The sequence below is a fragment of the Abrus precatorius genome, unplaced genomic scaffold, assembly GCF_003935025.1.
Source record: "Abrus precatorius isolate BTA unplaced genomic scaffold, Abrus_2018 Scaffold2, whole genome shotgun sequence".
Lineage (NCBI taxonomy): Eukaryota > Viridiplantae > Streptophyta > Magnoliopsida > Fabales > Fabaceae > Abrus > Abrus precatorius.
This window is the reverse complement of record NW_020874362.1, coordinates 33,795,414-33,867,502: the sequence shown is the minus strand read 5'-3', so window position 1 is coordinate 33,867,502 and position 72,089 is coordinate 33,795,414. Positions and strand designations below refer to the sequence as shown.

The 72,089-nt window shown below is 29.2% G+C and overlaps 6 protein-coding genes and 1 non-coding gene across 9 annotated transcripts; 3 read left to right on the top strand and 4 right to left on the bottom strand.

The window, feature by feature from the left end:
- Positions 1 to 6,640: 6,640 nt before the first annotated feature.
- LOC113857692 (serine/threonine-protein kinase HT1-like) lies at positions 6,641 to 11,686 on the bottom strand. The gene is made up of 4 exons (XM_027489823.1): positions 11,510 to 11,686; positions 9,942 to 11,125; positions 8,967 to 9,422; positions 6,641 to 7,906 (listed from the first exon to the last, which is right to left on the bottom strand). The coding sequence occupies exons 2-4, from the start codon at positions 10,668 to 10,670 to the stop codon at positions 7,634 to 7,636; spliced, it is 1,458 nt and encodes a 485-aa protein (XP_027345624.1). The 5' UTR covers positions 10,671 to 11,125; positions 11,510 to 11,686; the 3' UTR covers positions 6,641 to 7,633.
- A 4,937-nt stretch (positions 11,687 to 16,623) lies between these two features.
- Positions 16,624 to 19,436, bottom strand: LOC113858546. Its single transcript, XM_027491238.1, has 3 exons — positions 18,957 to 19,436; positions 18,139 to 18,367; positions 16,624 to 17,534 (listed from the first exon to the last, which is right to left on the bottom strand). Exons 1-3 carry the CDS (start codon positions 19,251 to 19,253, stop codon positions 17,107 to 17,109), a joined length of 954 nt encoding a protein of 317 aa, XP_027347039.1. The 5' UTR covers positions 19,254 to 19,436; the 3' UTR covers positions 16,624 to 17,106.
- Positions 19,437 to 32,429: 12,993 nt separating this feature from the next.
- On the bottom strand, positions 32,430 to 32,500 carry TRNAG-GCC. The gene has a single exon. It is a non-coding gene; the product is annotated as a tRNA-Gly (tRNA).
- A 4,581-nt stretch (positions 32,501 to 37,081) lies between these two features.
- LOC113857677 lies at positions 37,082 to 43,633 on the top strand. The gene is made up of 9 exons (XM_027489797.1): positions 37,082 to 37,872; positions 38,172 to 38,405; positions 38,577 to 38,790; positions 38,956 to 39,065; positions 39,142 to 39,341; positions 39,687 to 39,790; positions 42,192 to 42,379; positions 42,488 to 42,687; positions 42,999 to 43,633. The coding sequence occupies exons 1-9, from the start codon at positions 37,647 to 37,649 to the stop codon at positions 43,227 to 43,229; spliced, it is 1,707 nt and encodes a 568-aa protein (XP_027345598.1). The 5' UTR covers positions 37,082 to 37,646; the 3' UTR covers positions 43,230 to 43,633.
- A 594-nt stretch (positions 43,634 to 44,227) lies between these two features.
- Positions 44,228 to 47,750, top strand: LOC113857678 (GTP-binding protein At2g22870). Of its 2 annotated transcripts, XR_003503288.1 has the most exons (5): positions 44,228 to 44,711; positions 44,782 to 44,851; positions 45,884 to 46,046; positions 46,144 to 47,076; positions 47,639 to 47,750. XR_003503288.1 is itself a non-coding variant. In XM_027489798.1 (4 exons), the coding sequence occupies exons 1-4, from the start codon at positions 44,264 to 44,266 to the stop codon at positions 46,351 to 46,353; spliced, it is 891 nt and encodes a 296-aa protein (XP_027345599.1). In that variant the 5' UTR covers positions 44,228 to 44,263; the 3' UTR covers positions 46,354 to 47,641. The 2 variants fall into 2 exon arrangements, 1 of the variants encoding a protein (XP_027345599.1); XM_027489798.1 differs by having other exon boundaries at positions 46,144 to 47,641.
- LOC113857676 (linoleate 13S-lipoxygenase 3-1, chloroplastic-like) lies at positions 47,401 to 54,459 on the bottom strand. 2 transcript variants are annotated; one of them, XM_027489795.1, is made up of 10 exons: positions 54,036 to 54,459; positions 53,689 to 53,724; positions 53,275 to 53,543; positions 51,828 to 52,065; positions 50,770 to 51,096; positions 50,563 to 50,645; positions 50,378 to 50,485; positions 49,999 to 50,300; positions 48,746 to 49,012; positions 47,401 to 48,403 (listed from the first exon to the last, which is right to left on the bottom strand). In XM_027489795.1, exons 1-10 carry the CDS (start codon positions 54,412 to 54,414, stop codon positions 47,647 to 47,649), a joined length of 2,766 nt encoding a protein of 921 aa, XP_027345596.1. In that variant the 5' UTR covers positions 54,415 to 54,459; the 3' UTR covers positions 47,401 to 47,646. The 2 variants fall into 2 exon arrangements, with proteins under 2 accessions (XP_027345596.1, XP_027345597.1); XM_027489796.1 differs by lacking the exon at positions 53,689 to 53,724 and having other exon boundaries at positions 47,424 to 48,403; positions 54,036 to 54,434.
- Positions 54,460 to 60,722: 6,263 nt separating this feature from the next.
- LOC113858912 (50S ribosomal protein L21, mitochondrial) lies at positions 60,723 to 65,165 on the top strand. The gene is made up of 5 exons (XM_027491707.1): positions 60,723 to 61,264; positions 61,352 to 61,432; positions 62,610 to 62,711; positions 64,523 to 64,597; positions 64,686 to 65,165. The coding sequence occupies exons 1-5, from the start codon at positions 60,839 to 60,841 to the stop codon at positions 64,806 to 64,808; spliced, it is 807 nt and encodes a 268-aa protein (XP_027347508.1). The 5' UTR covers positions 60,723 to 60,838; the 3' UTR covers positions 64,809 to 65,165.
- Positions 65,166 to 72,089: the final 6,924 nt, after the last annotated feature.

Genomic DNA, 72,089 nt, shown 5'->3' with positions numbered 1-72,089 from the left:
TAATTTAAAATAAGAATTTATAAGAGGGAATTAAAACGTGAAATGATCTTTAAAAATTAAGGAAATAATTTAGTAAAAATATTATAAAATCTTGACAGTTTTATAAGATGTGAGATTATAATTTAGAGAAAAAAATTAATTTTTTCTTTAAATTTTAAGATTTTAGTTGATTAATTTTGAGGAAAATTTACTTTAAATAACTCAATTTATAAAAATTAATGAGACTAGATTTGTTAAATTTAAAATGACACAAAATACAAATTAAAAGAACTAAAATGCAATCGGATAATTAAGTGCTTTAGATTAAAATGGTTGTTGATTTTATATTTTCAAACTTCAATATTATTGTTAGACTTAGTGAAGTTTCTATGAATTGTATATGCATTATTAAATTAAAATATTTTTTAATAACAAATCAAAGACATATTACATTGTAAAAAAAGTATATGAATAAAAGAAAATTTTGAAATTGAAATTAAATAATATATATTAAAATTAAGATTGAATAAAAGAATTAAATGTTGATTACAAAATAAGTTAACCGGTATAATAAAAAAAATTACATTCTTTTTTAACTCCAAAAAAAATATTTCTCTTTTTTTACTTTTTTTTTCCTCCTCTTATCTTTTAAATTTACCTTTTCCTCCCTTCAAATTTTAACAACAAAATATATTTTTTTATTTTTTTCTGTTTTTATATTTCATTCACACTTGTATAACTTATTTTTTTACCTTCTGAACTTCAACAAAAATCTTCTTTTTATTTAAATTTTTAGTTGAATTGTAGGTAACAACATCTAATTAGTCCTTTATTTGCATTGCGTTTGATGTCACTATGCTTACCTCACTACCATCTTTCCATTGACTTTAATAAGAGTTAATCAAAATATTATTATAAAAATATCATTATAAAAAAATAATTTTTTTCTTTTGTTAAAGATCAATGGAGGATGAAGAATAGATTATGAAGATATGAATATGAGAGAATAAGTGAAAGATGAGGAAAGAGAACAAATAGAAATGATTAAAAAATTTATCGAAATGTATTATGTTTCACCATAAATTATAAGGAAGAAGAATATGAACAATAACTTTTTAATGAATTTAATATATTTTTAATAAAAAATTTATTTAAAATACTTATAAATTAATATATCAAAATAGAAAAAAATTATAAAAATCAAATCAAACTAAAACAAAACGTTAAATAATTAATTTTCTAATTTAGTCTGTTTTAAGATAAAATTGATTTAATAAAATCAATCCAACTTACATCCTAGTCAAGATGCAATTTTTCCTCTCACTTATGTTCAGAACTAGTAATAGCCAATTTTATAATTATTTATTGTAGTTGGCCAAAGCTTATAGAAGCCAATAAATTTTTTTTTCTTTTTTTTTTTTCAAAACTTGATAATCAAATTGTATTACATCAAAGATTAAAATATATAAATCATGTTTATTTTGTAAAAACTAACTTTATTTGTTTGTTATTATTATCTTTTTAAAATTTTAATTAAATCCGTATAATTTAAATTTTTTTAATCAAGTCTTTATAACTTTAAAATTTTGTAATTAAATCATTATTAATTAATATTATTGAATATAATTAAGTATGAATAATTTGATAATTTTTTTACATTTAAATTTTTTTTAATAGTCATGTTTTATAAATACTTTTCTTTAAATTTCTAAATTCTATTATTATTTAGTGATATATGACGTTATATTATTGTTAGTATATTTTAATTCTGTATTCTGATAGAAATAAATTTAAAGTAAATTTTCTATTGATTTTTTTTACTATTTTATGATAATAAAATCTTTCTTTAAATTGATCTAAAAATTTGAATTCATAGCGAAATAAGTAAGACTTTAAATCTCAACATTGTGTTGGAGTAATTTTAAAAAGTCTTCAAGATTTTAAGGGTGACTTAAAACCTCTTTTTTTGTTCATGATTTTTTAATTTAAATTATTTTAGTTATTTCATATTAAATATGTTAACATAAATATAGTTTGAAATACAGGGTTCCAATTTAGTGTTGAATTTATCACCTAGCAATAAAAAGATTTAAGAATTTAGAGAAATTTACTTAAATAATTATAAAAAAGAGAATTGAAAATGAAAAAATAGGTTAATAAATAAAAAAAAGCATATCATTGATATTTAATAGAGGTATAATGACATTGATTTTTAATGATTTAATTAATTTTTAAAAATGATAAGGATTTAATATATTTTAAACTAGAAGGATTAAATGAAAAATGGAAAGAAACTATTATAAAGAAAACAAATAAGCTACTGTTTGAATTATATTTTAAAAACCATTTTTTCTTTTTAAAAATAAAAAAATAAAATTTAGTTGTTAACAGAATTTTTTTATTTTTTCTTAAAAACAATTTTTAAAATTGACTTAAACTATAACAAATTAATTAAATATTTTAAAATCTCATGACTTTTTCAAGTATTTTTGTAATTTCCCAAATCTTTAACCTTAATAATTCATGTATAAAAAGACTCATCTCACATCATACATTACATATATATAAATAATAAATACATATACCAATACAACAGTTGATTAAATGTTTTTATCAAATAAAATAATAATTTATATACAAATAAATCTAATAAATACTTCATTACTTTAGTTGAACGTGTAATATTTTTTTTAAATATAAATAAAAATTATACTCATAAATAATATAATAAATTATAATTTTATAAATGAATGGTCATTGATCATGTAGGTTTCAAACCAGAGACTTCGGCTATTGGATAATTGATTCTTTTAATGAAGTAACTAAAGCAAGCATGGTAGGGACTCGCCATCACCACCAATTCAAGTTGTGAGTCAGTGTTAAGATTCATTTTTTCATATTTCAAAACCACATTTATTTTATCACTGCTCATTATAGTTTCTGCAACATAGTTTTAAATCATGTTTAAGGATATGTTTGAGTAAATCTCAGTAGAAGACTTTATAGAAGAAAATATTAGTATAAAAATTAAATAAAATTTCTCTCATAAGTTAAAAATAATTTATTCTTGTATATTTTTTAAAAAGTTTTAAGAAATTCTCTCATAAAATCATTTTTAATTTATAAAAAATGTTTTATTTATTATTTATACTATTTTTTTCTACTATAAAAATTTATATAGAAGTTTATCCAAACATGATCTAAATATAATTTCAATCATGTTAAGTGATTCTGTTTATCCACTAACAATTGCGATGAAAACATCCCTAGTAATTTGTACAAATTTTATTTCAAGTATCAATTGTTTATTAGCATTCTTTTTTTGTTAAAATTAATTTTTTAAACACCACGACATAAGAATATTTTAGATTCAAGAAAAAGATTGAAGAGAAAATAATAAAAAAATTAACTATATAAATGGTTGTTTTCTTCCATTAAAATTCAACTTACAACTTAATTAATAGAATGAGCTATTTGCAAAAGATGTAAAGTTTAAGAATTGATAAAATTAATAATGTTCAAAGATCAATTAAAATAAAATTAATGTTTAAAAAGACTAATTACAACGTGATGAAATTTAAAAATCAACAAGGATAAACTTAATTTAAAAAGTATTTACTTAGGGGTAAACACTTAAAGTCTTTGATTGTCCTCTTGAATGGGTGTATGAATTAAAGTTTAAGGATTTTTTTGGTGAACATATATGATATGATAAGGAAATAATAAGATAAAGAGATGGATAGATAGGATACAATAAAAGAAGGACAAGCTTTTCTCATATCCTATGTTTGATTGATGTATATTAAGATAGTAAAATAGATAATATTATGTCATTATTTTTAATGTTTATATAAATAAAAAATAATAGTTTATAAATTATATTTAAATAAATTTATTCTTTTATCAAATTAATATAATTTAAATTTTTTTAATATATATATATATATACAATTTTTTTAAAAGTTACATATATAATATTAAAATTTGATATTAAATTATAATAATTTTATTCAGTTTTTCACAACTAAAATTTATTTTTAGGAAATAAATTATAATTAGAACAAAAAATTATGAGAATTTTTAACTACATTTTATAAAATGATTAAAAAAATTTATTAAAAATGTTCATATAATTTTTTATAAAAATATTAAAATTATATTTTATAAAATATTACAAAAAGTTATAAAGTATGAGTGAGAATGTTATAGAAAAAAAATTATCATATTCTAATAATACTTAACACTTTAATGGTTGAATAAGATAACTCACCTGGAGAAAAGTATTATATACTATTAATTAACGAATATAAAAAATAAAATAAAATATAATAAGTTATCCTCTTTTCCTCTTGTTAAAATTCCTTCAAATAGAGGGTGTAACATTTGTTTGAATTTTTCAATTTACTCTTTTACATGAATCTCCTTTTTGTTTTTGAAGCTTCTCTTCAGGTTCATCCCCACCCAATGCAAACTAAAGAGTTAAAAGGAAAATTGACTGACCCAAAATGTTTATATGGGCTCTGTTGACAAGAGAAAAAGCCATGAAGATAAGAGAAGAAGAGCCACAAAGGAGTTACGTTAAACAAGTGCAATTTTATAAATTATTTTTTTCTCATTATATTTTAAGATTTTTTTATTTCAATTTAAATTTTAATTATATAAATTGACTTTTTAATTATATAATTTTTTTTTCTAAATACATATATAACTTATAAAATAATATTAATGATTATACTATCGATTATTTTAGCTAAAATTTGTCAAAAGCTAAAATTAATAAAATTTATTTAAGATCAATAATATTTCAACAAAGATTAAATAAATTAACTTTATTATATATTAAAAATTAATTACGATAATTTTATAAATAATTTTGTATCATAAAAAAATTTAAAAAATAAATTTTAAATAAAAATAAAATAACTTTAATAAATTATTTTATTAATAAAAAAAACATCATTTTAAGGTTTGCTTTAGGCAAAAAATCCTAAAGCCGCCCTACAGCTATCTCAGTAACTAGCTCAACTTCGATAACTGAAACTTTCAAGAACGGGTGAAACCGACACCAAAGAAGGCTTTTCTTCAAATGAGTATAGTATATGTTAGAAAGATCTTGGGTCAAATTGAAATTTGCCATAGCAAAAATGAAAAATAGTTAAAGAAGATGAGAAGAAAACAGAAAGAAGATAGTCAAAGTATTTGCTAATTTGATATCATATTAGAGTAAAGAAACAAGCATGAGAGAGAGAGACATAAGTAAGGAGGAGCTCACATAAAAGAATATAATAGAAAAAACAATTTCAACATAATTAACTAATTAATTTTAGTTTGACAATTAACATTATTTTGGTCAAATTAACTAACTTATAAGATGAGCTTATTTACCAAATATCTATATTTTGATACAGAATTTGTAACTTGTTATCATTTTGTTTAGCAAGCAAAAATTTACCTCTATAAAAAAGATAATTCATTCATAACGACATGAGATTACTACGTTGCATTTGCAATAACTCATGTATATTTGAATAAAGTTGACCTCTTTACAATTCTCTTGCCACTAAACTCTCTGTTTCTTTAGTTTACAAAAACAAAATATAAAACTAATGCTAACAGTTCATGACAAAAGAAAATGTTCTCTCGAGATCACTAACTAATACTAACCTAATACAAGAGAGTAAAATAAACCATGTTAACTAAAAAAACCTTAATATATATAGTCGATCCTCATATTTCATTTGCTAATAATATATCAATTTTGTATATCAACGTATTAATGTGTTTGTCAGTAAAATATATTAAATTTAAATATATTTTTAATCATTATATTTTTACGAGATTTTATTTAAATCTTATAAAAAAAATACTTTTAACTCCCATGTTTTTTATTTATTTAACTCCTTGAAGTTTGAATAATAATAATAAGTTATAGCATCTCAATTTTACAGGGAGTCACTCATCGTTTGGGAGCCCTTTTTCTTGTTTTGGTCAAACGTACTACCTTTTCTAGCTCTACCCAACAAACAAACATCATGAGAACTCCATCAGCAGTGCTTGTTGTTGCAGAAAAGAGCCCAAAAACTAAGTAGTACTATTCCGTTTGAGCAGAGAAAGCCCAATATAACAAAAAGTATATCATGACCCAAAATATAAAACGTTTTATTTATGATAATGCTTGCAAATGCAAGGCCACTAACCGACGGCATAGGTCAGCAAAAACATTGCATTTCGACAAAACAAAAGAATAGTCAAATGTGACGCCATGACATTGACATACCATATTGTTAAATTAAATCAGCAACATTTAATTTAAATTTACAGCTAGCATGCTTAGTCAGGTTGTTACATAGCCCCTATACAAACAAGCGTAGGCTTTCTTTACCTTAAAGAAATAACACTCATTTTCTATAAGAAAGTTATAAATCAAAGGGCATAACATGAACAACTGATCCAATAGAATTTAGCAAGTCACATGCAGTATTTCAGATTCATTGAACATAGTTAACTCGTGTATGTAAAAGTGCTAAAACGCAATAACTTGACAACACAATAAAACTGCTCCTACAACCTCATTTATGGGAAAAGTGTCATGAATGTGACTCATTTACAGTGCTCAACAAACAGCAACCAAATAATATTTATTTTTATTTTTAATCTTTAAATGAAAGAATAACATATTGCACAAGTAGTTGGTTAAAGTCACAAATAGTAGAAAGCAGAGTATGTTGCATAACCCCCAAAAGCAAAACCCCATAACACCAACTTTAATGTCACATGCATGCCGAAACCTACCTGTGCAGTAAGTTACTGAATACTGAGAGATTCAGATATGGAGGAAAAATCAACAGTTAGTGTTAATCCATATCAGCTGCATAAATCCTCTAAATTACTTTAATACCCTTGAGTCTCAACAAATATCTTGTATGATTATTTAACCCACCATCATGTCTTCCCTTCAATTGAATCTAGCTAGCCATGTCATTCGTATCATTAAATGCAAATTTAGTTTCACATTTGAATGATTATAAATTCACATTTACTTTAACGCTACTATTTATAATTTATACGTTCAAAGTGTTTTTAAACATATAATAAATTGAATAATTGATTCAACTGTCAAGTGTTAGTCATCAAATTTTATATCCAAAGTTGATTCCACCATTCTGATTGTGTCTAAGGCAGTCTTCTGAAGATAGTACTTCAATTTCGTAATGGAAGAATAAAACAGGACTACAAAGAAAGCAAAATATGCAATTATGAACTAACTCTCACCGGTCAGGTATGCAGGGTTCATTGCATCAGTTAAAAAAAACGACACAAAATAAAATCAAAACTATGACAATAAAGAAACTAAAAATACAATACCTTACAAATAAACAGGAAATTGCGATCCCTCAAAAAATAAACTACTCTTAACCTAGTGAAATTACTTAATTATAATTGTTGGTATACACAACAGTAAAAATAAAAGATGCTTTCACCTCAATGTACAGGCCTACCAATCAATTCACTCTCACAATTAACATTATAAAGATGACTACACCCAGAGAACCTCAAAAAACAAACCTTTGGTTTTTCTTTTGGGTTTTCCAAACCATTCAATATTAATTACAATGAACCTGGTGTACTACAAAAGCCAGGCCACTTTGAAGATTCATGTAAATTTGGGTTTAGGCACAGGACCATTATTATGATGCATAGGACCAAGCTTTTGAATCCAATGGAGAAGCCCTTTCTTATGATCTTGGCAACAAGGGTTTTGCACCAGAACCAGCGTTCCATCACGAGCAAGCGAAGATTCAAATTGCTCTAATACCTTAACAACCTGCCAGAACTCAGGCCTCTTGTCCGGATGCAAGGACCAGCATTGTTCAATTAAAGCTCGCATAGCAGGTTGACAGTTTGAAGGAATAACTGGCCTTAAATTCTGAATACCACATGACAAAAGCATTAGAATTGCATGTCATTTGAGTTTCGAATAGCAAAATATTTCCCACCATTACCCAATATTTTATGATCCCAAGAATTCAATAAGTTCCATTCTTGGTAATCTTATCAACTACCATGCTACATCACTCAACGAATCAGAGGCATATTTAATAATTTCATATAAACTAATGCAAATTAGTTTTAAAAAAACAACCATTTGTAGAAATGTATACACCATTTTTTTTAATCAGTTAGTCATAAATGTAAAGAATGGATGACTATAATCTCTAATACTCCACCTTTGTTTTCAGAGCAAAGGAGGTACCTCACCAAGGATATAAGTTCTATCTCAAAATATAGAGTACTTCAATGGGTATCAGAGGGCTATAAACTTATTAGCGTTTTATTCAGTGACAATATGATTGATTTCCTCTAAAAGTGTACAGCCAGGAAAATTATGGCACCTCTTGCAATCATCAGTCAACATATTGAAATAAAAAAGAATCAATAAAGAAAGCAAAAATGGATGAAATTTGGAAAGAGTAGTTATAATTTGTGAAATTAGTAAAGTGGAGCAAGCTTTGCAGAAAGGAAAAGATGTCCTTTCATTTACAACATAAAACTTTGAAGGTATTAGATTTTTCCAATAGGAGAACAAGGCATGGTAGCCTGCTACATCTGAGAGTAATGGTCACCTACTCACCTTCATAAAATACATTCAAAAATTGCAAAACCTTTTAGTTAAGGGAGCATGCATTGCCTAGCTGCAAGCAAAGTGTATCATTAATTGAACACTAGTCCAGTTTTCATTACTCTTATATGCTTGTCATTCAGAGAGGTCCAAAAAAATCACCAACTAAAAAAAATAAGAAATCACAGAAGAAGTGAGATTTGGGTGGATAAATGGGTTGGGGACATTTCCCTATTATTTGAGAGGATTTCAATGCAGAGTGACGAAAGCAGCACATAACTTCACAAATGAAGAATGATATCATAAATATTTATAGATTGTGATATCTACAAAACTGATCCAAATGATTTATTGCAAAGGAACATACCTTATTTACCACTGCAAAAGCAGCCTGGATGGGGGTCATATCCTCGTATGGTATCGTTCCAGTCACCATTTCCCATAAGATAAGCCCAAAACTATATACATCAACCTTTCTCCCATAGGATTTTCGTTTGATCATCTCGGGTGCCATCCAACGATAGGTACCAGGATCATCAGCAAACAAGTCGCAGTATGCTTCCTCACAAGCAATGCCAAAATCAGCAATTTTAAGGTGAAAGTCCCCATTAATGAGGATATTCTCTGGTTTAAGGTCTCGGTGAATAACACCTTGAGAGTGAATATATTCCATTCCACGGGCAATGTCAAGAGAAAAAGCAATCAGCTTCTGTAAAGGAATGGTTTTTCTCTCCAACTTATGTAAATATGCCCTCAAGGAACCTTCTGACAGATATTCTGTGACAACACAGTAAACAGGCGGCTCTCTGCAAGCTGCTACGAACTGTGTAATCAGATTAAGATATATGAGAAAACGTGTATAAAGGATCAGCCTCGTAATTACATTAAATTCTATCAACATGATATGAACTGCTCAATCAGACCATAATATAAGAGAAAGAATGTACAACGCATTATCCTTAACTTTTACAGGTGATATTTCAACATAACTAGAGTCAAGTCCAGTAATTAGCACAAAACCATGGATACACCTTACACCCACTTTGTATTTGACAAGAATAACAGATAATATCCCACACAAAATCAAGGGACAAAACTTAGACAAAGTTCTGTAGGTGCTTGCAGTGTTGTTCTTCACTAAAAATATGATATGTTTTACTATGTATTTGCCACCTTACCTTTTTAAAATTGTAGTTAAGATGTGAAAAATAATACACATACCTTGTTTTATCAGAAATCAACAGCACCACAAGCATGTAAAATCAACAAGTTCTCTCAACGAGCAAATAAAGGTCTGGAAAACAGCACACACAATAGAAGGTAAAAGATTGGATTTGATTACCTTTATAACATTTTGATGGTGGAGACGAGATAAAAGTGTGACTTCTCTAATGAATTGTTTCTCTAACCGAGCAGCCAATGATCCGGTTTCATCATCATCTGGTACCCTGATAATTTTCACAGCAACAGGGTCATCCTTATACATGCCATGGTAAAGCCTACTGTGAGCCCCATGAGCAAACCTAACACCAACAAAGAGCTTAGAGAGGTCAACATTCCATTCCTCAGCAGTTTCCACAGCAGTAACCTTTCCTCCACCATGGTCAAAATACTTTGTCCATCCAGATTCCTTACGCTGCTTCGACTTGTCGCTTAATTTCATTGATACCAAGTGGCTAATTGGACTGTTATAAGGGGATTTAGAATTGGACACTTGAGAATCCTTGTTCAGTAACTTTCCCATGATTCTCTTATCTTGCTCTTTCCTCCGTGGACCTGGTGTTGAGAACCTCTTCTGTTCATGCCTGGCTTCCTTAAAGGTATCAGAGATAAAGCTTTCAGGCAAAGGGGACAAAGCTCTCTGCTTGTTTGTTATGGGATTTTTCTGAACCTGTGAAGCCTGAGATACAGGAGCTGTTTTTCCTGGCCTTGATTTCAGACCAGATTTGTGCTCAACCCTTGGCTGAATGCTGAAAGAGCCTAACCTGGAACTTGAGTAGTCCAATCTGTGACACACTGTGTGGGAGAATTTAGCCCTCCTTATCCAAGAATTGCTGCTATCCTCATCCATGTTATTCCCCAAAACCTTCAGAAGAAAACTAGAAACACCTTGCACTTACAAAATCACTTTATCCACTACCTATCTGAGAACAAGCCTCAAATCCAAAAGGGTGGTCCCCAAACAACCTTCTCAGACTAATCACAGAACCACAGGAACTAGATTTCCTCAGACCCATCAACAACAATTGAAGGGTTGAATCAAGAAAAATCAAACTTTTCCCACATAGAATTAGAAAACCACTCAAACCAATCAAAACCCAGCAAGAGTGAGTTGATCTGAGATGAAAGATCCAATTCCATTCGGTGATGGAAACCCCAAGAGAAAGTCTCAATTAAAAGCCTACAACAAACATGCAGTGTTGTAGAGGTAACAGAAACTCTAATCATTCAAAAACTTGACCTTCCGTAACCTCCACAGCTGACAACTTTTTTCCAAAAAAGTCAAACTCCACCTTCCGTAAATGCCTGGAAATCCCACACAGAAACCAGAATAAACCAATCTAGCTAACAAAATATTCACTTTAATTCAAATAACCAGAAATCGTTAATTAAAAAATTATTATTATTGTTTATTATTAGTAGTAATTATTTAAGTTGATAATGCAGAAACAGCCATCATTACATCCTCCATTGACTACACAAATCAACAACAATAATCACCATTATTTTAAAGAATGACAAGCCCGTTAAATTATTATATGTATAGAAGACCCAGATGAAGAAACAAAACAACTTACATCACAAAAAGAAAAATGGTTTATTAGAAATAAATAATAAGAAAGGAAAAGAATCTGCAAATACAAAGAAGAAAAGAGTGTGAGTAAAATACTTTAAAAAAAAAAGAATTACCTCTAGAATTACAAGACCTTCAGCAAAGTAGATATATATCAAATCTGCGTGTTATAAAGGGTTATTTATGTTTTCCCTGTATGAGCTTCTAATATGCTGGCAAGGACAAAAAATTCCTGCACCTAATTCCATTTTCCACGGAGGGAGAGAAATGGAGAGGGAACTCTTCTATTAATTTTTTTAAAATGCTAACAGTATCAGCTATTTAAAAAAATTAAAATATAATTATTTATGTAAAACATGTTATAATTTAGATAAAAAAAATTATTTATTAATTCTTTAATTAATATTTGAAGATATTAATTAATAAATTTTTAATAGGATTACTTTGAAAAAAAAATTGTACAAATTTGGAATGGTCAAGATGAATGTGAAACACTTCGTATCTCATACGCAGGAAACAGTGACCGTGGATTCTCCAATATGGACACGTCGTTTTGGAATTGAAACGATGATGAAGTTTGTGCTTTGGTGGGGCGAGGGGTAGCCAGGTAGGGTACAGTGGGGGATGGATGTGCTCATTGTTACGTGCAAGAGAGTTAATACCTCACTTTATTGCTTTCTTAGTTAGTCGATATTAAATATTTATTATTATCATTATCATTATTAATTCTATTTGGTAGATTTTAAATATAAGAGATTCTTACATGTACTTTATATATACGTAAAAGTAATATGATAATGATATTACACCACACTCCTTAATGTGTAATATATTAGTTATTTCAATATTAATTTATTGAACAGAGTAATGATTTAGCTAACCTGCGTATGCGCATTAATTTATATAATACCGTAAAAATATTATTTACATATTTGTTATTATAATTTAAAAGCTAATGAATAAAACGACAACTGAGAATTAAGAAAAATCTACGGTGGAAAAGAAGACAATAATGTCGGGAGAGAGACAGAATTCGTAGTTTGGGTTTCGTTTTTGGTTCTGTGTTTTTGTTGTTTGTTGAATGTGTGAGAGAGAGATAGAGAGGAATCCAAGTGTCACTATCAGAGAGAATGAGGTACGGATGCGATTTTTATTTATGTTTGGTTAATTGAACGAAGCTACGCCAATTGGGTTAGGTACGGTTCGAAGCATAGGTACGATACGGTTCTTGAAGTTACGCCAATTGGCCTTTGGGACTCGGTTCCGCACCGGAGAGGTACGAATCTATACAATTGTACCCTTTTCTTTTTTCTAAATTTAAATTAACTTGTTTTCTTTCCACGTGTTATTAAATATTTGTTACTTCGTTAATGCCCTCTTATGTTATTTTAAATAATAGGAACATAATACAATTCCGTACTTGTTATGTCCTGTAAAATTTATATGAATCTCTTATATCCTTCTTATTGAATTATTATTAAAAAATTATTCTTATTGAACGGATTTTTATTATTATCATTTGACCATAAATTATTATATTAATAAAAATTATAAATTTTCATAATAATTAATTTGAATGTCATATATATATATATATATATATATATTTATCATGTATTTAATTAGTTGACAATTGACGTAGATTTTTTTTTTCAGTGAATCCAAATAAGGTGAGCCCAACGTGCTTTAAAGAATAGTCGCTATTACATTTGTATTTGTTAGTTTGATAATAGTAGAAGGGTAAAAGTATTCTAATATTCAAATTGCGTATTTCATTAAATAACATGTTATTAATTATATAATTGTAGGAAAAATATGAGAACAAAGCTGCAAGATATATCAATGTAACATAATTGTGGAAGATTTTAAGTTCATAAGCGAAAGTATTAATTATGATCTTTTGTGACAGATGTATATAGAGCGTTGAGTTACGTCCTAGAGACATTCACGTACAACATTGGACCTTCTTAAATTGTCCATTACAAATTTTATCATTATATTTTTGTAATTTTATTAATTTGTATAAGAGAACATTAATAGAGTGAGACAAAAGTACAATTATTCAACTTATAATATTTTTATATATTTTAATACTAATAGAACATTTTATTTATTAGTTCTTACTGAAATGTATTCTTATAAACATGTCACAGAAAGTGAATTAACCATTTGGAGAATAAACTAATAAACATGTAAATATCAAGACTAGGCAACAACTCTTTTTCTTATGGTCGTTGGAGTCGAAATCACTGTTTTTTATTGAGTTTTTGCCATCCTAAACAAAGTATAAGAATCAGTCAAACGAAATAATAATGTTGGCTATATTTCTTTTTCAAACCACCCAAGCAATTTTGGATGTTATTGCCAATCACGTGTATGGTTTTCTTCTATCAATAAATCACTACTTGAAATTCATCATCAAGGACTACTAATAATATTTTTTACGGATACTAATATATTTACATACTTTTTATGACACATTAGTTATTATTAGTTGGAAATTATTATAAATCATGAAGATTATAAACGAGACTCAGTAAATAAAAAGAAGGACTCGCATAATTTTGTGAATTATAATAGATGTTATTTAATAATCAAGTGTAAAATATATGTTGAAAATAAATGATGAAAAATGTTTAAAATTAACCTGATTAATTTCACATTCCCCGATTTAGTTTGTTGTATGATTTTAGTCATTTGAAAATTTGGCTCACAGTGTATTTTTCTTTTTCTTTTTCTTTTTTCTTTTGTCATATATTGCAGTTACAAAGAATTTCATAGGAATTATTTTTTGAGGTCGTGCATCTTTAATCTGACGAGAGCGATTTTTGGTTCATAAGCAAAGCATAACATTTGTTTTTTAAAGCCCACAACTTGGACGAGTCCAAAATGAGGTGAAGAAGTGGTGTAATTGGGCCTCATAAGCAGAAAAGAATAAGCCCAATTGCTGAAATATCCGTACAGAGCAGCTTTTTTTAAGGGTCAACGTTTTCTACTATCAGCTGAGAAGGTTTGGCAATTGGCAGAAGATATCCACAGTATGAATAATATCATTTTGGGGGGTTTCTTTTAACATAAAATTACCCTTCTTCCTTTCTGCATATGCTCCATAATTTCTTTACAGTAACGTCCTTTTCTTTCTTTAATCCCACGAACAAATTATAGTAATTTCCTCACCATCCATGTTGATTTCACATCACTCTTTATAATATTAGACTTTTTAATTATTATAGACAAAAATATATTAATAAATTACCGATACAGACTATTTTGAAACTATTTACTGCATAATATAAAATAAATAATGTATATATTATATTGATGACCATACAAATTTTATTATTTTTAACTTAAGTTATTTTTTTTATTTAAGCTAAAAATACAAGGATTCTTTTTTTAATATAATTTGCTTAAGTTGAATTAATTTCATTTAAGCTAATATTTATTCACTTAAACACAAAATGTATTTTTAAATTACTTTTAATACTACTTAAACAATATTCTTCTAGCAAGCAATTTTTTCTTACAACTACTATTTAAGTCAAAATTTTGTAAACGTTATGCTTGGTTAACGTTAAGAGAAAAATCTAAAATGACATTAAATATTTCATCAATACAAAAGCTAATTTATATGATAAATCAAAATTGTGAAATTTCACATAAAAGTTTCAAAGTTTTAATATTAAAAATCATTAACTAAATGCATAGGAGTTTTGCATTAAACTCTAAAAATTTAAAATGACATTTTGATTATTACATACATAAAAGTTTTAATTCTCAAAATCACCACTCACACATAAAATGTATACATAATTTGCATGAGAAAGATAAAAAATGACTATCAATTCAATCTTATAAAGATTTAAAATAACAACTTTTAAATGTTCAAAATGCAAGTTTACAAATTTTTATAAAGAATTAAATTATAAATTTATGAAAACTAGTATTATTAAAATAAGATAAATAATCTAAATCGTTAATTTTTTAAAAAATATGTCTAATGATTTAAGCACACTAATTCCCTTGTGTATTACTTAATTGATAACTCATTTTACCTTGAGACAATAACTAAATTTATTTATCTAATAAGTCTATTTTCTAGTTGTCAACACAGACATTATCCACCTTTACATGTGTGAAATATATATGGACAATCCAATCTTGCTTCAGCACACTTGGAATCTTCGATATTATAAAGCTCCTTTCACTAAAACTGCCCAGTGATTTACCTTCAATCCTTCAATACAAAAGCAATTCCACTCTTCTAAAGCCTTTCTGTCGAGCTAGCTAGCTTTAAACCTTAAGGCAAAGCTCTTGCATTTGCAATTGTGTACCCTAGCTTTCTGCACGCACATTGCATTCCTCATTTTTTGTGTTTAATATTATACCACAAGTGTATATTGAGGTCATACGAAGTAATCATCACGTACAGAATTGTCTTAATTTTTAATCAATAAATTTTAGTTAATAATTAACATTGTGCTGCTAACATTTTTTATATTTTATGAATAAATAAGCATGAATTATTTTTAGTTGTTTATTTTTAAAATTATTATACTTATTTATTCATTTAAAAGTTTAAAACAACATGAACTATTATCTTTTAACTTATTCTTTTATTTTTAATCATTTTAAAAATACTTTAGATGGCAAATCTTTTAGGAAAAGGGAATTAACGATGTCGTATTCCAAGTGAAGGAGAGCCGTCGAAGTCAAAAAGTACTTACAAAATATTTATATTTATCTTATTGCAAGAAGACAATTGATGTTCGAACCTGCAAATTATATCAGATATGAGACCGTGTCCTTTTGCACTCAACCAAATCCTTGAAGTTTTAAATATTTTATATCCATATCATAAATAAGGGATAAATAATATTAGATGTCATGTTGAAAAGTTTAAAATAAATTTAATACAAAGAAAGGTATTGATTATATTTTTAAACTTATATGTTATTTTTCAAATTAGACAAATAAAATAAAATTATTTTGAATAAAGCAGCCATGAGTCCCCTCGTTTCCCCCAAAAAACAAAAAGAAATTATAAATTAATTTTTTTATATCTTTCCTGCAAGTCTTAATCGTAACAGGATCCTTTATAAAATATCTTATATCAAACTTCCTATACATAATAAACAATATTTAATGTTGGGATCAGGGATATTTCTTATCATATTCTATTTTAAATAACTTAATCATTATTTAATATATTTTTTTTTTATATTTATGGCACACTGAGGGAAAATAACCAAAAGAAATTAAAAATATTAAATTCAATATTTTAAATACTTTTAGTATTTCTAAATAAAACCAAAGTTTCATTTTAAAGATTAATATAAACTTTTAATATCGACTTTAATAAATATTCATTATTAAAGTGGTTTTATTTTTAATTAAAAAAACTATCATACTTCTGTATTCAAATTTTGTCCATAGCAAAGTACGATTGCATGTAAACTTCATTTGTTTCACCCAAGGCGAGTGTATAAGTGAAGATACATATCAATAAACAAAAATAGGTGTATATATGTTAAATGGGTCTTGGAACCGAGAGGGTTTGAATATTGCCACCTATTGCTACAAATTATTTTTACATAATTTTGTAAGAATATATATAAATATATCTGATCCACACTACTCCTTTATAAGAAGGAAAGAGCGAAGGGGAAAAATATAGAAAAAAAAGTAATTTTTTTTTCTGTCTTAATTAGAATTACAAAACTTCAACAGCTGTACGGTGCATATTGGGAAGCTTTTCTAGCATATCCACAGTTAACAGTGATGCCCTAGGCTTCGGTTTTGGCATCACCTCGGAATATCCCATTGAAAGGGAAGCTGTTGAGGTGTTCCTTTTACATGGACCTAACCACTTAGCTTGCATGTACTTGTGCTTCCTCCATGGCCCCATGTGCATTTTGTTTTCCTTCATGCACCTTTTGGCTCCCATGCACAACACCTTGATGATGTTGTTTAGTCTCTCAACTTTTCCCACATACACCTCAGGGAGCCTTCGGACAAGCCGGTTATAGTCCTCACTTGCCCTTCCCATCTCAAACTCTGCTTTGAAGTTCACTTCTATGATCACCCTAACGTCTTGCTTCTTGCTTGTACTATCTATCACATCCAAAAATGTATGCTCCCCTGCACAGTTATCATAATACTTGGTTAGCTTTTTGTTAACCTTTTCAATTAATTTTTTCTTTGGTTGATTAGCTAGTTATTTTATTGTAACTTGTACGATACTAAATTTGAAATTTTTTGTACCTAACAGGTTAAATTTTTATTAAGAGACAAGTTGCTCTTGAAAGAAACACCGAAAGCCTAATAAATTATAGTTGCTTTGGCAAATGATCTTAATTATTTGTTATAATAATACGCTACAGAGAAAGCGAAAACAGTCTAGTGTTTGAAAGGGACTTCTAGATTAAAAAAAAGTAAAAAAAAAAAAGATGAGATAACTTACTTAAAATGTACAGTTTCTTTCTTGTCATAATTACACCAACTAAGAAGTCCTCTTTTTTATTTTTAAAAGAAAATAAATAGGAAAAGTTTTACAAATGTCAAAAAGGAAAAAGATACATTTGTTGGAGAGAAAGGATAACATAGTTTAAATAAGAAGAGGGGAAAAAATGATAAAATGAGTGATGTAAATAATATAACTCTTGGTTGGAATGCCTTGTCATGATTTGTGGAATTGAATAGTTTGATTTCTATTTTTATTTTTATATTGCAACATGGTATTTACCTGATGGAATACTTGGTGAGCTTTTCCATTTAGTTTTGCAAATGGCGCTATTATAACCAGCCTTCTGAAGCTGCCTAGAGACTTCTCTCATCAAGCAGTTTCGACAGGAGCTGGCAGCCACCTGTGTACTACAACTGCACACTGTTTCTGCGTTTTGTATATCCTGAATCGATTCTTTGGTGGCATTCCTTATCCTTGACTCCAACGAACTAGTTCTAAATAGGTTGGTCTGCACCAAGTAAAAACCAATTTGGTCAAAACCAACATGTCTAGAGAAACTCAGAAGACAACTAAGCTTTCTGGTTAAAAAAATAGAAATGACAAAATTGACCTAAGCTTATCACACTTGTCAAACTTATCTAAATTAATCAACTGATTTTGTTTATTTTGAATTACTTGCTTTAGTTTCTTAAGAGAAATTTTAGATATAAGATTTGACCCAATTTGATAATTTTTGAATAAGTATTTATAGAGAAAAAAAGTAAAATAAATTATTTTTTATATGTTAAAATTAACTTATATAATTTTAATTTATAAAAAAGAGTTTTTTTTTTTATTCTTCCAGTGCTTTTGAGAAAAAATATATATCTAAACTGAACCTGTTTCTAATGATACGGTTCCTAAACACCAGTTCATCGTTTGAATATTTTGATTTTGCAAATCTCAAGTTAAAATTTCATTGATCCATGTAGAACAAAGACAAAGGTAGCAACTTAATTGATTTCCTTTCCATATATTAAAATTCTATTCAGCAATGAAAAAAAAAGAGGAAAGAATTAATCAAACAAAATGGATGAATCAAAGTGGTGCCATGTTACCTGCAAAACTTGGTGTTGGTTCTCCCAAAAGCTTCTATTCTCCTCAACGCTACCACTGTCAACCCTCTCACCATCATCTTCATCTAACTCCATTTCATCCCATTGAAACTCATCGCTACTCCCACTTTTAGCTAATGACATCTCACCAACGTCGAGAAAATCAAACTCTACATCACCAAAACCCGTTTCAGGTTGTTCCACGTACGATGTAAAGTCGAGTCTTTGACGCCCCGATTCCCTACGAAAACCTGGTAGAAATCTGGTGACTCCTCCTCGAACCATAGAAGTTGCACCCATAGTTTTAATGATAACAACAACAACAACGGGGTCTTTGTTTTTATACTCACGCTGAGAAGTAACTAAGTACTAATATTGGTGTGGATTGGAACATAAATGTGGATTATGGTATGTGTGGGAATGAAGGGGTTTTATATATATACGAAAAGTGGAGGTGGGACAATATCTAATCGCCGCGCACATGTGAGGGTAAATTCTGGTAGCATTATATGAGTGGCGTGACCCTGTTGGTTGATTAAGATGGGAGCATTGGGTGAAACTTGGGATGATACAGCATGGATCCACGTCAGTGGTTTGCAATAATTTGATCCAACCCACTACCCCAAAACATCCTAATCTGTTGAGAACAGCGGTGATGAGTCGAATGTGATAGAGAAGCTACGTTGCAAGCTCATATTTTGGGCTTATCCTGTGGGGGCACTGGTGGGGTTTACTTGTCGCTTTGTCCTAATGGACATTTTTAATCATTGTCAAACACTTTGTTTTCAGTAGAACTCTACATACCTTTCTTAATTTTCATATTTCGGGATTATTCCAATGCTGGACGTGTTAAGTCATTGTAAATAAATAAAAAAAGGATAAAAATTAAGTGCAGTTCTCTAGTTCTGTTGGTTTTGTGTGTCAATCAAATTTATTTTTTATTTTAATAATATATTATAACATTAAATGTATTTTTAGTTAAAAAATAATATTATTTTTAATTGACAAACAACGTATAAAATATAATACATGATCTTGTTCCAATTATAAATTAGTCTTTTTAAGTTTTTTGTAATTGAGTTTGATGATATCTAAATAAATTACTTTTTATGTTAAAAATAAAGAAAAATAAGTTTAGTTATCGCAATGGAGATATAAATTATTAGTAATAAAGAGAAAAAAAGACTAAAATTATGAGCAGTTTGGTTTACAAAATTATTTTTATTCCTATTTTTTATTTTATTTTAATTTGAATTGCAAAATCATTGCCTTACTTTAAGTTCTATTCTTAAATTTTATTTTCTATATAATCTTCAAAAAACCAAAATTAAAATGAAAACAAGATGATATTTTTATAATAAAAAACACTATTTAAATCAAACATCACTTTAGTTTTAAAATATAACTTAAATGAGGTACAATAATAAAAGAAATTAAAAATGTCATGAAAACTTAATTATGATAAGAATTAAGAAAGTGGATTTGGTAAAAAATTGTTTTTGGATATAGATAAGGGCCAGCTTGGATACAACGTGAAGCAGAATTTAAATTTCCGTTTCCAATTTCTAAGGCATGTTAACAAAAAACAATTAAAGGCGAAAAAAAAAATACTACGAATCAAACTCTGTTCTAAGTTGAGGCCAAAACTGTGTTATAACTGAAATACAACCAAGCTCTAAATGTTTAGGATTTGTTTGGTTCCTTTTTAGAATAATTAGATTCCTGAGGCATTTTGGAGGGCTTATTCGTAATTTGCAACGGATACAATAATTGGATTAACAAGTGTGATGATGCTGCGCCGCGTCGTTGCAAAAAGGACAAACTTGAACGAACGTGCCATTGCAGGAATCTGAGGTTGAGAATTATAGCAAACCCTTTTTCTACTGCAATGTTTTCCTTGTTTTCGGCATGTTTCCTTTCTTATATAATTATGGATGTTTGTCCAATCATTATTTTTATCTTAACCTCAAACGTTGAATTGTGTTCAGAGAACTAACATCATCAATTAGAATACGATATCAAATAAAGCATTTAAGAGAGACACAGCGAGAAAGATGTTGAACGTTCTACGTTGTGCAGCGAGAGAGGTGTTGAATGTTCTACACGGTGTTTACTTTACTTTTTGATTCGATTAAGATCTGGTATATTCATTGGACACGTTGGTCAGTGCTTGTCATCTCTCTTTTTCTTATCCAAATTTCACAACCTTGGATGTAACTCAAACTTCAGATGTACGATTTTCCAGTATTTTATTTTCTCGTCACTCTGGTGATGATTGCAATAAAGAAAGGCAAAAATATGGATCACGTATTTCGCGTTGCGTAGACTAGAAAATTGTTAATCATTTGCATCTGCATCTGCATCTGCATCGTTTGTTGATGCGGAAGAATCGAGTGCAGTTTGTTTTTTATTCAATGTCAAATTAATTACATTGGAAATTAGCCTCTCATGTGCATAGGTGTGTGAATATGACATCCATGTTATTATGCGTCCAACTACATAAAATTGACAAGTAATAGCTCATAGTTGCTCTGTCGTTGTTAAGATTAAGTTAGTGGGACAACTTTTATCCACTTGAGTTTGCATATATACAGTACAATTATATTATCGCCTATATTAGGTACATGTTATGGTTCACAAAATTCCCCATAATAGAAAACTATAATTAATTTTTTAAATTTAAGTTTAATTATATTTTTATGTCTATTATTTATATTATGTATAATTCTGATTTTAAAAAAACAGTCAATTAAATCTCTCTGATTTTAAAATTAAGTAAATTTGGTCTCTTGTTAATTTGTTTACCAATTTTTATCTCTGTTAAAAAAAATTGTAGTTTAATCTGATTAAATTGTCTTTTACAAAAAGAAATGATTAACCAAATAATAAATTATGCTAAAAGTATAAAAAATTAAAAAATTTCTTCCTCAGGTCCTAATCCTATATCTTTTTAAAATTTAATATATTTTTTACTTTTACACTTTTAAATTGTTTCATATCTTAAATGAATCATAAACTCTCAAATGTTTAAATAGAATATAATAATCTTATGATTTAAGGTTAAAAAAATTGATAGAATAAATTTAATTATTTTTTAAACCAGGGAAACTTAGTTAAAAAAAGTTGAAAGACTAAAATTACGTATAATTCAGTCTAAAAGGTCTAGAAAATAATTAAACTTAAAATTTATAATTCTTTAAAAAATAGTTAATGAATTTATTTATAGCTGCTTTAAGTAGTGAAGAATTAGAAGAGTTGTTTCTAAATGTCACTTTTTTTCTAATTATCGAGCAGCACATCGTTTTATTTAATTGTTTAATTACATATATATGTCTTTCAAAATTGAACATTTCTTGTATTCTCTTCAATTTGGTAACAAAGTACAATTTGATGATTTGATAAACTATCAAATATAATTATACTGAACAGAAAATAAAAATAAATAAATTTTATATTAGCGATGTCATAAGTCATAATTGAAAACAAGAACAGTAAACGTAAATATACATTTCATCGATAACGTACGTAGTTCGTTCCATGTATTATTGTTTTAATTTTTTTTTCTTCTAAATATGACACTTCGTTAATGAGATAAGTATATAATTTTCTCAATGATATTATTGTTAAAGTTTTTTTTTTTTAATATTATCACTAATACATGTATATAATAATTTAAAATCTGAAAATTCAAGAAACTTACAAATTAATAAATTCATGGTTTCAAATATAGGACATAACTTACTACATATCTACCGAGAATAACATCAAGTATAATAACACTGATTAATTACTGTTGTTATGTTCTCATTAGGCTTCCGTTTGTCTTGGCTCGCAGAAGGTAAAGAGTTTGCTGAAGCAGACATCTAAATGATCGTATTGAGTATTACAAATAAGTGTTTTGCAAGTATCTATTAAGCTATATGCTATTGATTTGTGACAATATTGGTCTAATTATAAATAGACAAAAAGGACACCATTGATTGCGAAGTGCTAACGATTGGTTTTTGGCAATGGATTTCTATCATTAATTTAGATTTTTTGTGTGTGGCAAAACTACATAAATAGAGATAAGTACAGGTTATAATTTTATATTACAAAATAGTTATATTAATTATCTCTAAATCTACAAAATTGTGAAACTTTTAATTTTAAATGATTTAGATATGGATCGAGATAAGGTGGTCACAAAGTATTAATTTTATGAAATAGAGATTATTCAGAGACAATTATCTTTTTAAAATTTTAAATATAGTATTTGTCATTTTGATATCGAAAATATTCTACTCTAATATTTTCAAATTAACAAAATTATAATTCAGAGATAAATTTCAAAATTTTGTCTCTAAATATTTTTTACAACAAATCAAAGCAAAGGTAAAATTAGTGACGGATTACAACAATGAAAGATGAATTTCGTTCTTATTTCCGTATCTAAAATGTAAAATGAAACATTTCGTGGCTAGCTTAATTTAATTCGTCACAGTTAGAAACTGAATCAATAATCTCCAAAACACATTTCTCTAACCTCATGTGATTAAACATATACCAGAAAGCATTGCCTAGTTAGGTTTTTGAGGTGTGCCATAAGGTTCAATAATGTACTGTGTTTAGGTATGGAGTTTATGCATCCAATTATTGAGGTTACCATAAAATTAAACATAATTGAATTACCAATAGATGATTAGCTCAGACAGGATATGTTTGATTTATTTCAAATAAGATCTCATGTTTGAATTTTATGTATGAAACAAATTTCTGTCGAGATGACAACAACATGTTATGAATATTTTTTATTTGAATAAGATTGCATCTCATAAAAGTACATGTGTTCCAAAACTAAAACACAAATGAATTATATAATTAAGATCGAATTGTTTTTCTTTCATCTAATATTTTTAAAATATGATGGATTGAATATCGAGACAACTATGTGATGATTGACATATGGGTCAACATGTGGCAACTGCAAAAATCCTTACACGCAGTAGATTGCTATAACTTATTTAATGTATAATATCATACTCTATAATCTTCACTTGGGGTCTCAATGTGAACATGCTGGAAGACAGAATCTCCGGTGAGCAGAGAACAAATGGCACGAAGAAGATAAGATAAGCATCATGTGCAATCAGGTCTTTCAATTTCAGACCATGATGTATAGTGGGGTGTTTTTGTTCGTGCTACGTGAGTTGGTTCATGTTAGGGTTTATGTGGTGCATAAGAGAAAGTCCACAGCAGTGATCAATTGACTGTATGGCTATATATTGAAGATTTAGGCAGATTACCACGTCTTTTGTTCATATGCCTCACGTTCAATTACGAACAAGAATTCATAATAATTATAACCAATAAATTTAAGGAGTAAATTTCTCATTTACTCTAATACAAACTTATGTATTAGGCACTTCATGTCTCAATGCAAGTAAAAGGCTGTTTGGCTGATATATACATTTGTTTGAAAAAGAAACGAAAAGAATGGGATGTTCTTGGAATATCAAAACTATAGCAATGTTTTTCCTTTTTATTCTTAAAGCCAAGTTTTTGGGAGTTAATACTTTGTACAGATTAATATTCGTAAAATCCCACAGATAATAGTAACATCTGATTTGGATCTCGCATTGAACGTATTACGTAGCATTGAGTCTTTTTGATCTACAATGCTGTTCTCTCTTCATCTTTCTTCTTGTGATTTGTGGGTTGGCCAAAACCTCACCCTCACACAGTGGGTAAATGAAAGGTAACATTAGGATTTGACCCAAAACTATGATGCAAGCTGGTCACATTTAAAACAAAAACAGGATTAGAATAGAATGAGATTAGCAGTTCGAAGAGGGAACAGAAGGCGGCAAGAACAAATTCGACTGGTTTATGTGAAATACTGCACTTCCGTATTATGAATTGATTAAAATTACCATTTTTAAGAAAATATTTATTTTGTCAATTTTATGTAAAGAAAATCCACTTCATTTCGTAAGTTTTTTTACAATTACACCTCTATATTATATCAAAACCTTTCATAAAATTTATAAATTGACGTGGTTATCTTTTTCATAAAGTTGGCAAAATAAATATTAAAACAAGTGATAATGAAAAGCAAACCATAATACTGCTTATCATTTATATTTTTAAAATTCACGTATTGTCTATTCCATGCATTTTACTTATTAAATTAAAATTATTTTTTAATAAAAAAATACAAATATATTTTTTATATTTTAAATTTTTATAAATTTTAAATATATTTTAATTAATAATAATAATTATTCATTATATTAAATAAGACTAAAAGACATAAATTTAATTTAAGATTAAATTAAAAATTTAAACATTTAATACATAAAAAATCACAAAATGTAGTAAAAAAGAGAGTTAGCACTTAAAAAAACATTCTTGTCTAAGCTAACTTCTAAAAATACTTTTATTTAAGAATTAGGACACACAAAATATATATAGAGTAGATTAAAAAATAATTTTGACTTTAATAAGTATATCAACCTAACGGTGTGATTCTTATAATTATATGGATTATTAGGTTGAATAAAAATACATGATAAATAAAATAAAAGTTAAAAAGTTATGTTATTTAAAAATTGTGAAACTATTTAATTAAATATGTACAATATTAGTTGTTAAAATCATTTATAAATATAAAATAACATAAAGCGCATGGATATGATTTTTTATTTTGTAAGAAAATATGCTATTATATTATTTCGTTTTTTAAGTTAATTTTGAACTCTTAACATAAATAGTTGTAATATTTATAAACTAGTCAAATAAGTTATAAAAGTATATTCGTTTAATTCATTTCAACTACCATGCAAAATATTTTACTGTCTTTATAAGTCTATTGTATTGTAAAACGAAGGTAAAATTGTAAGAAATAATAGAGAGAAGAATATAAAGAGAAAGAAAGAATCTCAATTTCATTTCACATATCCTCAATACAAATGAGATACCTACTTATAGGCATAAAACTATAATTGAAGAATCGTATCTCTTTGAATGATAATTAAACAAAATAGTTACAAAATCGTAAGTTACAAAGAATAAAGAAAAGTTATGAATATAGACATTCACTCATAAAATAATTTATAACACTTCTCCTTGAATGTCCATTATTTGAGAATATGTTTCATAACATCTAACTAGGAAAAACTCAATGGGATAAAAGCCTAAGAAAAATACATTATTATTTACGCTATTACATGCTGCCTCATTAAAAACCTTGCCAGGAAAACCCAATGGAAAAAAACCATAGCTAAGGAAAAAAGAGTGCAGAGCGTATTAATTCTCCCCCTCACATGAACGAACTTGTTGAATATTTATATCACCATTCTTTTGAAGATCATGGGTAAAAAAGAATTTTGGAGAAATATGCTTTATTTTATCTCCTTTAATGTACCCTGCTTTCAATTGAGTAATACATGCAACATTATCTTCGCATATAATTGTTGGGGTCATTTTTCCTAAAGATAAACCACAAGTTTCTTGCACATGTTGAATCATAGATCTTAACCAGATACATTCTCGACTTGCTTCATGTAATGCTAAAATTTCTGCATGATTGGATGATGTAGCCGTTATGGTTTGTTTCATAGATCGCCATGAAATGGCTATACCACTACATGTAAACAAATAACTTGTTTGTGATCTACCATTATGTGGGTCAGACAAAAAACCCGCGTCTGCATAACCAATCAACTCGAATTTAGATTTGTTTAGGTAAAAAAAATCCATATCCATTGTACCTTTAAGGTAACGAAATATATGTTTAATTCCATTCCAATGTCTTCTTGTAGGTGAAGAATTATACCTTGCTGATAAGTTAACAACAAATGATATATCAGGTCGTGTATGACAAGCAAGATACATTAGTGCTCCAATTGCACTAAGATAAGGTACTTCAAAACCTAGTAGTTCTTCATCCTGCTCCCAAGGTTTGAAAGGATCTTTGTTTACGTCTAGTGACCTTACAACCATTGGAGTACACAAGGGATGTGATTTATCCATATAAAATCGTTTTAACACTTTTGAAGTATAAGTTTCTTGATGCATAAAAATTTCATTCTTTACATATTCAAGTTGTAATCCAAGACAAAACTTTGTCCTTCCAAGATCCTTCATTTCAAATTCTTTTTTTAAACAATTTACTATTTTTGAAATATCTTCGAGAGTTCCAATGATATTTAAATCATCAACATAAACAGCAATTATTACAAATTTATTATAAGATCTTTTTATAAAAATGCATGGACAAATAAGGTTATTTTTATATCCTTCCTTCAACAATATTCGCTAAGGCGATTATACCACATGCGTCCAGATTGTTTCAATCCATAAAGTGATTTATTCAACTTGATTGAATAACCTTCTTTAGAATTTGAATTGTATGCATATGATAAATTAAAACATTCAGGGAGTTTCATATAAATGTCATTATCAAGTGAGTTATACAAATAGGCTGTAACAACATCCATTAATCGCAAATCGAGTCCTTCATTTGCTGCTAAACTAACCAAGTATCGAAAAGTATTTACATCCACTACAGGTGAATATGTTTGTTCAAAATTAATACCAGGTCTTTGCGAAAAACCTTGGGCAACAAGTCGTGCTTTATATCTCACAATTTCACTATTTTTATTTCGTTTTCGCACAAAAATCCATTTATATCCGATTGGCTTTACATCTTTAGGTGTACGAACTATAGGTCCAAAAACTTGACGCTTTGTAAGCGACTTTAATTCTTCCTCAATTGCAACCTTCCATTTTTCCTTGTCACTTCTTTGTCTACACTCGTTGACTAATTTTGGTTCATAATCCTCTATATCAGTTATCACATCCAATGCTACATTAAATGAAAAAATATCATCAATATTAACTTCATTTCGGTTCCATTGTATTCTATTCATGACATAATTTATTGAGATCTCTTTATTTTCATCATTTTCAAGTACCTGTGTTTCTTCAGGAACTAAAATATTAATTATGTCTAATGACTCTTCTAGAGTCTTTACATCCTCATTTTGGTCACTTTTATTCTTAATTCCTTTTCTTTTTCGAGGATTTTTATCTTTGGAACTAAAAGGTCTACCACACTTCATACGTGATTCAAATTGATTTGCAATATTAGTTTGTCCAATCGGAACATTGATTTTGATTGGACCATTAGCAATCGGGGCTATGATTTAGTCACTGTTTTTGGATTCGTAAATACATTTGGTAGTTGGTTAGCTAAACCTTGCAAATGAATTATCTTTTGAACTTCCAGTTCACACTGTTTTGTTCGAGGATCAAGATGAGATAAAGATAATTCATTCCAACTTATCTCTTTTTCCAAATGTTTATTTTCTCCTCTTAAAGTAGGAAAAAATGATTCATCAAAATGACAATCAGTAAATCGAGCAATGAATAAATCTCTTGTCATTGGCTCAAGATACTTTATTATAGATAAAGATTCATAGCCAACATATATTCCTAACCTTCTTTGAGGACCTATCTTAGTGCGTTATGGTGGAGCAATAGGAACATACACTGCACATCCATGAATTTTAAGATGAGAAATATTTGGTTGTTGACCAGAAACTAATTACAAAGGGGATAACATATGATAGCTTGTTGGTCTGATGCAAATAAGTGTTGTAGCATGCAAGATTGCATGTCCCCAAGTAGAAATTGGAAGTTTTGATCTCATTAGTAATGGTCTTGCAATTAATTTTAGACGCTTGATCAATGATTCAACAAGTCCATTTTGAGTGTGTACGTGTGCTACAGGATACTCAATATCAATCCCGATAAACATACAATAATCATTAAAAGCTCAAGATGTAAATTCACCCGCATTGTCAAGGCATATTTTCTTAATTAGATAATCAGGAAAATGAGCTCTTAAACGAATTATTTGTTCAAGTAATCTCGCAAACACCTGGTTGCGAGTTGACAACAAACAAACATGTGACCATCTCGTTGATGCATCAATCAAAACCATAAAATATCTAAATGGTCAACATGATGGGTGTATTGGTTCACAAATATCACCTTGTATACGTTCTAAAAATATGATAGATTCATCTCTAATTTTAGCTGGTGATGGTCGATTAATTTGTTTTCCTTGATAACAAGCAACACATGAGAAATTATTTTATTGAAGAATCTGTTGGCTCTTTAATGAATGTCTACATGAATTTTCAATTATTTTTTGCATCATGATTGATCTAGGATGGCCTAATCGTTCATGCTAAATAAAAAAAAATTATCATGATTTGTAAACTTCTGGTTTACAATAATGTGTGTTTCAATTATATTTATGTGTGTAATATAAGCCTGAAGAAAAAGAAGGTAATTTTTCTAACACACATTTTTTATTTGAGATAATTTTTGTGATATATATGTATTATTCTCTTCCTTCATTTGTTGTTTCAACATGGTATCCATTTTTGCGGATATCTTTGAAATTTAATAAGTTTCTATGAGACTTAGTGGAGTATAATGCACTAACAATGTGTAATTTTGTTCCACCAAGGAATAATATATTAGCTCTATCGGAGCCTTCAATAATTTTTGTACTACCAGATATAGTACTCACATTAGCTTGTTGCATCACTAAATGAGAAAAATATTTTTTATTTTTGAGAATTGTGTGAGTTGTTGCACTATCAACAAGATATATGTCTTCATTGTTGGTGTCGTCCGTATTTCTTCCTAGCAAAATAGATAAATAAATGAATAAATAAATAAATAAATTAGATACAAAAAAATGGTAAAGATTTATTATTATTCATTATAATTTATTTACAATGACTATATTAAAATTTAATTTAAATAACAATTATATCAATGAAAGAACAACTATAACTTATTTTAAACATAATTTTTTTTTTTACATATATAAAGAGAAGAAGAAAAAAATACATTAAACATAAATTAACATAAAAAAAACATAATAACTCAATAATAATAATAATAACAACAACTTATTTTTGGACACTTCCATCACCAATGAGATTGTCAATTTTTCCATGTAGATCAGCAAAAAAATAGTAACATCTAAGTGAGTAACGTCCATGTGATCATAAATAGAATTATTGTCATCTTCACAAATAAAATTTGTCTCTATCTTTTTTCCCTTGTTTTTAAGTGATTCTCGATAAAGATCAATAAGATGTTTTTGTGTATGAAAAATATGTGACCAATGACCTTTGCTTCCACAATGATAGCATATGTCTCTCATATTTTCGCTACTTTGAGCAACTTTACCCTTTTCAATTTTTTCACCATTTTTCTACTTCTGGTGTGAAAATGTATATTTCTGATTATTACCACGACCATGTCCATAACCATCACCACGACCACAACCACGACTATTATTACATCCACGACCACAAATACAACCACGACCACGACTATAAGTTTGTGCATAATTATAGTAGTCACGAGTTGTTACATTCACTTCTGGGAATGGAGCAATGCCAGTTGGACGGGATTCATGATTTTTCATCAAAAGCTCATTATTTTGTTTAGCCACAAGGAGACAAGAAATTAATTCAGAATATTTTTTGAATCCTTTTTCATGATATTGCTACTGCAGGAGCACATAAGATATGTGAAAAGAGAGAATGTTTTATCAAAAACTCATTATTTTGTTCAGCCACAAGGAGACAAGAAATTAATTCAGAATATTTTTTGAATTCTTTTTCATGATTTTGCTACTGCAGGAGCACATTAAATATGTGAAAAGTGGAGAATATTTTTTCTAACATATCTTCATCAATGACCTATTCTCCACACAATTTTAATTGAGATGTGATTCTAACTAATGCCGAATTATACTCGCTAACAATTTTAAAATCTTGCAATCGTAAATGCATCCAATCATAACGAGCTTTTGGTAAAATGACTTTTTTTTTTGTTGTCATATCTATCTTTTAAATTATTCCAAAGCACAAGTGGGTCTTTTATCGTGAGATATTCATTTTTTTAAACCTTCATGAAGGTGATGACGAAGAAAGATCATAGTTTTAGTCTTATCTTGATTAGATGCTTTATTTTCTTCTTTGATAGTATCTCCAAGACCTTTTGTATCTAAATGAATTTCAGCATCTAATACCTATGATAAGTAATTTTTTCCCATAATATCAAGTGTGACAAATTCGAGGTTTGTAAGATTTGACATATTTAATACTATCATAAAAATAAAAATAAGTTAGATATCATCTAAATATTATAACGATCAAAAGTAAAAAATAAAATAAAATAATATTAAATTACTAGTAATTTATATATATATATATATATATATATATATTATAGACACAAATTTATATATACAATAATTAAAATAAATAATGATATATTTCTATAAGAAAAATAAAAATAAAAGAATATCGTACCTTTATTCAAGAATGTTCCTTTCTTGTGAAAATGTATAGTAGAGCCCTCGTGTTGATAACATGTTATAAAATGAAGGTAAAATTGTAAGAAAGAATAGAGAGAATAATATAAAAAGAAAGAGAGAATCTCAATTTCATTTCATATTGAATTAAAATAAAGTAACTAATAACCAAGTTTATCTCACTGTTTTATAACAATTTTCAAATATTAGTTTATATCTTATTATTATTATTAATTTTCAATCTAAATATTTTATTAAATTTTTTTCTTTATCACCTCCTTTCATAGTACAATATTTATTTTTATAATTTTTTTTTAATATCATACAGTTTGTTTTAATTACTACACTTTTTATTATGTTTCTTTATTTTTATTAAAATATTTCATATGTAAATAAAATAATGGTTAGAGCTCAAATTAATTAAAAGCCTAAATATATATTGTGTTTTTTTTTTTTTGTTCCCTTTCACTCACCCATTTAAACCTACACTACTATGGTTGTAGTGGTGGTACTCCATAGTCTACATCAAGTTTGTGGGAGATATAGTTTCGTTTCTTAAATTGGCTATTCAATAGACAATTTTTTGTGAACTTTATATTAAGTGAAACAAGAGGTGTAATTTGGTATTTAAGTTAAAATTAAAAGCTTTCACTTGATAGAGTAATCTTTTAGGTTAAACCATTCCTGTGTACTTAATTTATAATGGATTGTACTTTCTTGGAGAGTTGAGTTATAAAAGAAAATATCTATAAATTAGATACAAAGGAGAAAAGCTATTATTTAGTTATATTGATATAGTGAAATCTACCATGATGTGTGACTTAAAAGGAATGATAATATTATGAGTTTTGTGTTTAGTAAAATGAAAAACTCACTATGATAGTTAAGAAAGTATTTTAAATTAACTAGCCTAAGTTCTTTCACGTACTCAATTGATAACATAAACTTTGAGAGTAAACTTCTGGTGAATGTATTCTCAAGTCAACATAAACAATGTACTGAATTGGTTTAGTTTAGAAAAGGGCGTAAGAAAATGAAAAACAGCGCACATAAGTTGTGACTAAAGAACAAAAAGCAAACATGCATGCACCAGCCGGGAATCGAACCCGGGTCTGTACCGTGGCAGGGTACTATTCTACCACTAGACCACTGGTGCTGATTATTTAGAAGTTAGAATTACGATTTTATATTAATTACTTCATTCATTCATTTATCATTCCTATATTAATTTGCTTTCCAATATATTATTCATCTGTTCATTAAAAATATAATTTTAGGCTTAAGAAATATAGGAATGTAATTTCTAAAGGCTACTATAAAAAAAATTCATTCATCATTGTTTGTACTATAAAGATCCATCACTAAAAATATTAAAGAACATTTTTCCTTGGGTTTTATATTTTATTTTTTAATTAATTTATTTTTTATTTATATTTTTTTAAAATTTTTATATTTTAAATTTTTTTTTATTAAATTAATAAAAAATATATATATATATATATATATTTTTTATTACTATGTATGTAAATCAACTAATAAGAAATTATTTTAACTTAACCTATAGTCTTAACCTTGAATCTCATAAATATAGCCTATATTAAATACTCAAAAGGGAAGTTTTGCTATTCATAGTTATTTACTTGCCTCCATTAAAAAATTCATGTGATTTAAAAAAAAATACAAAATAATTTTTAGAATACAATATAAATAAGTTTTATTAAAAAAATAATTTTTTATTAGATAAATACTCAGCATAACAAATAATTGTTTAATATTATTTTTTTAATTTTTCATTCGATTTAATCTAGATCTGATCTGGGTCGCACATCTGAATGTGGTAGATGAATCTACCACTAGTGATTTTTTTATACACAAGGATTTGATCTGAAATTTTACTTAAGCGATATCGAACTACTTGTCACTTAACTAACTTTCATTAATTAATAATACAATAGTATAAAATTAATAATATTATTTATAATACAATAAAAAATTAATAATATAAAATTTAATAAACTCATACATTGTTTATAATACAAAATCTAGTAATAATTAAATTATGAATTTTTTTTTACGATCAATTTAATAATATTTCTTTCAAGTTATTTATTTATAAAAGTTAATAAAAAATTGGCAACAATGGTATAATGATATAGTAGACAATCACGTGACTACCAAACCATCAAAACTATATCTACATATATTATAAAAGCATAATTAGAGTATAAATATTACAAATAAAAACTAAACATATATTAGTGATCAACAAAAATTACGTTGATAGATACAAGATTAGTTCAAATAACTATCACGTTGTGTGTTTTATACATAGATGATGAATTAGTGGATAATTTGGAAGGAATTTAAACTTGAAAAGATAGAAAATAAGACCTAGTAGAGTCCATTGAGTGCTGGTAAGGTTACCCATAACTGTGATGAAGCCTAAAAAAATAAAATCAACACTAAAGTCCAAAGAGGTCCATTTACAGGCCATGGAATCCACCATAGTTGTGGATCATGTTACTTAGTTAGAATTTAAGTTTTTTTTTAAGGTTTAGAGAGATCCATTGACAAGTAGTAGAGTTCACCATAGTTGTGGACCAGCCTCACAGTAACGCAACTTTTGTTTTTATCAACTTTTTAAGTGTTTTAAAAGAGTTTTTAAGACTAAGTATACATAGAAAAGAGAGTACAAAATAGGGGCTATGTTTTTAGACATTTTTTGAGACAAAAGCTAGAGAGAAGAATTAAAGAGCAACCCAAAAAGATGAAAGCAACAATAAAGGCTTTTTGGGATAGGATTATGAAAAGATTGCAATAACAACATACTAAAAAAATTACTGTTAGATTTCTTTCTTATTTTTACTCTTATCTTCTTTTGTTCTTGTCTTTTTTAATTACATCTAAGTTTATTTTCTTAGTTTGTAATTCAATAACAAATGAGTGATTTTTTTACTCTATAGTTTATGAGTAACTCAAATTAGGATTGATGATATTGTAAAGAATTCTTAATGATCTTTTGATGTCTTGATTCAATTTTTAGTATTTTTAATGCTTGTGAATATATTGAGCTCCTCATTTACATAAATTCATATATTAAGGGAAGAACTAAGAAGTAAACCTTATCATTGAAAATTTCAAAATTAAATAAGATTTTAGACCATAAATTTTTAAAAGAATTAACACTAAAGAATTTAATGTATTTAACTACTATGAAAGTAAAAGTTAATATAATTAAATAGGTTATTGTATTAAGGAAAAGAATCACCTAAAAGTAATTTGTTTATAAGATCATTCAAGAATCAGCAAAATATTTAATTTAGTTAACTTTGTCAATTTTAATTTATAACTAAACTAATTATTAAAAAGATGTTAAAAGTTGAATTCATAAATTTGAAATAATCATTTTCTTGGAAGTTGAATTCCCCCGTAGATTCATGGAAGAATCGAGGGTTCAGTGGAGTCAGCATTTTCTTATGCTTTTTGCCCATTACGTTCACCCTCTTAATTGAGTGATGTTTTGTAGAAAATGGAAGGACAACAGTGCCAAATCTGCTTAAGGAAGCAATATTATTGACAATAAGTTTCACCCTTTCAAAAAAGTTAAGTATGATGCCTCCTACACTTAAAAGGAAAGGGGAAAAACTTAAAATATTTTTAAAAAATGTTACTATTTATTTAATATTTTCCTTTTTTCTTTCTTATTTTATCACGAAAAATAATGTACCAATACTGTGGAATAGGTATAGAAAAATGAGATAAAAATAGAAAATATAATAAACATTATCATAAAAAGTGAAAAGAAATTAAAAAATATAGAAAGTATATATATATATATAGGAAGTATTTTCTTGTATCAATATAATTCTAAAATTTTTTTAATCTTATTTGAGTCTTTTATTTAATTTAAATCTAACGGATTATAATTTATTATTTTAATAACTATTAAATTTAAATTAAATAAAAAATTAAAATTAAGTGTAAGAGTTTTTAGACTTATACAGATATAAGAAAATCCTGCTGAAAAAATAAAAATAAAATATATATATATATATATATATATTATTTTTCTTATTCTTTTATCGATATTTTAAAGGAAAAGATAATGCACATAACTTGGACTAACTGGGACGACCACCGATTTGGTTCCTTGATCTTGAAAAGCGTAATTTCAAAGCACACCCCAAATCATTTTGCATGCTTGTACCAAGTTTCAAAGAAACCCAAAAAAGAAAAACCAGAAAATTAATAATAACAGATACTCAATGCTCCTAATCTGGGTGCTTCAACGCTAACAATCCCATAGATTGGTCACACCATATATATTTTTTTAAAATTTTAGGGTAATATTGTTTTATTAATATTTATATTCTTAAATATAGGCTTATTTTTATGGTATATATTTTTTTAGAATTCAATATTTAAATTGATGATAAGTTCACAAACCTGGTTCAATTTCATTTCCTTTACAATCTTATATGAGTTCAATTGAGATGTGCATTAAGTTTTAAAAAAATTCAAAACATGACACAATAATGCACATTTATTCCTAGGGAATCAATCACTCTAAACCAACTGAGTGCCAACTCATGAGGGTATCAAGAAACGAAACAAACAATTAATATAATAATCAAATCCGTGCAAGAATGAGATTACAAGGGTTCAAATTGGAAACCTGAACATTTAACAAAACATAAGAAAAAAGGAATCAAGACGAGAAGAGTAGTTAAAGATCCATGCTATCACAAATTTTGAAGAAAAAATCTCTTACTTCTACAAGGTCTCAAGCTTAAAATTGGAAAAAAAATAATAAAAATCTCTTGATTCTTGCTTAGAAAAATGATTTTCGCAGACAAAAAAAAATCAACTACGACATAAATTTATTGTTGTGTACATTCTAATGAAAGGTCATGTTCCTTCGCGAGCAAATCCTATAGGGCACAATGGATTCCTAACAAATTACAAGATTTTGAGAAAAATTTTAAAAATAAAAGTAAAAATATAAACTAATGTATATGATAGTGAATATTCCCTAAAATTTTTATAATTTCTAAAGAAAATGCATAAGATCAAGCTTAATCACCCTCTAAATCTATTTTAAATTAGATTTATCATACATGTCATCTAATAGCATCTTAATCGGGTGAAAATTGAGTCAATTAACCAGACTGATCAAGGAATAGTTTTATTTTTATGAATATTAAAATATTCAAATAATGTTATGAAAATATAGTAGTATAACATTATTCTTTCTTCAATACCTAAAGACAACCATATCATATCCATCATCACCACGGTCACGAGGGGAGGCAAAAGCATTATAGTTGTCTACGAATTGGCCACTTAAATACCAACAAATTAAAAAAAGCTATTATCTTGAAATTTTTTATACTTTTTGATTTGATTAAAGTGCTTATTTGTTAACATGATTGGATTGGCATTAATTATTACCGAATCAGAGTTAACATTTAACACTAAAAAATCACATTTTCTAAACTCGAGAATTCATGCAACGGAGTTTGAAATGTTTAATCAAACAAGCTAGCGAATGATCAGAATCGATTTACTCGAATTCGAATGCATCACAAATGAAGTTAGACAATTGTGATTAAATTTTGCTTTCTAAAAAAGGAAATTCCCACTATACAAACAGCAAAACAATCCATTCCTGATTCAATTCAATAATATCATTAAATATAGTTATTATAAAATAAAATATACCAGATGTCAAACAATGAGGCTTGGTAGCACCATTTTTCCACGGCATAATGAGTGAGGTACACCAGTGTCTGAAGGGGCAAAAATTGTGCAGACTAGGCTATCACAATTTTCCATGTTTCTTTTCTTAATTTTTATTCACCAATGAGGTAATTTTCTTGCGTATAAACATTCAATGAAAATTTCCTCTGAGATCATCATCTTCGATTGGAAAAAAAAAATTTGTTCCACTTGAAAATTGCGATCCTGGATTTTTCCCAGTCTCTGATTTCAGAAAACCCTACCGGGCCAATTAGAAAACCCTAGATTCATCCCCCATTTTTGGAAGAAAGGGAGAGTTTTTCTCGGGGCCCATTTTCTGATTTCAGTGTAATACAACTGGGTTTCAGTTGATTTTTCAGGAAGCACAAGTTCCATTTGGTTCCGCTCTTTTTGTTAATTTGGGGCGGTGAATACCCAGAAAGAGAAATCAATATTGTTTTATTGTTATTGATTTTGTTTCTCTGCCATTGTTGAGTTGGGACTGGGATTGGTGAAGTGGAATGTGCGATCTAATAGAAGGGTGAGGAATGAGAGGGGCATAAATGTCTGGTCAAGTGGGTATTGGAATTCGTTCTGGAAGTTATGGGTCTTTGGATAAACATATACAGAACGGAACTGCACGCAAGCCTTCAAAGATGCTTAAGGAGAAGGAAAAGGAGAGGTTGTTCCTTTGGATCTGCAAGTTTGCTGGCCGCAAGAAGGTCGGAATGCTCTTCCTCTGTCTAATCTCTGCTGCAGTTTTCATCTGGGTTTTATATGTTGGAAAAGGTTCTTCTATTTCTCTTTCTTTTTTTTTCCCCTTCATTTATTTATTTATGGTTATTGCTGTAAATTGTAATTATGTGATTGTAATGTCATTACTGCTATTTTAAAGTATTGCATTGCAATTTGAGTTTTTAGAGTTGTTTATTTGAATGGGAATATGACATTGCTATATAGTTGTTTTGTTTGGCTCTGCTGGGTTTACTAGAATATGTTGTCAGTTGTGATTTACACATTTTATTTGATTTATAGTTTCTATCTTAATTAGGACGTAGCATGAGGATTTTGGTATGGCTTGCTTTCAGGTGAAGATTCTCAGGAAGGAAACACTGTGAGCATTAGTGTTAATGAAAGTCTCTCTATAAGCGATTCTCCATCTGAGATCTCTACTACAAATGCCATTGGCTTGACTACAAATTTTGCATTACCCCCTCCAGCCCCTAGCTATTTTTTGGGCTACCATCTTCCTCAAGGGCATCCCTGTAATAGCTTCACACTCCCTCCCCCGCCGGCTGATAAAAAGCGAACTGGGCCACGTCGTAAGTTTTAGTTTACTATTTTTCTGCCTAAGATATCTTGTACACTATTTGGTACTTAATAATTTGCAATAGTTCCGGTCATCTCTGCATATATCAGTTAGTTCTTCAAAGTTTTGTGGTTCAGGACTGTTTGGTGTTTCTCCTGAATATACTGGCTTGTTTATGTTTTAGCATGCCCAGTATGTTACCTTCCTGTGGAAGAAGCCATTGGACTGATGCCAACTTTTCCCTCACCTTCACCGATCATTAAGAATTTAACATATATCTATGAAGAAAATTTAAGTAGAGATGGAGAATTTGGTGGTTCGGACTTTGGTGGATATCCTACTTTGACGCAGCGAAATGATTCTTTTGATATACAAGAGTCAATGAGCGTGCACTGTGGGTATGTTTTGCTTTTTGTTGGATGTTTCCCTTACTTATAACTATACCCACCAAGGAATGTTCTTTGTGGTTTGAATTGTCTGTGCTATAGTAACGTGACATTCTTCTACCTTTTTACTGATATGAATCTATTCTGTCTTCAATGCTGAATGTGTACACCTATCAGATTTGTAAGAGGAATTAAACCTGGCCACAACACAGGATTTGACATTGATGAAGCTGACCTTCTTGAAATGGAACAGTGTAATGGAGTGGTTGTTGCGTCAGCCATATTTGGTCTGTATCATGTGATTTCTGCCTTTAGTTATTTGTTTAAGCTTGTAATTGATTGTAAATCAAATACATTGTTCAGGAAACTTTGATGAGATAAATGAGCCAAAAAATGTAAGTGATCATTCGAGGACGACTGTATGCTTCCTGATGTTTGTAGATGAAGACACAGAAAAGTATTTGACTAGTTCTGGCAAACTGGGAATCAGCAAGAAGATTGGCTTGTGGAGAATTATTGTTGCTCGTAATCTTCCTTACACAGATGCAAGACGTACAGGAAAGGTCAGAAATACATATTTGTCTGACACTGTCTTGACTTTGAAATAAAAATTCACGTGTTAGCCATTTTTGTTACTGAATCACTTTCTAAATAGCTAGCTGTTTTTATGATCTGTTCATTGCTGTGGGAAATTAATATTGTTGGCTGTGGTTTCCTCATTTTATAATATTTCTTGTAACGGTTAGTATCCACTCTGAGTTATTCTTAATACATGGAAAGGGAAGGGGGAAATGCTTAGACCTCCTAGTATTGGCTAGATACTACCTGTGAAAATTAAAAAAAATTGCTTAGGCACTGATGTGTTTTCCTAGTACATAAAGTAGTAATTTGGTGTATCTTGTCCACAGATTCCAAAGCTTCTGTTGCATAGATTGGTTCCTAATGCTCGCTATTCGATATGGCTTGATGGAAAGCTTGAACTTGTTGTGGATCCATATCAAATTCTTGAAAGGTGCATTCTGATGAATCTTTGATACTATTTATAATATACCTATTCATTCTATATGTGAAAGTTGAGTAAATATTCTAATTTCTGTCTGATCATTAGTTTCTTACATTGTTTGGCATGCGGTTCACTGTTCTATCCACTTCTGTTTGAGATAGATATGATATCCCTCGTGTTTAGAATTAATGCTGGTTAGATGTTTTCAAACTGGATCCAATGTTGCACTGGATGATGTAAGAGTTTGATATTCGTCAGTATGTGTCTCTTGCTTTAACTAGAGTAGTTATTCATGCAACTTTTGTTGTGTCAATTGATCTATAAGTCTATATTGTATTGTATATGCTAAACTTCTCTTGACAACTAGTATATGATTCATCTTTCAAGATATAAGGAGCAACTTGCACACATATCCTCATATTACTTGCTTGCTGTTTCATAAATATCTCTCTCTACAGTTATTTTATAACATGGAAAATCTTGGAAGTTCAAGTATGTAATTTGTCTCTGGCCCAAGGTGACATTTTAATCTATTTAGATAATAGATGGGGCGTTGAGTGTAGTTACAAGTTTTAGAAGAAAACAATTTAATGGTCTTACCAAAGAGCTTTCTTCCTTAAGATATGTTTGCCTGAACTCAAGATGTGGATTTTCTCTTATTGTATGTTGCTGACTGGCTTGTTAACCAATGATAAAATTGCTAGTTCAGACCATTGTAGTGGAAAGTGAGGATAACTTATTCATCAACTAGATTGAATTCTACTCTAGTCCCACTTTCAATTAATCCCCCGGGCACTGTAATGATGGAGAAAAATCATGAAGGTTGGTTTAACTTAAGAACCGTACAATGCAAGCCCTATAGTCCATATCATTCAGGACTCAACATTTTCAGTAGCATGGACCTTGGCATACCCGATGCACCAATCCAATTTCTGTGCACTTTCTTTTTAATGAGAAAGAACTCAAGCAGTCGGGAAACAAAAATGGAGAATAAGTCCTCAATGAATAACCAAATGGGAAATAAAAATGAAAGAAACAGTAGCTCGATAAAGCTCCTAAATAAATCATGTAAGTCATTTTCTGTCTTCCCAAAGTTCTCAACAAGTCTGCATGGCATGCCTGCTTACAGGTCCCAAAATACCATCTATGACTGCTCAGTTTAGAATTGATTTTGGGCTACAAAGGTATGGTAACATAGAGAGTAGAAGCTCATGATTACTGGCTAGAAAATCAATATATGTTGCAGATAAGCTTGGATCAGAAGTCTTGATCTCTGCCTCTGCTTATAAATTAAGATATTTGTTGTCATTGATGTGTAGGTATTTCTTTAAATTGGTCTTACACCATCATTAGTACTTATCAAAGGCTGGCATAAATGCAATCCTCAGTTATGGAAAAGCTCCTCCAAAGTGAATTTGTCTCAAAAGGACACAAGTAATGGTATATCCACTCTTGCTTCAATTTAAAATACATTCTGACCTTAGCTTACCATAATTCAATGGTGGATATACCCTTCTTTGTGCACTTTAAAGATAAGTTTCCTTAAGAGGAGATAATCACCTTTAATGCTTTACCTCTTGACATATTTTATATGCTTATAGCATTAATATTTCATGTATGTAATGGTGGATGTACCCTTCTTTGTGCACTTTAAAGTTAAGCTACCATATGAGGAGTCTTATCCATCATTAATCACCTTTGATGCCTTACTTCTAGGACTGATTTTATAGGGTTATAGCATTAATATTCACTTATATATATAAGTACTAGAATCTTGTCAAATGGCTACCTCAGCTTATAGGACTATTGTTTAGAAGCTGTGTAATTGTAATGTAACAGCTTCGATGCTTTCACTTTTCCTTTGTTGATGCTTACTGCACAATCTTGCTGGTTTTGCAATTGATTTTGTTTGATCCTTCTCTTCCTTCAGCTCTATGGGGAGTTTATGTTCCATTTTGGGAGGTTATCTAAATTCTAAGGTTTAACAATTTGTTTGTGAATGACCATGATACTGATAATGTATTTTTTTTCCATGAAAATCAAGCTTGAGTGTTTGCTGGATTTTTATATATGTTGATCTGGACCGAAAATGTTATCAATTTGGGATCATATCTCATACCTATGCTCTTTCTTTTTCTAAGATACTAGTGTATTAATCCATACGATGTACTGGTATGATAATTGTGAAATAATAACATTATTCTTTTCTTCATCACAATATTAATGATATATAGGTTTATCCAGGTTAATAATTAAAATAAATGTTAGCTAAATGAATTACATAATTCACATAATTTTATCAAGTCAAAAATATTTATAAAGAAGTTAATTAAAATATTTTTATTGTAGAATTAAGATATTGTCTTGCTATCACTTCTGATTTGGCCCCTTACTCTTCACCCTTACTAAGGTTTTTGTGGAGGAAGAATGCAACTTTTGCAATATCAAAGCATTATAGACGTTTTGATGTATTTGTTGAGGCTGAGGCAAATAAAGCTGCTGGAAAGTATGATAATGCCTCTATTGACTTTCAGATTGAGTTTTACAAGAAAGAGGGATTGACCCCATATACAGAGGCCAAGCTTCCTCTGATAAGTGGTAGGTGAAAGTGCTTTCCTGTGTTTATCTGTGACGAGATGCACCTGTTGTGATTTCTTTTTTAGCCTCTACGCTAAATTTTTATCAAACATCATGCTTGAGTTGCAGATGTTCCTGAAGGGTGCGTGATAGTACGAGAGCACGTTCTTATTAGCAACCTCTTCACTTGTCTTTGGTTCAATGAAGTTGACCGATTTACTTCAAGGGACCAGATTAGTTTCTCAACAGTCAGGGACAAAATTTTGTCAAGGGTAGATTTTCGTTTTAACATGTTCTTGGACTGTGAAAGACGCAACTTTGTTGTTCAGGTAATTATTTTATCTTGTTTTGATATCTGACGAGAATAAACTTTTGATAAATTGCTTTGATTTCTGGAATGTACATGCTGATTCTGGACAATTAAACATTAGGACATGACCAATTCCATCATTAGTGTTAGAATTGTATTTGTTTTAGTTCACAACTTCAATTATTTGTGTATGAAAAGTTTACTACAACGACCTTGGTTGAGGTTATTGCTGAAAACCTCGTCGTATTTCAATGGTTCCTCCTGTTTCTTTTAGTCTCTATGATTTCATGGTCCCTTTTCTCTTCTAACTTTTTGGTTTGGTGTTTCCAGAAATACCACAGGGATCTGTTGCTGCGACTGACTCCGCCGATGGTCAATGCTGACATTTCTCCACCACCTCCATCTCCCCCTCCTCCATTGCCTCTGCTGGAAACATCACCTGAAAAGGTTGTAACCTCATCCATCAGAAAAGGCCCTGGAAGGCGTGGAAGAGATAGAAGATCTGGTTCTAGGCGCCACCGCAAAGTTGTTGCTGGAAGTAGGGAGATGGAACCAAGTTGAAAGTTTTGTTGGGGTGATTATACTATCATTAATTTTTTAAAATTCCACCTACACAATATCATTCGTTGCAGAGCTGGAGGGAAAATGTGCAAGATGAGTGTTGTATTGTTCCCACATAGAGGCTCTCATTCTTTTTACTTCGTTCAATTGTCAATTTTTGTTAATTTTTTGCTGTATATATAGTAAAATTTTCAATAATTATCATATGGGTTGCCACAAAATTCCTCACGTGGTAACCCGTTTTGCTTTCCACTATCATAGAAAAAGTGTACTTCATCTGTTATACATGAAAGATATATTCATGACTTGTTCCTCTTAGTTTGTGTTGATGATTTATTTTATATCTCATCAAGGCTGGTGCTGAATTTAGGAACATAGTAATGGAAAGGGTTCTATATTTATCTTTATATTCGTATTTTTAACAATGTCTTTGGATTCATACCTATGTAGGTAATAATTTTTAATTACAAACCATCTATAATAAACAATAATTGAAACAAATAAGTCTAGTATAATAAATTTATGAAAATTACTACTTTATAAATTTATAGGTTTAATATTTGTATTCTTCCAGACAAGTCAAAAAATATATATTGATAATTGATTATATCATAAAATTGTATTCATGTGAAATTTTATAAATTCAATTCATAACACTAAACACATTGTTTATACATTTTATACATTAAATTAATTTGTCATTTTATACATCTTAGTTATTCAACATTATTTATATACTTCTTTATGTTATTTACTAATATTAAGGATTGATCATGTTTTATTTGATTGAAAAATAATAAGAAAAATAATCATATTTATGTTATATAATCTTTACATTTTTTTAAATGTATTGATAAATAAGTGAACACATGGATAAATTGATGATGGTTGACAGAGAAATGGACTTAATTGTTATTTACTTATTTATCATTACAAGAAAAAATGGTTGGTAAAAATATATATTTTTCTCACTTCTTTGAACGAAATAAGAAATCATCTATCCACTCTGTAGTAGGGGAGTGAAGCAAAGAACGATGACAACAGCGCTGAGAAATGCATTCTTCACGCTCACCCTTCAAATACCTCATCGTTCCCTCTCTCTCGTACACACTCACACTCCTTCTCTCCTCTTTTTCCGAAACCCTCTTTCCCATTCAACCCTAGCTTCCAAAACCACCAACCCTCCTTCTCCTTCTCCTGCTCCTTCTTTCGAAACCGAGCTCTTCGTTCCTCCGGGCGTTGAACCCGGTGAGGTGAATGACTCCATGATCCTACCAGGATCCAACATCGTCGTCGGACCCTACGCCGGCGATTCTCGCATCAAGGAAGTAGCGTTCGTGAAGAGCAGTGGTCGCGCCAAGGATTGCCCCGCCGATGACCGACCCGAATTCGCCATTCTGGGTCGATCCAATGTGGGCAAATCTTCCCTCATCAATTCCCTTGTTCGCAAGAAAGAAATTGCACTCACTTCTAAGAAACCAGGTCTTTTTCTTTTTCATTTTTTATTTGAACTTCTAAGAAACCTTGTGTAATGTGTTTTTGGTGCTTTCAGGGAAGACGCAGCTTATTAATCACTTCTTGGTTAACAAAAGCTGGTACCTTGTGGACTTGCCTGGTTATGGGTCAGTTATTCACTCACTTACAACTAGCCTGCTTTATGTTTCTATGCTTCTGTCAAGGTTTCTATGTGTTTAGGTGAGTGAGCTTTTGCAAACTTTATTTTTAAATTTAGATTAAGTTAGAATTTGTAAAATTGGTTTTTGATAAAAGCGAGTTTAGAGTGAAGTGACTTGTGTTCGGAAACTTTAGCCTTGAAAGTAAGTTTGCTGTATGATTTTAGGGTATGTTGGGGGCCGGGGCCGGGGTGGTTTGGAGGGGAACGGAGGGAAGGACATATTTTGTAATTTTAAATTAAAAGAATTGTATATTATTTATGATGATAAGTGCATGATTAATACATTGAATTTATGACAATATATCATTTTATATATTTTATTTTGAAAAATATTAATTTTAAATATATTTATTTAAAATACCAAATTTGTCTTCCCCTCCCGTTCCCAAACAACCCCTTGGTGGGGAGTTTTCAAGTTAGTACAAAAGCTACTTGCTTTTGCTTTTAGACAAACGTGCTTTTAGGAGCAAACTTAAATTTAGTGACATTCAGCCGCGCATGATATTTTGTTGCAAAATCCCCATGTTTGAATGTCTCAATCTCAAATCTAAACATAGCATTAGTGATTCAACTGCTATGGGGGCAAATCAACAATATTACAGAATATGAACTATATGTAATGTAATTTTTATTGAATTTTGAAATTGTGTCTTGTAAATAGATCATATTGGAGGTCATCAAATTCCTTATTTGCTTGATGAAGCTGATTGGTGCAGGATGTAGGCATCCTCCTTGGTTTTCAAGTTTCTTGTGGTGTTTAATGATAGTAATAATTAAATTTCCTTTTAAAGCTCTCAGTAGACAGTAGCAATGTTGTTTATAACTTGTATATTCCAATTGCCAGGCTTTATCTCTGTTTTCTTCAATGGTTTCTCCCTGTATTTCCACCCTCTCCCCTGCTTGATTAGAGAGGATTTAGGTGTAGTGGTTAGTGGTGTTACTGTTTGACCAATCATATGAAAAACTGTTTCTTATGCAGCTTTGCTAAAGCACCTGATGCTGCTAAAACTGATTGGTCCTCATTCACAAAAGGGTACTTTTTGAACAGAAATTCTCTGGTGGCTGTCTTGCTTCTCATTGACGCAAGTGTTCCACCACAAAAGATTGACTTGGATTGTGCAAATTGGCTTGGACGCAACAATGTATAATTTTATTTTATTTTATTTTCATATCTAGTCCCTAAATTAATGTTCTTAAGGTACTGAAACATGTCTTAATTAAAATTAATGTGAATTGCAGATACCAATCACTTTTGTTTTCACAAAGTGTGATAAAATGAAGGTGGCAAAGGGTAAACGACCTGATGAGAACATAAGGGATTTTCAAGAGTTAATCAGACAAAACTACAAGCAACATCCCCCATGGATTATGACCAGCAGTGTCACTGGACTGGGCAGAGATGGACTTCTCTTGCATATGTCTCAATTAAGAAACTACTGGGATCAGTAGGAGAAAAGCTCAGAACTGAGCAAGATGTGTCTATCTATGAAAAGAACATGCCTTGCAGGAGCAAATTTGAAATTACAACAGATGCAACTGTATAGAAGAATCGTATGAAAAAGCTATGGGTCGGGACGGCCCATAAAATTTCAGCTGGATCTTTCATCAGGGTCTTTGTTCTCCTTGAACTTCAACCAGATATATAACTTATCTTACATGAGAATCAAGTTTGAGTGGTTTATGGATGCTGAATTTCCATATACTGACCGAGTGTTAGGACTAACGGTCATGTTTTATGCCCATGGGTGTAAAACAACATCACAGGAAATGTCGTATGCTTTCAACAGGGATATGGTTTTTTGCAGGCTTTATTTATCGTGTGGTTGCCCGAATGCATGTTTTGGCATACCATCGCACATCGCACATCGCTTTGGCTTTTATTTTAGATTTTCAGGAGCAAAAATGCATCTTTTGCAATACTTCAACATTTTAGATCCTTTGATGTAATTTTTGAGGATGAGATAAATAATGCTGCTGGAAGTGTCATTATTCCTTTATTGGGTCTCAGATTTAGCTTTATAAGAGTGCATATGTTTGTTTCACGTCCCGTTCTTTTTAGATTATTACCATTTCAGTTTGTCCGAACGTTTTGGTACTGCTACTTGCGCAGGAAGTGTTCTCCGTTGTTATATCTCTTTCTCCCACAATTTACTCTCTACTTTTAAATATCAGGTGGGTCATGTCCCACTTGTTTTATTCCTCAGTGTATGGTTTAGAACCTTGCAAAGTACCTATAATTGTGACAATAGTGGTTAATTCGTGAATTGAGTTTAGACACCCCCTTCACATTCATAGAGGTCATAATAAGCCTTTCCTAGAAAGACAAGGGAAAAGATTGGTATATTCTTAAAAACTTAAGACGTCGTAGGACCAGAAGTGTGTACTTTTTAAAAACAAAGTGATTTATGCTAAAAGCTATATTTTGAGAACTAAAATTTGTATATTTCATGGATGTTACGAAACACGTGTTAAAGGTAAGTTGGCAGTCTGTTTTACACATCAACACTTTATATCTATGATTTTGACTTGTCAATAATTAAGATACATCCTTGATAACAGCATAGATCAAGTGTTCACTTATAAAAAACAAAGGGCACAAACTAGAATCCAAGTTCTGGAGTTACTTAAACTAAATAGTAATGTATTCATAGGAATGCCTACTTTTTAATACACGTTCGATTCCATTTTCGTTTGTGTTTACAGAGGACTGAATATGGAATCCATTTCCATTCAGCTAATGTATTAGGCTGTAACACTATTTGGCACCCCTCTTCCTGTTGCCCCACATCCTGAGCTTGGTATAAGCAGCTCATATGGTGAAACCCCAACACCACATCTGTTTCTAAGATTTGGATCAGCATTTCTTTTCTCAATCTCGATCTCAATATTTGTTATCTCCATTGAAAACTGACTGAATGCATCAATGATCTCGGGTTCTCCTAACCAGGAGGACACATCATTTCTGTCTCCTATATATTCCTCATCAGGTGAATGTGCAGAACCTATGTTGATCACAGCCATGAACCTTGTTGCCTGAAATAAACTTGGCAGTGCTGATAAGTAGTATCCCTGGGGATCCATGACAAAATCTGAGTACTCAAGATCACCCTTCTTGGGAATTAGTTTTCGCATTAGTGGAGGACGGATTGGAACATACCCGCCATAGGGGTATTGACCAAAGTTCAAGACAGCATGCTGTGCTGATACAAGCCAAATAACAATCGTAAGCATGGAGATGAGGTCCTCAGGGGTGGCAAGTTTTGGCCACCAGTAAGCATTTTTGTGATCAGGGTGTCCGAGACTGATGAATTCGCTGTACCAAGATTGGAGTTCATTGTCAGAAGAAATGGCATTGGAGTTTTTATAGTAATGTTTCACATAGGTCCGGACCAACTTTTCTATGCTGGACCATATGAGGAGTCCATCAGCTGCATAAGGATAGTCTTCAATAAGTAGTCTAATGCCATGCGGCTGAGTTGCATCTGGAACTGCTAAACCTCTGTAAAAGAATGAAACTATTAGATCTTATCATCAATGTAGGTACTTCGAAGAGGATAATGTTAATCGAGAGAAGCTCATAAAGGTTGTCTGATTCACATAGTTTAAGAACCGAAATAAAAGAAGTCCATTACTGCATAATCTAATTTATATGCAATATATTGAAAGAAGTTTATCAAGTATTCCATTTCATCAACATAAGTACTATAGGAGAAATATTAGGATGACCCTTGGATCCTACATAGAATTGCACTGCTTGATAGAAGTGCTCTCCAAATCCAAAAATGTTAACAATATTAAGGGGGATAGCAAAAATTTCCATAATAGATAGAATCTTATTTACCTTCTTATGAGATCAGCAGGAAGACCTTCCATATCAAACCGCCACCAATCTTTATAGGCAGCAGAACTAATTTGCATACAGTATCTTCCAGGAGTGTGGTCTGTCTCAACGGTTCCTTCGGCATTGATAAGTATCTGACGCGTTGTCGCATTTGTCTTTAGTGTGTATCGCATGTGGGGATGCAAAAGTTTGAATATAGGATGCATCACGCTCAGTTGCCGATGAGCAGCAATCATTAATGGTTCCATGCAAGCATGTATTCGTAACCTGCTCAATCATAAGAGGCCAATGTCATCATGTTCATTACTAATCTTTATATATGGCATGATTTATGTAGTCTCCAGTGTAATTTGTACACATTGTGAAAGATATCCGATACATGTTGTACAATTTTATTTTATTTTATTTTTTGGTGACTTTCCATCACTGTTAGGTTTATGTAAATGACCCTAGTTGCTTAGTTTTAGACTGCTTGCCAAAAAGATTCCCTTGTAGCTCTAGTATCTTGCCATATAATCCCCACATTGCATGGGAGAAAAATAATACAATAATTATCATGATTTCGTTACTCAGTGAAGCCAATGATCATTTTCATGGATGGAGTAGTGGCATCACTTATAAGAATAGATGCATGGATTATGGATAAGTAAATATGTTAGAATTTTAGAATATTTACATGGTTTTGATACATGATTGTATAATTAATATCATTAGGATAAGGTGTTTGATATTAATTATAAATAAGAAAAAAAAAGTTAATTCTAAAGATAACTGCTAAGTAGTTATTTCTTATGGTAACTACCAAATAGTTATGTTAGTAACTATTAAGTTGTTATGTTTTATTTTTTCTTCTTAGAAATTCCTTTAGATATATATAGAACTCATGTTCTATTATGGATGATAATGAAATTTAATTCCAACATAATCATAGAAAATACATCAAACTGAAAAATACTTGCAAAATTATTTCTTCTTTAAAACACTAACAACACAAACTAAATTTACCTTGTGTTCCTATTAAACTTAATTTATAAAGCGTGAATTATTGTTATCAATCTTCTTTGTATCTCAAAGGCAAATTTCATGGTACCCTATACTTTTATAAAGAACCAAATATTTCTTTTAAGAAAGTGTGTATTCATGCCTAGAATATCATATCGTCAAGTCTCAATTATTGTAAATATTGTTTTCCTTATTCACTTAAAAGTTCTAACAAAATAATACTATTGTTTTAGGGAAATAAAATTTCATACCAGTGGTGCACAAGAGTATGAACACCAGCATCATTAGAGCAAACATGGGCTTTGCCAAGTTGCCAGAGCCATTTGGAGGTGGCATCTATTGGTGGGGTAAGAACCTGCTTGCATGAAGTATTTGGATCTCTTGTTGGGAGAGAAAGCTGAATGGCAACGGGTTTCAGAGTTCCCATTTTGGTGAGAAAGAAAATTGTGGTGGTTGCATAAGCTTTGCGCTCATCAAGAGCATTAATCCGACCCAGGAATGGAAGGTAAAAATCATGGTAGTCCAGAATGAACAACTTATTCTCTTCCAATGCCTAAATTTTGAAAACAGAGAACATTTTATGATTCGTCATCTCCATGTAACCTAGCCATAGAAAAGATTACTAAGTACCTGTTGAATAGACATCCCTTCAATTTGACCTATAATGTGTTCTTCTTTCAGTGCTGACTCTACTGAACCATATAAAGAGGGATCCAGTTTGCTCACAGGTGGGAAAACCTATTAGAAAAAGTGACAAAATGAAAGAACATATAGAAACAAGTGGAAGAAAATATGTTAGTCATTGTCATAATTACCTTTAGCCTTTCAATACTTAGAGGGAAGGAAGTAAGCACTTGACGTCCAAGTTCATCATCTAGCAAGAAATGTGTTTCTTCCCCTGAAAATCATTCCACTTCATTTGCATAATTTATGTCTAAAATGAAACCACAACACAAATATATACTTCAACAAGGAGAAAATTTATTTGGTAATAGACAATGATACTCTTTAATTTCACTTACCTGAAAAAATTTTTGGAGGATCAAATTTAAAAAATTCTTCTATGGTGCCTCCCAAATTGAGCATAATCTGTGACAATGGTGGTGGTAGTGTGGCTAGCATTGCACCTCGACCAAGCTCAGACTTGGATTCAGATTCTTTAATAAAGTAATCAATGTTGAAAACTCCTTCACTGCCCATTATTTTATCTATTAACGCAGGCACAACATTCCTCAGCATTGACATCAATTTCCCTTGATCAATACTTTCTCGTTTTATGTCCTCTAATTCTTCATCTCTAGGAACGTATATTAACCCTGATTCACTCGGTCGTGACTCTGCCTTCTTATCTGTCCACGTTTTCATGTAAAGAGTTAACACTTATGTTCCTATCACTTTCATTTCTTGGTAGCTTTGTCCATGCTATGTTCCTTATTTCATGTCTAAGTCTAGGCTTTTTTCTGTGTTGGTAAATTCAACATGCTAATTAATTCCAAGACTGCTAGCTCCAACCACTTAAAACAAAATCATACATAATTTTGTCTGCAATCCTTACATTTAGGAAGGTGATAAGTTAATTTGTAAATTTAAATTATTAGGAATTTGTATCAAATTCCGTTAACCATTGTTCATCAATATTTAATAAAATGTATTAAATATTCTCCAATCACTTTAACAATAAATTTTAAATAGAATCTTACTAATTAGTATCTTTAAAAATTAAGAATTTTTTTTTATTAAAATCACGTTACAATTGCATTATTACATTTTTTTAAGTAATGGGACTAACGCAGAAAAAAATTATACAGAAGAAGAAACTATGCGGGGTATAGTAACTCCGGTCATATATTTTTTAATAAAAAAATTAGTTTAAATTTCTTAACTAAGTAAGTACTTTAACAACATTAATTAGCATTTATCTATTAAATAGTTTTATATTTGTAATATATTAAATATCTTTACAATGGTGGAGAAGACGATATATAACAAAATTGGAATTGTTTTCCCAGTAGTAGTACATGGCCAATTGAAATGGAAGAAAAGCTAACGATGGAAGTGATAAGCTAAAAATGAAACTGACCAGTGGTAGTAGGTGAACGTCCAGTGCGGCAACGTGTGGGATAAGGGTTGTATTGGCCACCCAGTGTTGGCCTTGCATATTCATTTCCCATATCTGGATCCCCCAAATCATTGTATACATCATAGTCATATATTCTATCACAATATTTCCTGCGTCCCTTTCCATCACCTCTTAATTGCATCAACTCCATCTCTCTTAGTTCTTTCAACCCATTTGGCGTTTCACAAGGTAGATAGACCTGATGTTTAACAATTTAGTTGCATTGTGAAACTAGGCCTAAGAGTATCATTAATGATTTGCAGTTTTATTATGAATGATATGATATCATGACAAAATGATCTCATATCACCTGTATGGAAGATTTTTTATAAATGATACCAATTCTTGGACTTGAAATGATTATAAGATTAACAAGTTAAGTTACTACGTATTAGGAATTATTACGGAGGTGTAAATGTTAATTTAATGTTACGACATGTGATTTTTTATTATTAGACTTGAAATGCTTTTTGTTATATTTGCATCGTAGCCCATTTTTTGTACCCATGTGGCTAGTTCAAGGCGAATGTGACATAAATGCAGTGCGGGAAGCATCTAATCTGTATCTTCAAGTATTTAAACTTTTTTGGTCGGTGAAGTATTTAACTATTTATTTATGCTGTAATGGGGAGATTTGAGAATAATTGACAACTGTTAACTGAATAAAAAAATACTAATAACATGTATAACTTCTGTTTTGTCTGTAAACCAAACAGGCTGGTGATTCTCTCTCTCTTTATGAAATCATGTTGTAGAGGATTCGAAAGATTTGATTATTTTTACAGTGGTTCCTTCATGTAATTGTTAAAATTTTAGTATATAGTTTTTTAATTTACAGATATAATTATATTTTATCATTAAAGTATTCCCAATATGTTTAAGGTTTCAACAAAAAAATTTAACACTTCCCATAACTTTGTGATGCAGCGTTATTATTTGACCTTTTGTTTAGATTATTTTAATGCTTCGCGCACAATAAATTATATATATCAAATACTTTTAAACTGATTAAAATTTAACAAGTACGTTTATAATGATACAAAACAAGAAATAATTCTCCAGCATAACCTATATAATCCTGTTATATTTTGCTGTACCAAAGATTTCTAGTGAATTTAATTTACCAATGTTAACATAATCATAGGCTGAATTTGTTAAAAAAACATTTTTTCAATATACATAAAATAATTTATCAAATTGATCCACTGGATCAACTAGCTCCTACCAGACCCATGTTGTTAACGTCTCTAATTTTGTTGATTGAGTACATGTTTGCTTCAACTTGTTAAAAAATATGTATATTTATTTATTAATTTTAGAAAAATAAAATAAAATAAAATCATTGTTTCTTAAAGAAAATCTAAACTAAATACGTTCTAAGTTGGGTAGGTGAGTTGCATGCTTATACCTTGTCAACGAAGAAAATTCTCTTTTCTGGGTAGAGCTGATTTGGTTGAACCCAAGACTTGCAACCAAAATGAACATTTTGTGCAGTTATGCTCTCGAGGAAGAACTCACTGTCGTAGCCATTAACGACGGTAACAGCTCCAGGAACCCCAAAATCTGATTCCACAGAGAAATCGACTTTATAGGTTCTGATTCCTCCCTCAGCTCCACATTTATGCTCTTCGGACAAATCCAAAACCGTTTCCTTGCTCAACTTTGCCTCCATACTCTCTTTCATTTAATATTACAGCATAAGAAGTTGAACATTGTTAGTTGTTATTAGGCACTTAAAACAATAGTTGTTAGTCACGCAGCTCCAAAACCATGGATGTTACAAATCCAGTAATCATTCAATTTAGTGCATCAACTTTTTTACCTGACTTTGTAATTGAGAGTGTATCCTCTTTTGGTCCTAAATCCAACAAAAGTTGGGCACACATGAAAATTAACATGATAAACTTTTGATAATTCAAATGCAGTCAATAAAAAAGTTAAAGGATTAGATTGATTATTTACTCCTTTTAAGTACAAAAAACAAATAAAAGGGATGGGTTTTACTTGTCAGCAAGAAGTTTAATTTATTTTACTTTCTTATTTTTATTTTCTGCAGAAGTTAATACAAATTGAGCCTAAATCGATACTTTGATACTTTCTGAAGAACTCGTTCATTATAGATGAAATGAATCAGTTGGCAAAAATAAAAAGAATGAATTAGAGACATACTGGGATGAAGCCGTGAGCTAACAAGCTGCAGAACAACACCATTTCGCTGGTTTTGAGGCCTGAAAATGCTTAGGAGGTTTTTCAGCATATCGTTTGGAAATACCTTGTTATTGCTTCTAATGACAACTAGCGCAGTGAGCTTCATGGTAGTGGGCTTGTGAGAGATGGCCTCATCCTCAACGAGAGCTGCCACTGTTGGTGCGATAATTTGCTTCCCCTTCTTCCTTATCCTCACTCTAAATCTCATGTTACCCCTCCTACTTGTTGATGGATACACTAATCTGAATCTCTGATTCTCAATGGAATGGGTGAGACTCAAATGAACTTTGTTATGCAGGTTGCAAGAATCCATGATCATCACACTCTTCGTCCCAGCCATTTCTTTTTGTTGTTCTCTACAATTCTGTTAAAAGATTGTTTGGGAAGGGGTTTTGTTTAGAGGGAAGGGTGAGCATAAATTTATATTTTAAATAAATATATTTAAAAATAATATTTTTAAAAAATAAAAAATATAAATTAATATATTAATATTATATTTGTTATTAAAAATAATATATATTTTTAATTTGAAATTAAAAAATATGTTTTTTTAAAAAAATTATTCTAAATATAATTTAAAACTATATTTAAGAGTTGTTTTTAGGAAGATTTGAGTTAAAAAATTTTAATACTTATTTATGAATTATTTAATTAGTAAAAAGTAAATTTGAAAGCTTTTTTAAAGAATTTTTTTTAATGTTAGTTTTTTAAGTAAAATTTTTTAAAATTACAAAAAATAAAAATATATTTTAAATTATTAATTTTTAAAAAAATATTAATTTTTTTTAAAAAAATTAAAAATATAAATAAAAAATTAAAAATATAATAATATTATTTATATAATTAAATTGTGAATACTCTTTCTTTTCAATATTAAACATTCAACTAAAAAAAAATTAACTTAATTTAATCATAAGCTTAATTAATTCATATTTAATAACATTTAAATGCAGCTGAATAAATATATTTAAAATTAATATTTTTAAAAATAAAAAATGTAAATTAATATATTAATATTATATTTGTCAGTAAAAATAATATATAATTTTTTAATTTAAAATTAAAAAATATATTTTTATTTTTATTTTTCAAAAACTTTATTCTAAACATATTTTGAAACTATATTTAAGAGTTGTGTTTAGAAAAACACGAGTTAAAAAAGTTTAATATTTATTTAAGAGTTACTTAATTAATAAAAAATAAGTTTAAAAATTATTTTAAAGAATTTTTTAGAATTTTTTCTTCTCTCATTTTCTCTCTTACTCTTTTACAATTAAAATTTTAATTTTTTTTAATGTTAAATTTTTAAATAATCTTTTTTTAAAATTATAAAAAATAAAAATATATTTTAAATTATTATTTTTTAAAAAATATTAAATTTTTTATTTTTTAAAAAATTAAAAATATAAAATATAATAATATTATTTATATAATTAAATCATCATTATTTTCTTCTCTCAATATTAAATATTCAACTTAAAAAAAGAGTTTAACCTGCCTCAATCATAAGCTTAATTAATTCATATTTAATAACATTTAAATTCAGAGACTATTATTTGAGTTACAGTTGAGAATCGATTCTCATTTATTGAGTTTCAAATGACGTTCTAGTGCAATTTTTCCCAAAAGAAAATTTTCTTTCATTCATAAACATCCATTTTCGAAGTAAATAAAAAAGGTTTTAATAAAAATAATCACAATTACGAAAAACTCCTTTTAAAAGCTGAAAAAAATTGTCGTTTACAAAGTAAAATATTAAACCACAAACACGTGTAGTAATTCTTTATATTATCTTAGCCCCAAGTGTCGATTTCTCTATGTGAACACTCATATATGTATGAAATATAATTTAATTTACAATCACGTGCATAAAATAAGGTTTTGTTTTAAAAAATGTGTTACTTTAATAATCTCTATACATTAAACATATGTAAAGCATTATCAGCTACGAGTCAGGATACATTTGTTTTTTTTTTAAGACTTCGAGTCTCAACTCCCCCAAATGGTCAACTTAAACCACGCTTTAATAGTGAAAGGTAAGCAACCTCCTTTATAAATATATGCAATAATGACATTTGTGAACATCATGATTAAATATGCGTATTGAGATTCAATGAATTATATGAACAACTAATTTTTATTATACACATAAAACAATTATTAATTCTTAATTTGCATGCCACTGAATTATATTTCAATTTATACCCTAAAAAAGTACATAACTGCTTCCACTAAATCTTTATAGTTGAATAATTGAAAGTGTTTAGACTTTTTAATTTAGAATATAATTTTTTTGCAAAGTAAATATTTATATTAATATTTAGATGAGTTTAATTTTAATGTAATTTTTTTATATTATTTAGTAAATATGACTTTTAAATTAATTAATAAAAAACTAATTATTTACACTATGATAATTCAAAATTAAATGATAGTATAAACAAATATTTACACTATCACTATATTCTAATTAAAATTTATTTATATGTCATTATAATGTTTTATAAACTTTTTATTTATGTGAGATGCAAACATTACTGATATAAAAATTACAAAAATATAATTAAAATTGTTTTAAAAAAAGATTAAAGTAATTATGAATTATTTTTTTAAGTAGTCAACATGACATAACAACTCAAAAACATAACTAACTCAATTTTAGAAGTCTAAATATAAAAAATATCTAAACTTAAATAAAAGTGTAAAAGATGAAAGCTTAATTAATCAAGACTGGTATAAGACATAAAATTCTCAAAACCTATTCTAACTAACTTATTAGCATATTAATTTGTCTCTCTATAGATATAAACAAATGAAATAAAGAATAAAAATAATCTTAAATATTTAAAATGAAAGAAAATTAATCCTTAGAGTAAATCTCAATCCAAACATAATAGTACCTTTTTATATAATTAAGTTAACTCTTAATATTAGAGTTTAGCTTCTAAAGGAGAGAAAAAATTGTATTTACTAATGAAACCAATAATAAACTGACCTTTATCATCATAAAACAATCCTTCACAAGCATCAGTCTTATTGGTAGAGAAAGAATAACTATTTACATTCAACTTAACTTGTCTATGATTACAAGGCACTCATTTGACATATAATAAGTCTTAGAGAGATTCTTGGAATCCCTAAAATATTCCTAAAATAGTATCCAATATAATCATTATAAAAAAATTTATTTAAACAAGCAATTGATGTTGAATAGAAGACTGTTGAATCTAGAAACATTTTCTATCTTTCCATAAATAATAAACAATCACCTCAAAAACTCTATTCTAGTCAAGAAAATTATTTGGTGCTAATCATTCAAATTATAGAATGATTATTCCAAAAAACTAGAACTAAAAAAGCAAACTTATTAATTAGGCAAAATAAAGTGGTTCCAAATATTTTTAGCATAAAACAATATCTTAGAACATGAATAACAATTCCAGAAATATCACTACACCTAGAACATATGTCAAAATCATCCATTCCTCTATGATAAGTGCCTAATTTGAGTTATTGTTTGCACCAATTTGAGTACTTAATTGCTCCAAAGTTATGAATTTGAATGTCCATTCCCTCTTTAATCGTAGAAATTCAAGTTAGTTAGTCTAGTTAATTTTACAATTGGGATAGAGATTCATTCTTACTCCCTTTCTACTTAACTTTTGATCTTTAGGAGCTTATTTTCAAGTGGAAGGCATATGACAGTCAAATCAATTCTCGCTCAAGCAAGGTATTTTTGCTTGAGCAAGAATACGCAAACTAGAACAAAGCCTTTGCCTTGTTTTTGCTCAAGCGAGACACCTTAGCTTAAGCGAGAATGCCTTTTTCGCTCAAGCGAGAAAGTTTCACTTGAGCGAAAATTCATTTATTCCAATTTAAACAAGGAGAATCAAAGGGAGAAGGAGACGAACATATTGGGAAAACACAACATAGAGAAGAGATTTAGGGCAAAGAAGATTGAGGAACCAACCATCTTATTTCTTTTCTCTTTTCATTGCTTTGTAATAGCTATCATGAGCAGCTAGAACCCTTGTGAAATTGGATGTAATCTTCTACTCTGAATTATTTTGATGGCTTATTTATGATATTTTCTTCTCTTTATATAAATGTTGGTGGTTCTATTGGTTTTTAATGATTGGTTATATTTTATGAAATAGTCTTTTGACTTAGGATTTATGGTTAGTTGGAAAACAAATTTTAAACTCAGATTCAATGGAATTCACTCGATGTGTTGTGATTTTAGGGATAGGGTCCAATATATTGATTGCTTATTAACTCTTGTAATTAATGCATGGAAGATTGGTTGAATAATTGAGAAATCATTGTTCATTTAATGCTTTTAGGAACTCTATATGGAGGAATCAATATAAGGAACTGTATGGAGGAATAGATATAAGGAACTGTGAGAAAGTGCATCTACATTTATATACTAGTATTTACATGTTTGGTCATCAAAATATGGAAGGGAAAGAATGATGAAATCTAATCCTCACTTAATTCATAACTTTTTATCCACCAAACTTTTACTTTGTTTTCTATTTAATGGCACTTCTCATTCATAAATAAATTGTAAATATTTACTTGTTTTTAATTTAGAATTTTAAAAAGGATATTAGAAGTTCTTGATATTCTATCAATCTCTATAGATACGACAAACCCTTTTATATTACATCAAAAACTTGGTACATTTGCCAAATCCTTAACACTCCCATATTTCTCATCATTGGTTAATGATTTACCATAAAAAAAAATTTCAAAGAAACAAAATAATTTTTTTTTGGGTGCGGGGTTTTCTCATTTCTAAACCATTTTAAAGATATCATTGAGAGTAGGACAAATAACATTGGGATTAGTAATTGATTGATAAGCATATTTAATAGAAAAATATCACTAACGATTTCCAAAAAATAGAATCATGTTTATTAGGACTAAGATTATGATACAAAATTTTAAAATAATTAAGAGCAAACAATTTAATTTTAGCAAGATCACGCTTTCAACTATCACTTTAGATCTTTCAAGGCTTCAATTATATTTTCTGCCTATGAACATAATAACTTTATGAAAATAATTTAGTATTCTTATTCCTGAAGGTTATCCATTTAGCCTTAAAGTCATGATACCAATTACCTCCAATCTATTTAAAATCATATTTTCCTTAGAAAATATATTACCAAATGTGTACATATTCTAGTAAGATATATTATATCTAAGTCTGATTATCATGTTTTTAGTCTAAGAGTTAGTGCTTAACTGATAACTTTTACCTTGATTATGAAAGTTACTATGTGTAATTTAGAGAGCAAAAAATTTAAAGAGTTTATCATACCTACAAGAATTACTTTATTTCAAATTTTAAGGCATAAAATACCATAATCAAATTTTAAAATAGAAATATAAATTATAAGGTGCTTGTTACGATATTTATAAACTTGAAAGAGTATTCTATTTTTTTTCTAAATTAACGATTATGATTCTTTTAATATCTTAAAGAATAGATGGTATTAATGTCTTTTTTAACTAAATCACTAACCCTACTATCTATTAGCATAAAAGTAATAGTGACGATTATTTCGTGTGTAAAATAAGGCATCAAACTCTCTTGATTATAAAAGGTACAATAAATTTTACTAAATTATAATCATTTTGGAAAGAGAGCATCCAAGATTCATTTGTTACAACCATATCAAGCACTTTCCTAAGATTACTCATATATTAAGTAAAAGGATTTCCTTCAAATTCCTAGTCTCACAAAGATTCAAATACAGCAAATTCCCCAATAAATTTATAATTATTAGGACCTCTTTTTTCAAAATATGACAAAATTTAATTAAAGTCTCAAGTCACACAATAGATTATTTATGGAGTTATAAAACTTAATTAAATCTTTCCAACATATAATTATAGAACAATCTTGAGTAAAAACATATATTGAAGACAAGACCTACTCATCTTGACTAGCTTTGTTGATTTTCAAATGAGTAACACATTTGATTTTCAAGAGGAAACCCTTAATTTTATTAGAATTCCAAGGAGGTCAAATCCCTCTTGAAAACATTATGATATTTACTTTCTCGGTCTCATCTAAATTAATTTTTCTAATTATACTATCATTTCTCTCTTTATTTATCCTAAATTCATAAAGAATAATGCAATCAAGACTATACATAAAGATCAAATTATTAACTAATTTATAAGGTTCTTCTATTTTGTTATCTTAACATCTCATTAGAAGTGTATTAAAAAAGTAAAGTCTTAACTTGACTTCATGTGACTGAGAAGGTGAAGGAGTTCTCTTATAAATGTAAGAATTTAATGTTTATGGTACTATTTTTCTCCTAAAATTAGTGTAAAGTTTCAGTTTATTTTATTTTCTTATTAAAGTATTTCAAGAAATAATTTCAAAATCAAAACATCATCAGTTTATAATAATTTGATATTGGTAATTTTTACGTTAATTTATAAATTACAAAATCATTTTATATTCTTTCACGTATAAAATAATTATCGCTGTTAATTTTAGTAAATTAATAATTATTTAAAAAACTATAAATATTTTTTAATCACTAAAATATTAAAGAGACAAGACATCCAATGCCGTTAGTCCGATACGCCCTTACTTCTTAAAAGTATTTGCTAGTGGGCTTGTTCCATTCATGGGTCGGTGGGCTTAGGCCCATGAGTTGTGGTGTGAGCGGAGGAGCAAGTAGCGCGCGTGAGGGTGGAGGAAAACCTAGTTGTGGCTACTCAGAACAGCAGCATCCATGGCCAGTAGGAGGTGCCTCCAACTGCGACCGTTAACGACCTTTCTCTTCTCTAACCCATCATCTCTCCGATCACTCTTTGTTCCCCCTTTTCCCAACTCCAACTCTTCATCACCTCTTCTTCCCTTTTTCACCATTTCCAATCCCACCTCTGCTTTTCCACAATGCCCCCAGCTACGATATTTCTCTTCCGACAACCACCAAGACCATAGCGAGGAAGAATATGATGATGATGATGATGACGACGACGACGACGTCGATGATGAAGATGACGACCATATTCACGTGTCGAGTGGGAAGAAGGCCTATACGAAGGAGGAGATGGAAGCAGAAGCGGCGGCTATTGGCTACAAAGTGGCGGGGCCCCTTCTAAAGGATGATGATCGGGTTTTTAAGCCCTACGAGCCTGTTTTTGCTGTTGTTCAGGTTTTCATTTTCAAACTTTCTGTGATTTTCTGTATGTGTTTTATTTTATTTTTTCCATTTTAGTAACCGTGTGTTTTTATTGTTTAGATTGGTTCGCACCAGTTTAAAGTAAGCAATGGGGACAGCATTTTCACTGAAAGATTGAAGTTTTGCGAAGTGAATGATAAGGTGACTCACCCTTTTGCTTGTGTGTAATGTGAGCATGAATGACGTTTGTTCTGGGTGCTTATGGATCTATATTGGTTTGAATTTGGGCTTTGTTGGGGTTGCATGACCAGCTCCAAAGGCTAAAGTAGAGGCTGGTTTGTAATCACGAGATAAACAAGTCCAGGATCAAGGGCTCTGTTGGGGTCGACATGACAAGCTCCTCTATAATTCACTAAAAAGCAATACATTAGAAGTATGCACTACTAACATAACGATATTAAATCTTGGCATAATCAGTGGGCTTGAAGGGCATAATCTTATTAAGCAAATCATGCTCAACCAAGTGACTCGCTTGCGCCATGTTTCCAAACATGGCATCGGGCGTTGGCCTTGAGGTAAAAGCAAAGCACGCTACATCCTCCAAAATGCTAACTAAAGTGTTGGCAGAAGTTAACACAACATCGGCACCAACAAAATGTGCTGTAATGTTTGGGGCCTGAATTGCATTTAGTGTAGCCTTATAACAAAGACTTAACATTTGGTAACTATCACGTTCTAAATTGATATGTGATGTCACTGCTGACTTCAATTTTTCATAAAATTCCACAGGAAAAAAGGTCAATGTTGTTCCTGAGTCAATTATAATGTTACACCCTGTATTTTTTGAAGTTGAATCACATTCACAATATTGTTTCTCATCTTATGATCTAACTTTTTGGGTTGAGTTAGGCTTAAAGCCTAAATTCAACAATATATTTCCCTCCTTTGCATGATTCTTTGAAGTGATCCTCATTTAAAGAAGGGCTATTGCTCGCGTTTGCATTAGGAATGGCAGTCTCTTTAAATTTTTAAAAATAGTTTTATTTGAACAGTTTTTATGTTAAACTTTTGGACCTACTGCTGTTGGATTATTTTGGCAGGGGAGGGGCTACTTGCTGCTTACTCCACACCTTGTGGGAAAAGGCTTGTGTTATTGTTTTTCGTACAGCTGCTTCTTACCATTTTGATTGTTCTACAAACTACTTTGTTCGCCTAGTTCTAGATACCCTATGTAATTGCCGTATGTTTATATAAGTGTGAGTGTAACAGCAAACTTACTAAATAATAATATGTGGCTTGTTTTCTTTGTATTAATTATTTGCTATTTCTTTGTTTTGGAGTCTTTCATTGAAGTTAATTGAATATTATTCCATTGCAGTTGATCTTGAACAAAGTTCTGTTGCTTGGCTCTGCAAGTCAGACAATTGTTGGCAGACCCATAGTGCCAGATGCAACTGTTCATGCTGTTGTTGAGGAGCATGTAAGTGTAGAACTTCTCATATCACTTATGCAGAATCAGCTTTCTTATTATGGGAGTAGGAATAGAATAGGTTTGCATAGAACAATCTCTTCCCTTTCAGTTTTGGTTGCACCTAGGCTGCTGTTGCTGTTCTTTCCATTCATATGTTTCCAATCATAATGTAATGGAATTAGAATTGTGACTAAATGACAGACTTTCTTCTTGGTGACAAAATTAACTGAAGTATATAATGCATATAATTTATGTATTTGCACACAATTTTGCTCGAATAATATGGTCATATATAATCTGTAAATGTGTAAAGTAAACCTAACCAAAAACTGTTGTTTGCATTTTGCAATAATTTTTTCTATGTCAAAGGGTTTTGTCATTGAAATATAGAGATGAATTTAAATAAAAGGCACAAGTTAAAGTGTTCCCTTCAGCATTCTTTGCTTTTCCTGCCAAAATATAGATAAAATGTTATTTCCAAATTAGCAAAGTTCAAAAAAAGGAGTGGTGGCTCAAAACACGGCAAAAGACAGTAGAACAACCAAATTTAGATAAAGTTTAACTAACCTTGTAAGCCCCAAACCAAAGTTACCCAACATATCTTCCACAATCCTGTATGGTGTGCTGTAACCTGTAATGCCATGACCTATTGAAGGATTAAATTTCTGGAGATATAAAGAAAATGAAAGATTCATGATTTATCATGGTAGAACAATACAAGGGGAAAGCAAGTTATTTATGTTATATGGAAGACATGAATAGGTAGAGACAGTAGACTTAAGCAAAAATGAAGGATAATTGACTTACCAGCTGTAAATGTATAGGTCAAAGTCCATTATTTTCCTATTCACTTTGTTTTGCTGTTGTCCCGTTAGTTGTTCTCCTCTTACTGTCCTCTTCTCTCTCTCTTTTTTTTTTCCTTCTTTTTTTATGTTTTTTTATTGCTTTCAGTTTCTGGGTATTTTGTGTTTTTTTTTTTAAATCTCCTTATCCAGTTCTAGTTTTATTTGGTCTTTAATGTTTTGTTACTTCAAGGCATTGAGTTAGAGGCTTAAGCTTGTTTATTTTCTTGACTCAACTTGTTTATTTCCTTGACTCCCACAACAGTGTTTTTGGAGTCAGCCAATGTGTGCTGCTATCCGAGATTGATAACTGATTTCTTCCTCCATTTCAAATAATAAGCCCATTCAGAGATATAGGTCAAGCATGTTGTTGGGAAGGAAATAATTGAGGTTTAGTAGTTCAGGTCTTTTCAATGGAATCCAGCAATGCAAATCCAGAGAGAAACCCCATTATTTTGTAGTCCCAGAATCATGTTGAACTTTTCACTTGGACCGATTAAAGAGAGAACAGAGGGAGGCAGGAAGTCGACCCCCATGATGGGAGTTCCCATTGGAACCAGTCAAGTGGTTAGTTCATCAGTTTTCTAGGTGGCCTAACCTTTATAAATGAAGTTCATTTTAACCAGGCAACTGACCTTTTCTAAAGCATTCCTTAAACTGAACTCTGAAACACAACTGTTATTTGTAAAAATCAAAAGTCATCTCATTCTTGTGAATTGGATTTTAAAATGTTAGAGTAATGCTGCTCATAATGCATTCCAATGTCATCATCTATGTGCATCTCTCCTGCTTCCTGCTGCCCCTCCCCTTTGACTGTTCCTCTTTTATCTGCATCCGGGCATTATAATTGTCCTGTTTCTAAGAGCTTTTGATTTTTGTGTGATGCAAGGATGAAAATTTAGTGTTTTTTCTTATCACCTTATATTTGTTTTTCCATCTATACACTTGCCTGCGTGCTCATTTTTCCTTTTATATCAGGCACTAGATGCTAAGGTTATTATTTTTAAGAAAAAGAGAAGGAAGAATTACAGAAGAACCAAAGGGCACCGCCAGGTGAGTTGGAAAGCATTATTTAATTAGATGTAGTTTCATAACTAATTATTGATACTAATTCTGTTTGATGCATGGTCACCACCTTCAGGAGCTGACCAAGTTAAGGGTAACTGATATTCAAGGAATTGAGAAGCCTGACAATGTATTGCCTGAAAAGCCTTCTTTAAAAACTGCTAAGAAAGAACAGAAAAAGGCTGCAGTCACAGCTTAAAAAGGGTATTCCTACCACCTTGGCCATCAACAGTAATTGCTCTGTATGTCACAAGGGAGTTTTGACAATTGGGATGGCTTGTAGTGAGGATGACGATATTACTGATAAGCTCCATTTTACATCTGCAAATGCATGTGAGGTGGAAATAGTCACCATCCGCTTGGTAGTGAGGTTGAGGTTTTTTAGGATTGATTACACAATTTTTCTTTTCTCTTTGTAATGCAATGTTTAGTGGTTCGATGTTTGAACGTAAATCCATCGATTCTTAAACTGGTTTCAAGGTGTCAAGAAATTTAATAATGAAACGACTCTTTGTATTCTATTGTTAATTAAAAAGGTGATACTATTTAATGCGTTTTACTGATTTCTGACTGAAATAAAGCATGGAAATTCGTCTTTCAGATCCTGTGCTAGGAAAAGCACAAGTCCAGGAGAATAAGGACCCCGAAGTGATTTGTACATGGCAAACTGGGGGGTTAAGATTCGATTGAAGACGACAAATAAAAATTCGAACTTGACTTGCAAACAATTTATGGTGTTGAAATCTTTTACTTTTGCTTAAAGGATTGGAAAACATTTCTCTTGGGCCCAAAAAGCTTAACTTTTGTCTCTTGGGAGATTTGCTTGATCCTTCAACCAGGCTACTTTTCCCATCTCAGTAGGGGACCTATGGTTCCTTTGTAATAACCCGTTTCTACTAGGATATATACAACATGAAAAGCCCTTCACAGTTGGATAAGATATTGCTCTCAGCATTTGAATAAAATTTGCCAGAATATTGATATGAATTGATTGGTGATACAATTAGTTACCCTTTGGTTTGGAAGTGTTAATTTTCTGACCCCACAGGCTGAATAACCAGTTTTGTCAGATTACATGTATGCATACAAGAGAAATTTCCGATTCAGTAATATCATTTAACAGAGTTTTTAATAAGTTTAGATAAATTTCTTAATAAACATTTGCACGAAGAAAAGAAAATCAATTTAAAAGTTAATATAAATTAAACTTCTCATATAAGTTAAAGCAAACTTATGCACTTCAATTTTTTAAAATCTCTCATTTATCTTTATAAATAGCTAAAACTGAATAAAATTTAGCATTTTCACTTTTAAAAAAATTAGCTGTGAGGTTTTACAATATAAAAAAGCTTCCATTACCATTAGCTATAATCTAATATAAACTTAGGTGGTAAACCAAAATGCTTTACTCATGTGGTTGGGTAAGAAGAAGAGAACATCATGGACTACTTTTATGAATGGTGAATCTGGTAGGATAATACTGTTTCGGGAGGCCATGAATGAAATTACGAATCTTAGAAAATAAATCTCTTTCATTGATAGCCACCCCTTTACTGGAAAAAAGATGAAACTTGTCAATTGTCATTGTCCATTATAAGTTATGCCCAAACTCGGGACTAATACCCAACTTTGGATAGAGACAATGACTGAGTAAACGTTTTCCACAATTTCCTATTGACAACACCTATCCACTGCTGACAGCTAGTTCCCTCTACTCAAATACTTGATTATTGCTGAGAGTAGTGCAAAAGGAAATGTGCATACATGTCTCTTCGCCCGTGGTTGACCTTGGACTTGATTATTCTGGGCTGTTTCACGTGTCCATGACACCATTCTTTTCCTCTAGATTGGTAGACCCCATAAACCCAAAACTATGTTAAGGCTTTCCCATCATGAAAGCCATGTTAAGCCCGGAAGGAATAATATTTAAATTAGTGACTATGCTCGGCATGGACCACTCTCCCACACAGACACAAACACAAACAAACCCACGATCATCAATTTAATAAAAAAATATGAGGATAATGTGCCAATATAAAGCTGGGCTTGTTCTTAACAACTTTGTGAAATATTCTTATTATAATCTTTTATTAAGTATGAGAAATTCACACGGATCTCGCTTTTAATTTGAAATTTTTTTTCTCATCCTTTTATTGGAATGTATGTTTGCCAAAATGTTGAGAAAAACTATGATCGGTGAAATTGAAAGTAAAGATGTTATTATAGTCTATAGAACAAGTAGAGGTCAACGAATTGTTTTAAAAACTTTATATTAATTTTGAAAATATTAAAATCAAAATGTCGTTGTTATAGAATTTTCTCTTCCATTCACAATTCCAACTCGGGGGTAACTTTTGGGTGTTGTGTGGGTCGTTGCAAGGGTTAAAGAGAATAAGAAGTGGGAGAATATCTCCTTCCATGGAACAAAGTGGTTCTAAGTGGACTCACTTTCTTTGTCACCTCTCAATACCTCTTAGCTACATACAAGGAGTTGGTAATTTGTAGAGCACTTTCGCCGCTTCCACTTTCGTTTAAAATATGCTAATAAATTATTTGTTGCAACAGCTGCTCCACTTCTTGCCACTGTATATAATATTTAAAACAATAATTCTAATTCCTTTTGTCTTGCATATCTATAAATCTTTTTAATTATTAATTGTTTTATAATTTTAAGATAATAAATATATATATGATTTAATATCTACTTTATAAAATAATAATCAAATTATTAAAAAAATAAATAAGAACACTTGAAACATTTGAGAAGGCTATAAAAATTGGCCGTTACCTGACTTTCTGTTACAATTAGTTGTGGCGGCGATGAACCTGCTGTTACATGTGACCATTATTTTGTTTTCAAGGTTTTTTTTAAATATGATAAAAATAAAAAAATTACTAAAATATAATATTTATAAATTATTTTTTAAATTATTATTTAACACGTCACTTTAAGTGTTTCGGAACAAACTAAAAAAGAATCTAATATGATACGATATGATAATAAAATAAAAATAAAAATAAAGATTCGTTAGAATATTATAAGATAACAAAATAATATTATTTAGTTATATATTGATAGCAAAAATTATCTTAAATTGTTTATAAGAATACATATTAAGTTTTATATCAAAATAAGATATACAAATTTTCAATAGACTAATAGATTCTATGAAATCTCAAAAAAATCAGGCGATTCTATTATTCATTAAAATATATATATATATATATATATATATATATATATATTATTTGAATCGTTTCATTTGCGAGGAGCCGTATAAAATGAAAAATTTCATGTACAATTATGTAATAGAGATGGAATTGAGAAACAACCATCAACTAAAACTCCAAAAGAACAAAATTTTGTAAACAACGTAGAGGAAGAATGAAAGGAATATCCTATCGAGGTAATAATATTTGCTTTAGAAAATATGCTTTTTTTTAATAATAAAAAATAAATAGTATTCATATAAAAACTGACACTTGTTTTTTTTAGAAATTAAAGTTTAACCTTGACACTTATCTTTAAATACTTTGTTTTTAGTGTGATAACATGAATTTATAATAAATTTTATTTTTTAACAATAAGAAATAAATATTAGTCATTGTATAAAAAAATAATGTTAAATTTTACATAAACAAAAAAAAGTGATATTTAAATTAATGTGTCAAAAAATACAAATTTTTTTATACTCTTTTGATAATTGTTTTTTTATTTTTACCGTATTTTTTTTTTAAAAAAAAACTCTTATTTTCACTGTGCAGCATCCACAGACATCTTTTGCTTTTAAATTGGACGGTAGATGGTGGATTTTGATTAGACTTGTGTAAATAGACCTTTCCTAAAGAAAGGTTTTCATTTTAATCAACAGGTGAGAGAGAGAGAGGAAAACATCTATTCTATAAATACTTTTCTTACACGGTGACACATCAAAATAAATTTAACAGTGAAACTACAGGTTCTTTTAAAACACTAAAAATATCTTTCGATCACTGTTAAAGACTAATTTCTTAGATATAAAGATCATTAATGTATTTTTTTATAATTGTTTATACACATAATAAAATATTAAATTTAATCAATATATTTGTGGGATACAATTATCTACTAATAATGTTGATTTTCATTTTATAGACAATTTCATCTAGATATCAATAAATTTAGGTTCTCAAAGTGATGTGATATTTATTTATTGTCTCTACGGAGCATTCAACAATTTAGTAATAGGCACTATTTCAATTTTCATCACAAATCGGCATGGTGGAGTACTTGAAATTGATTTTCTATCCCTTTATATATAGTTTATGTTTTGTTGAAGAAAAATTATACGTTGATAGCTACTTTCTCAGTGTGAAGTGAGTAGAGAAAAGAGAGAAATAAAAAGAACAATAATTAAAAAAAAAGTGATTACTAATGTAATAAAAAACAAATATACGAGAAAATAAATAAAGAAAAAGTGAGAAGCAATTAAGAAAATAAAAAGAAAAACTTCACACGTATAAATTTAACATACTGAATAAATCTATATTAACTGCTTGGTTAAATATGAAAGTGTTTGCTAAAGTATTTCTAAATTTGAAAATATATTAAATATTTTTTCTAGATTATACTAAGATATTAAAAGATATTTATATTTTTTTAAAATATATCACTAACTCTACTAATAAAATTAATGGTTATAATATTCAAAGATATTTATACTCTCTGATTTTTCAGAGTACAGTCAAATTTATCAAACGTGAAAACTGAGTTTACACAGTTTTTTAAATAAAAAATTACATTGCAATCATATTTTTTTCAAAGAATTTTTTGGCTATATAAAAATTACATTGCAAAGACGTATTTCTTGAGTTCTTTTTTTAGTTTGAACGTATTAAGATATTTTAAACAAAATATCATTTAGTTATTAATTTATAGTTGGGATAGATTAAGGACAGACTAATTTATTTCAACCTTTAGGATTTATAATTTTGTAGAGGTTCGTTTGCATCACATATATGGATAAAGTAAAAAAAAAAAACAATGTTACCTTTTAAATATGTAAATTTATTCATAGAATATACTTTTTAAATGATAAATAAATTTGTTGGCGGTTTGGGAACTCTTTTTCCATGTGGTTTCTATATACTTTTTTCTATTTATTGTTTTAGATGGTGAAACTTATAGAAACAATAATTATTAATAAACATGATAGATTTCCATGTTAAATTTAACAATTTTACATGCATAAAATTACATATGGTGAAAAAAAACAAAAAAACCTCGTGTTGGTTGATTGCCAATGTGCTATTATAATTGCGTTGATCCAAAATATATATCACCTCATGTGAAAATTTTATATAAATTATTTTATAAATATAACTAATTTTAAATTAATAATTTTTTTTTTACTTTCTCATTTTACATAGTTTTAGTCTACAAAGTCAAATCCAATATAATTATATTGGAAAATTTGTATTTTTTTTAATGCTAGACATTAAATAAATATTGAAAAAATATTAAAAATAAAGATAAATATAAAATATTCACATGATAAAATTATAGGAAGAATCCATTGACTATTGACTAATAGTTTGTTTGCACCGTGGACCAGGACGAGGAAAAGAAGAAGAAAAAAGTTTAGAGGCAATTTATTTCTCTTTTTAAAAAATTTTATAAAAAAATAAAAATAATAAAAATATATTTATTAACCTAAATTTTAAAAAAAATTTCATTTTCAATTTTTAAAACTAAAAAATAAAAATAACATCTAAAGTGTTTTTAAAACAAAAATAATTTTAAAAACCAAACTAACAAACACATCTTGTTTTTCTAAAAATAGTTTTTAAAATTATTTTAAAATATAAATTTTAAAAGTTAAAACAAAAATAAACAAACTATTTGAATAAGAGGAGGAAAGAGGATAGTGAAAATGTTTTGGATCGGCTCCAAAAAAAATTCCAAATAGAGAGGATGGGCACAGCGGGGAGTTTTTATTATTTTTAAATTTTATTTTAAAAAAATTTATACAATTAAAAATATATAAATTAAAAATATTTTTTATTAAGAAAATATTATATTAAAAACTGAGTTTTTTAGATTATTTTAAACTTTATATGGTTATTTTAATATAATTTAATACTTCTTTATGTTTTTTATTTATTTAAATAAGTAGAATAAATTTTTTAATTTATTTATTATTTTATTTCTATATATTTTTGTCGATTTTATTCCTTATCTAAACAATTACTTTATTTAATAACTCTTTTATATAATATAATTTTAATAAATTTAATGATTTATTTATATAATATTATTCTAATGATTGTTTATACAAAATTTTAGATAAATTAAATATTTATATACATATTAATTTATATTCATTACTTATATTTTAAAAAGTATAATATCTATTAAAATAAAGTTATTGATAAAGTATAACTGATTCTTAAATTATAAAAACTTTATAAATTTAACGTATTTAATAAAACTTTCAATTTAATGATTAAATCGATAAAAGCTAATGTTTATGAAAAAAAAATATTGAAAAGAGCGAGCTTTACAGAATTTATGGCTGAAATAATTGAATATTACATGAATGATTCAATTTTTGTTATAAAAAATATTTGATAAGATTTTATAGTATCAATTTTTTAATAAAAAATAATTTTTTGTAATGTATGATGCTGTTAGCTCTAAATTTCAGTTTTGAAATGATTTTTTTTCACTAATAGTGGATGGCCAATGACAACCCTTTAATTTGCAATGAACAAGGAGTCAAAGAATTTGCTAACCAGTGGATTTCCTCTACCTTTCCATTTCTAAATATTTTGTATTTCCATTTTAAAATTGCAAGTCACAGTGGATGCACTAACTAGCAACCTAGATTTGAGGTCAAAATGAAAATATGATAATGATAAAAATATTAGCCAATAAGTAATGTATTAAAGAGAATATGTTTAATGAATATCATCTTATTCTCTCATGGGACTTGTGATATCTCAAAATTTGACACCAGAACTTGATCGTAGATGTTCTTAATGCTCAATCATTACTACATTAGAGTATCATGTTTTTAACATGAGTTCCTCCATTTAATCTTATAGAGGTGCAGCTTTTGCTGCTGTTGACATAGACCATGGATTTGTTCTCAACCTTGAATTTTCAGCGCTGAAAATGCTTATACATAAATTAAAATTTTTGCCAGCAAAAACAAAAATGGAATTAATTACACTACTCTTCATTTTAGGATAAGCATGATTTCTGAGGCACTTTAATTTTAGGTGATGTTTTCCTTCTTGAATATATAATTAAATTTATTTTTTATTTAGTATAAAATTTATATTATTAAGACAGAATCTTCTCACACTAATATAATTTAAAAAATTTTACTCTTAATTTAAGACTTTTGTTTAATTTATATTTAATAATTTAAACTTATACTACTGAAAAAAATCTTTTATATTATAAACAATTTAATAAATTACTTATAAATGATTC

Excerpts from the sequence above, each read along its gene's own strand:
- LOC113857677 (XM_027489797.1), top strand. The coding sequence starts at position 37,647 with ATGTCTGGTCAAGTGGGTATTGGAATTCGTTCTGGAAGTTATGGGTCT. Across the intron at positions 38,406-38,576 it reads AAAGCGAACTGGGCCACGTC|CATGCCCAGTATGTTACCTT; the intron begins GTAAGTTTTAGT and ends TTTATGTTTTAG. Across the intron at positions 38,791-38,955 it reads TCAATGAGCGTGCACTGTGG|ATTTGTAAGAGGAATTAAAC; the intron begins GTATGTTTTGCT and ends TACACCTATCAG.
- LOC113858546 (XM_027491238.1), bottom strand. The coding sequence starts at position 19,253 with ATGGGTGCAACTTCTATGGTTCGAGGAGGAGTCACCAGATTTCTACCA. Across the intron at positions 18,368-18,956 it reads ACCAACACCAAGTTTTGCAG|ACCAACCTATTTAGAACTAG; the intron begins GTAACATGGCAC and ends TACTTGGTGCAG. Across the intron at positions 17,535-18,138 it reads CTCACCAAGTATTCCATCAG|GGGAGCATACATTTTTGGAT; the intron begins GTAAATACCATG and ends ATAACTGTGCAG.
- LOC113857692 (XM_027489823.1), bottom strand. The coding sequence starts at position 10,670 with ATGGATGAGGATAGCAGCAATTCTTGGATAAGGAGGGCTAAATTCTCC. Across the intron at positions 9,423-9,941 it reads ACCATCAAAATGTTATAAAG|TTCGTAGCAGCTTGCAGAGA; the intron begins GTAATCAAATCC and ends CTGATTACACAG. Across the intron at positions 7,907-8,966 it reads CTTTTGCAGTGGTAAATAAG|AATTTAAGGCCAGTTATTCC; the intron begins GTATGTTCCTTT and ends TGTGGTATTCAG.
- LOC113857678 (XM_027489798.1), top strand. The coding sequence starts at position 44,264 with ATGACAACAGCGCTGAGAAATGCATTCTTCACGCTCACCCTTCAAATA. Across the intron at positions 44,712-44,781 it reads ACTCACTTCTAAGAAACCAG|GGAAGACGCAGCTTATTAAT; the intron begins GTCTTTTTCTTT and ends TGGTGCTTTCAG. Across the intron at positions 44,852-45,883 it reads GTGGACTTGCCTGGTTATGG|CTTTGCTAAAGCACCTGATG; the intron begins GTCAGTTATTCA and ends TTTCTTATGCAG.
- LOC113857676 (XM_027489795.1), bottom strand. The coding sequence starts at position 54,414 with ATGGCTGGGACGAAGAGTGTGATGATCATGGATTCTTGCAACCTGCAT. Across the intron at positions 52,066-53,274 it reads GAATTTTCTTCGTTGACAAG|GTCTATCTACCTTGTGAAAC; the intron begins GTATAAGCATGC and ends GTTAAACATCAG. Across the intron at positions 51,097-51,827 it reads ACGTTCACCTACTACCACTG|ATAAGAAGGCAGAGTCACGA; the intron begins GTCAGTTTCATT and ends AAACGTGGACAG.
- LOC113858912 (XM_027491707.1), top strand. The coding sequence starts at position 60,839 with ATGGCCAGTAGGAGGTGCCTCCAACTGCGACCGTTAACGACCTTTCTC. Across the intron at positions 61,433-62,609 it reads TTTGCGAAGTGAATGATAAG|TTGATCTTGAACAAAGTTCT; the intron begins GTGACTCACCCT and ends ATTCCATTGCAG. Across the intron at positions 62,712-64,522 it reads ATGCTGTTGTTGAGGAGCAT|GCACTAGATGCTAAGGTTAT; the intron begins GTAAGTGTAGAA and ends CTTTTATATCAG.